Here is a 72089-nt window from a genome sequence, read left to right on the forward strand (position 1 = left end):
AATATTCTCAATGCCACAGTGAGGTACATTGAATAATTTTGTTCTACATATTAGAAAATGAATTGAGGCTCTTTTTTACTGATCCTTCTCTCAATAGAGCCATGGCTTTTCTCTTTCCACAACTTTGTTTGTGGCCAGGTTGCTTTATAATTCTTCTAAATATTCAAATCCTGTCTCTACTTCGAAGTTCAGCTTATATCCCATTGACTCTATAAGAAGTTAATAATTCAAAAAAAGGAACAAATTTATTATCTGAAATATTTTGCCTTTAGAATCAAAACTGTATAAAATATAGGTAAGATTATGGCATGGAAATTGTCTACTTTTTCATTATTAAATTCTTAAACCCAGCACATGCCTAATATAAGAAGGATGGGTAATGTATGTGTATTGGTGAATGAATTATAGTTTTATATCATTCCAGAGTTTTTATGCATTAATAATCTTTTCAAAATATGTACCATATTTTTAGTACTATCTACATATCAAAGAAGTTGATCTCTGGCAAATCCTACTAAAGATATAGGTTTTTAAAAATTTTGTTTCTGTTTTTGTTTTGTTTTGGTTTTCCTGGAAATGAACAATGCTTACTGGTTCAGAACTTGGAGGATGCTTTAAAGCTGGACAGATACCATTCCTTTTACCTATTCCAGAATAAAGAGTACCACCAGTTTATTGATGAGAACTGTAATTTTATAGCAGAATCTCTTAATTATTGAGTATGTGTACAATAAAATTGTATCTCGGAGATAAATATGCTTAGGTCTATGCACAAATGCATATAAAGTTTAGCTATTCCCTACAAATTTTTAATGCAACTTCATAAGAACTCGGGCTAAAATAGCATTTTATGTTGAAATACCCATTTTAAATAGACATATAAACAGGCTGGACCTTAATAAACATACATATATATATACACACACACATATATATATATATATATATATACACACATATATGTATATACACATATATATACATATATATATATATTCCCCTACCAAATCCTGTACAAAATAGGTTTATTTTGGTTTAACTATACATTAAATTTATTCCTATTTTCCATCCTTTCAAGTGTTCTTACTAGTTTAATCTTTCTTATACAACTTAGAAATTTATGTTTATTTCCAAACACCAGGAGAGTCTACAATTTTCTAGGAATACGGATTTTACGAAACTCAGAGAATTGTGTTGAGTTAGTAGAGCAGAGTGGTGAAGACCATGAGTGTGTTAGTCTGTTCTTGCACTGCTATAAAGAAAACACCTGAAACTGAGTAATTTATAAAGAAAGGAAATGTAATTGGCTCACAGTTCCACAGGCTGTGCAAGAAGCATGGCTGGAGAGCCCTCAGGAAACTTTCAATCATGGCAGAAAGGGAAGCAGGCATATCTTACATGGCAAGAGCAGGAGGAAGAGAGGGAAGGGAGAGGTGTTACACAATTTTAAACAATCAGATCTCATGAGAACTCACTCACTATCATGAGAACAGCAAAGGGAAAATCTGCCCCCATGATCTAATCACCTCCCACCAGGTCCTTCCTCCAACACTGGGGATTATAGTTTGACATGAGATTTGGGTGAGGACACAAATCCAAACAATATCAATGAATGTTGAGTTCAAGTATTTGAATTCAGATTTGAGGTGTGACTTCACCATATAGCCATGAACAAATTAATCATTCTGAATATCAATCTCAGTACAACTATTTAAAAATGTATTTTGTTAAATAAAAAAGCTGAATAGAGAACCAAAAAGCCTCTTATAAAGACTAAAAGATACAATTAATTTAAACCAGTGGCTAAAAACAATTAATGTTCATTACTATTAGGTTCTATATATTATTTGCCATAATACCTTGTAGAAGAAAATATTTAATATGAAAAAATTTAAGGCTATTCAATTATTTTCAATTCTCCATAATTGTTGCTATTCCTTTAGAATATTGCATTACCACTGTTGTAATCAAAATACTTCTCCATCATTTAATTTCTAATTGCAAGTTCTTTTGAGCATTACTATTATATTGGCATCCAAAATATATTTGAAGTTTAGATTTCTTAAATGTGAGTTTAACATATATTTCTCTTTCTTTCTAGTTTTTCAGGAAAACATATTAGCTGATAGAAAAAAATAGTGTGGAAATAAGATCCTTTATCCTGAAATATAATTTACTGAAACACTTTAAATATAAAAGTTTCATAAAATCGTATTCAAAACTAAGAAAGGCATGTAAGCATGTAAAAATCTGTGCAAAATATTCAATTTTGTGAGATTTAATGTTCTCAAAAATTTAAAATGCACAGATGGTCAAAGTACACATGATCTTTCAGAAGTCTTGCACCCTAATGCCTCTGGGCGTGCTGTACTTTGTTTGTCAAAATGGTGTCAAGTCTGTTAGAACAGCTTGGCCAGTTTTGCCAGAATTCCTTCCTAGATTAAAGATAGAAAGAAGAAGCTTGTAATTTAATGGGGAAAATATGAGTTTTAGTATGAGCTCTCAATAAGCAAGTTATTTCTCACTGCATATTTTACACTTCTTTTTTAATTAAAAATATAAAATTATTTTCAGTGTTTTGTTGAACACCCCAACAAATAATTTTATTTAACTTTTCAAAAATCACATTATATTAACATAGTAAAAACAATGTGACTAAATTTAATATTTCAGTAGATATAAATTAGACATGAAGTAGATCTGAATTCTGCTTCTACCACTTACCTGCATGACTCTGTAATCTTTGCAAAATGTTTCCGCATAAACTCACAATAAGATTTTGGTCATTATTTCATTACACAACTGCAAAATGTTTATCAGGGTGAATAGCAAATGTTTAACAATTTGGGCTTAGGTATTTCAAGCTATTGTTTCTGTAGTTATGAACAGGCTGAAATCTTGAACAAGAATGCCATTTACCATATTTGGTTCATAGAGAATTGAGGATCACCAGTGAATTGCACTGAAAAAAATTACTATTAAATTAAACAGACACTTAATAAGTACCTACTGCAAACCAAAAAACAATGTTAGACATTATGTGCATCGATCATTTTATAGATGGGAAGCCATATGCTAAAAGAATAAATACCGTATCAAATTTTTTTACTTCTGAAAAATAACCCACCATTTAAACTTAGTCTTGTCTGCATCTGAAGCCCTTCCTCACGCCCTTGAGAATGGTGGCTTCTGATATTCCATCTTAGAGTTTATATTCTATGTGAGAAGAGATATATTACAAACAACAATAACAGATTGCAATACTATTTTTAGACTATTAGAACCTGATGAGAGAGGAAGAAAGAGAAGAGCGAGAAGCAGGGCACAGATAGTTGGGAATGGTGGGTTGGGATAGGGCCTTACTCATTAACACAGGCTCCTGAATGGTCTCTTATTATCATAGTAAAGAAAACTCAGGAGTGGGAATCAAGACACCTGCCAAGCAAAACCAGTGCCACACACAGAACTTCAGTCAACTCAAAATACATATTAACATGGAGAGGAGAGAAGAACAAAGAGAAACAAGAAAAATGGAGTGTCAACAGCAATTAGAAAGAAGATGGCATTGACATTTATGGAACTCCAGTTCTAACCTTCACCTTTTTCACATTTTTCCCCCTAAGGCTGGCCCTGCTTAAAATAGCACTTTTGACATTGCTTAATACAAGAAAAAGAATGAATGAATTTTTCAGACAGACATTTTTTGGTTAACCTAATCTGGAAGACTGACACATTATTTTGTATTTTCATATAAATGTTGTGTGGATTTGAAGATATTTGTTTTCTTTTCCCAGTGGTTTCACTATTTTATTCAAACATCTCATATTAGACTTGTACATAACATAAAGGAATACCAAAATTTGTCAGAAAAAGAAACTTTATATCATTTTTTCAATAAAAAGGAGATTGAAATGGGATTAAACTGAATTGAAAGATAATATACATGAGAAAGGAAATAAGTAAAAGCAAGACCAAGTACATATGAAAACTTTTAACCAGATAATCCTATCATTAAAGAATATGCTTGTCTGAATTATTGCATGTGTGTGTTCTCCAGCAAAGATCATGTGATTGAAGTTTTTTATAACTGTGGGGAACTTTCTAATGTAAAACCTACTATCTTTGTCAAGGGAATGAGACTCTTAGGGAACATGTGGATACTTTTTCAAATTGTTACATGTGAGGTGTGTCCTAAAGGATCCATTCTCCCTCATAGTGCCAAAAAGAACACAGAAGAACTAATGTAGTAATGAATGGAGCAAAAACAATGTTACTGTGCAATGAAGAGCAGTTATGAATTTGCTTCAGCTGGATGCGGTTGCCAGAAAGCCCTATTTATGCAGGCTATTTAAGGAGAGAGAGAAACAGATAACTCAGCCTGAGGGAGCATAGGAGACAAACAACATTTCTTAACCAAGATATGTTCTTGAGGACAATACAATGTCACTTTTACAAGATGATATTCTGAAAGAAAAAAAGGAAAATTATAACAAATTTCTTTGCGCTTTTCTCCAAATATTTTAAATGAAAGAAAAGCAATGAAACTTTGTACCTTTCCAACTTATTTCTCTTACTCCATGGGAGTAAAAACTTGGAAATACATATTGTTGCTACATAAGGTCTCATTCTTATACTTACATGCCAGAATTTATATATGCCTTTTGTCTGCTAAGGACTGAATAATTAAAATATGCATTGCCACCTGTTGACATTTGAATGTCTACTTAAAACTCACAGCAATACTGGTTCTGAATTGTCTGGACAGGTATCATTCCTAATCAAGGAATTATACTAATCATCATCTGTTTTATTTTTCTCTAATTTGAATCTAGGGAAACATTTTTAATGCCATGTACTGTTTCCCTGTACAGTTGTATGTTTTGTACAACATGTTGAAAAAGTACTGCACTTTTACAGTAATTGAATAATGAATCATACCTAAATCTGTATCTAAATCATGCCAATTTTACAGCCTTTCATTCTGTTTTTTTGTTTTGTTTTGTTTTATTTTGTTTTGAAGTATTCACAGAAATTTTAGGCAAAATTCTGAGAGATGTTACAATATTCTTCTGTATCAGTACTGTTTTTATTTTCATCCGTGTTGATTCACTCTAGATATTGTGCCACCAGAGATTCTCCCCTTCTTCTAAGTGAGATAATGGTGGTATTTCCAGAAAAAAAAATGGAAAAATGAATGAACTTTACAAAATATTCTCTAGAGAAATTTGTGTTTTGTTATGCATTACTAAACATGCTTAATTATTCTGTATTAGCTTTCATAAAACTAATAGGCATGAACATTCTGTTACAATATAATCTGTAAGACAAAACCTGCCAATATGCATTAAGGGAATTTGATTACAAAAATAGTCAGGACTAGGTCATTAACATTAGAAAAATGCCAAGGTCAATGAAAATCAACTGAATATCAATGTATTTTTTAAAGTCTTTAATAAAATATGGGGCTGTTCATCAGAAATAGTAATAAATTTCTAAAATTTTAAAATTACCTTTGGGTTATGTTTATTTATTTATTTATTATTTTTGAGACACCTTTTTCAACCAGGCTTGAAAGTGACAGTGTGATCATGGCTCAAGAGATCCTCCCACTTCAGCCTCCCAAGTAGCTGGGACTACAGGTATGTGCCACCACACCCAGATAATATTTTTACTTTGTATTTTTCTGTAGAGATGGAGGTCTTACTGCGTTGCCCAGGTTGATCTCAAACTTCTTGGCTCAGGCAGTCCTTCCACCTTGACCTCTCAATATGCTAGGATTACAGGCATAAGCCACCACACTCTGTTAGATCATTTTTAGAATTTGATTTAAAAAACCCAAATGCACTTCTACATTAACAGAAGTATGTGTATTTTAGCTGTAGAACCAGGGTCAATATGTTTTTAATAAGATGTAATTTCTAAATTTTTATGTATGGGTCAAAACATAAATGAAGTTGACTTTTCACATAAAGGGCTAGACACATACTATAACTAATTAAAATTCAATCAATTGTTTGTTTTAGGGCAGATAGTTTGCTATGTGATGAGCAGGAACACACTAAAAAATTAGTCTAGGTAAGAGAATTCATCTCCTAGTAGAGTGAGTTTTTTAAAGACGTGAGCCAAGTAAAATAATTCATTAATTGAAATTTAATTTAAATAGACAAACATTAAAAATCATTCTGATGACTAACAAAAAGTCAAGATACTTCTGGGTATATATCACAAAAAATAAAATCACTATGTTGAATACATATTAGCACTCCCATGTTCATTGCAGCATTATTCACAATAGCCAAGATATAAAAACAACGTGTCTTACAACAGATGAATGGATAAAGTAAATGTGATGTAGTTCTAGCTCAAGCTGTATCTCTATCTATCTATCTATCCATCTATCTATCTATCTATCTATTTATCATCTACCTATCTTTCTACTTACACAAAGGAATATTATTCAGCTCTTAAAAAGGAAGTCCTGCCATTCATAAAAACATGAACACATTTGGAATAGATTGTGCTAGGTAAAATAGGCCAAACATTAAAAAACAAGTAGTACGTGATCTTACTTACATGTAGAATCTAAAACAAAAGAAGTCAAACTTATTGTAACAAACAGTAAAATGGTGGTGACCAGGGGCTTGAGTGGTGGAAAAGATACTGGTCAAAGGGTACACACTTTTAATTGTAGAAAGAATAAATTTTGAAAACTTAATGTACAATATGGTGGCTATAGTTAATGATGTAATGTATAGTTGAACTTTGCTAAGAGAATAGGTGTCATGTTCTTACAACACACACACGGAAATGATAACTATGTGAGGTAATTAATATGCTAATTAGCTTGGTTGTGTCAATCATTTCACAATGCCTACATATATTAAAACATCACATTGTACATCTTAAATTTATACAATTTTAATTTGTTAATTATACCACAATAAAGCTGATAAAATAGTAATTTTAAGAACTTTTAAAATTCTACAAGGACAAAATAATCTGAGAAAATATAATTTCAAAAAAGGAGGAAATGGAGAAAATGATGTAAAGTATATGAACATAAGAAAGAATTAGAGTGAATCTTGGAGGATACATTAACGAAAAATGCAGTCTAAAGAAAGAGAGACCTATACTGATGTCCTGTAAGACCTGAATTTAATTTCTACAATATTCTCCCTGATAATCAATCCCTTCAGCTTAATGCTTCCATCTGGACCATTTTACCAATAATTTATCCGTGACTTTTTTTTTTTTTTTGAGGGGATTCTTGTCAAAAGGTAAGAAGCAGAAAAGTTATGTTGGTAAAATCATACCTAGGGCCAGAAAAGGAGAGGCTTGTGGAATTGAGAGGGTGAACACAGAACACAGCAAAGAAGAGGAGGACAAACAGTTGCGTGATCCTCCTAGTCAGCTTCCCATTTCAGAGTGAAAATATCACGAGGGAACAAGACATTCTATAATTGGATATAGTGAGGAAACTTTTCGAAGTACCTGTATTACCTGAAGCTACATTGCTATTATTTTATTCAAGATTGAGAGGTTCATTCAAGTCATGTAGGAAAAGTGTTGAATAGTTGGTCACAAGAGGAAAAGGGGGAAAATCAGCATGACTGAAACAGGCTGTGGCTGATCACACTACTGCTGCAGATGTTACGGGGATTATTTGTACTCCGTTACAGGTAATGGAATTTTGCTATATTTAAAAATCTAACATAAGGGAATGCTTTAAATTTGTCTTTGAGTAGGACTTTATTTCCAAGTTGCATGCTAAAAGAACTGTATTGCCAAGGCAGAACAGAATATAAGATTCTCAAGTCATAAGTCACATTTGTATTTGCCATTTTTTTCAACAAAGCTATGAAAAACACTCTTTGAAAACCTCCAGTGCATTAACTCAGCAAGGAAATAATAAATTTTTGAACATATAGAAAATTCCACGGATTGAAATGCTTTTGTGCAGCTGGTGTACAATCTGATAAATATAAATATTACCAAGCCAAAATAGTTATCGAGGTTTCTCTCAGGATGTGAGATGTCAAGTTTCTAAAGAGATACTTTTTATTTTTGTTCTAATTCCACTCAGTCAGGTCAAAGTGAGATAAAAAATGAATGCAATTTTTTTTACATTTAATTTTGATACACTCTTTCATCTCGTTTTTTTCCCCTTTGTCTGTTTCTTTGTCCTTACGGGAGGTCTTTCGTCAAGCAATACATTTTTAGTGTTAGTATTTTCACATAGGGGTTCTCTGGTTGCTCAGCCTGCATTAGGAACCTGCCCTATTGATTTGGAGTCAATAATGCAACTCCATGTGTTCTAAACACTAGAATATTACCTTTTTGCACTAATTAATTGAATATGCTAATGAGGGCATGACTACAAAGTCAAAGTAGGAGAAAATGAGAAATAAGGCAATGTATTTACCAGTGCAGAAAGAGTGAAAGCAGGCTTTACTATCCCTAAAACAATACCGTTTAACAGTTATATTTTAAACATAAGTTTTAAGTTCAAGTTTGAATAGATGTATCATGAGAAGAGTCCATTTTATTTTAGTTTTTATTAAATAATAAAATTAGTGGTATTTCTTTAAACAGGATATTAAGCTAAATTATGCCTATTTATTAATTTTTCTTCCAAATTACTGTTAAAAATGCTGTACTGTTTTCTGCCTTATAATTTATAAGGTTTGACTTTGTTTTATGAACCTATACTACTGCATATTTTACATCCAAATCTTTATAGTATGATCTACAGCAGAGAAAATTTCTTGGTTACCTCCACTAAGACTTAAGACCAAAAATAAAGTTCTAACTCATAGCACTAACAAAGTGTTATAATAACTGTACAATGCTTTTAGCAGATAGATGTAATTTATCAGAGAAAATTGCTAATATCCAATAGTCAATCACAAATGATGCATTTTCTTTTTATCTTTCACAAAACAGGTATTGTCTGCTTAATTAAAAAGGTCCTTGTTTATGCTATTCAATCTACTAAAATGAAATCATTGGCTTTTTAACCAAAAATAAATAAAATTTTAAAATTTAATTGTTTTTAATTTGATGCTTCATAATTTCCCTTACATTTTAGGGTGTTTTTCATGCAATTTCAAAGTAGGTCCCTTAAATAGATAAACTATATCAAGAAAATATACAGTATCTGTTCCTTTGCACAAAGTAGATCTGAAAAGAGAGGGAGAGTATAATTTAGTGGAGTTAGAGTTTACTATCAGTGCAGCTAAAAATCTGATACAGTTTTCAAAGATGTGGTCATGGAAGGTAGCTACCCTCTTCCACAAAATGTCACTTAGATTGTTATTGAAGAGAGAATGTTGCTTCAGTTAGGTAAATGCACTGATGAATTATGCCACAGTCACTAGTCATATCATATTTGATATGGTGTTAATGTAACTAGTTGACATTTGCTGTCAATTTGTACAGTTTTTGTGTTTTTAAAATCATATAAGTAAATATTCTTTCACCAGGAGTAGCAGGTCATAATATTAGAAGAAAAAAAAGTAAAGAAATTTAGATTTAATTTTAGACTTAATTTCCTGATAATGCTCAATTAGACAAAAAATGGGAGAAATCGTTAAATCTAGAAATATTCTTGCAAGTAAGATTATATTATTTGGTGTTTTCATCAGAAATGTCTATTACATAATGATGAGTCTATCTGTCTGTCATCTTTACAATATCACATAATTGATTTCATTGTCTACTTCCCTAATTACAGATATTCTTGAAGATAATTATTTGTGTAATTTAAGTATCTATAAGGACCTTGATTTATATGATTCATTTTCTCTATTTCCTTCTTTATTATTCCTTCAACCATTGGACACCTCAGGTTACTTTCCCTTTTCAGATCAATCTGTGAATGTTTTTAGTCTCTCTATTGAGATTTAAAATACACATGGCAATCACTGTGAAAAACCTTTCTGTTGTGATAACTGATACATAAAAAGATCAAAAGTAGCTGTTTCTTCTACCCTATACATAATCCTTGCTATTAAGAAGAAATAATCTAAGAAAGTTTTCTTTCTATATTTTTCCACTAAGTCAAATATATGTAAACTGACTTTCCAGAGGGGATTCATAAAACATTAATATTTTAAAGCAAGCTTAGCCCTAGTGCATTAACTTGAGGCCTCTCCATCTAAAGCAGTGATTCATAAAATGTAATTTACATCTGATCATCTGGGGGTGCTTGTTAAACATGCAGATTCTTGGATCCACCTCCACATCCATTGAAGCAGAATTTCTGGGGGGAAATTTTATACGGATAAATACGGATCATGTTCTGGCAAAGATTTAGGTAGCTGAATGAAACTAGCTAGCCTCTTAAAAGCTGCAGATTTAAATTCCTTCTGTGTTCTTGAAATTCATCTTAAAATTCACACAGTGCAACAAAATTAGCCAGTTTTCTTTCCTATAAAAAGGGAACTAACATTTGTCAAAAAGATTGAAATTGGAAGACCAAGATTCAAATGCAGATCTATCTGGCTCCCAAATCTGTGCACTTTCTGCAGCAATGTGGACATTGGTTCTAGTTTAAGAGTTTCCTGTATGAATATATGAATTACTTTAGTATCTTTGTTGCACAATCACATAGAGAAATAAGCAAAAAATCTGGAGTTACATTTTGCTTATATTTAGGTTGTAGTGTAACTCTCACACTAGCATTGGTTTACCATGTTAAAAATAATGCAAATAAAAATATTTTTCTATCTTCCAAAACTCCTATAACTGACTTTTATAATTCATTTGTTTGTGCATTTTCTTTTCCTTTAATTAATTTCTTTTCCTTTGTTAATTCATTTCCATTTCTGAATGTTTTACTTTTTAAAACCTTTTTTGTGCTTTATGTCCTGTATTAATTTCACAAGCTTTTGTCCTCAATCTTTAATCTCTTATCCCTATGATATTATGCTTTAAAAAATAAATATAAACAAATAAGTGTAAGTTAAAATATTGCAAAGCACCTTTAATAATCATATGTTGAAATGCTTTCATATTTCAGAAGAGTTGCAAAAAGAATGTGAAAATATCCCATATGCCCTTTATCTGCATTTTACAAATGTTAGCATTTTATTACTTCATTTGCTTTAATATCCTCCCTCTTTCTCTTCATATATGCTCTAGAATGAGAAAGTTACGCATTGCCTTACACAGTCACAGTGCAGTTATCAAAATCAGAAATTTAATATTAATAGAATATAATTATTTAATCTATAGACATTCCAGTTTCATCAATTGTCCCCCTGATGTCCCACTACAAGCAAACTTATTTACTAGGACTCAATCATGGGTCACATAGGAATTAGTTACTATGCCTTTTTAGTTTCTCTAATTTGGAAAAATGTCTTGCTTTCTCTTTTAGAAATAGGATAGCCTTCCTTCAGTGCTTTAGCCCAGTGTGTCATGTACCCTGGGGTTTAAAACCTATGGCAGGTTGCTTTCCTAGGTTCCTTAGCTGCAGTGCAAATGGGTTGCATACAGTCACACCAGCAAACCTTTGGGAAAATGCTTTCAATGAATCCTGGTCTTTTGTTCTCCTTTGCTGCTTATTTGTTAAATAATAAGTCCACCTTATGTAACTTATGTGTGTAAGTGTTCCGTCTTGCCTGACTAAAATGAGTTGGTAACCAGTGTGAAATAAACCTGCAACACAGTATCTGCTGGATTTCTCAATGGACAGTTTTCTATTTTTTTCCCTTTAAGTATACTGTGGGGAGATATTTTTTGGTAATTTATTCTCATTTTATCGTTCTTTTGAACATGATGCAGAGATGATTAAAACCTTAAACAACATTAAACCATTCACTAGTGATAGTGCCTGTAAGAAATACTATGTTGTCAAATGATGATTTAGTGACTCCATCATTTATTTTATATTTATTACTTGGAAATTACCTATAAACTAAAGACTTCCATTTTCTCCTATGTATCTGTTTATCTTCTATCTGTAGCTATCACATATCTTTTATCTATTTACTATTTATTTATTTATATCAGTATTATTGCATAAATTATTATTTTTAGTGGTTTACAAAATATTTTAAATCATATATTGATGCTGTAGGAAAATCTATTGAATTTTTTCTCCATTACATTTAGGATTTACATTTATCTGTTACATTTAGGGATTTAAAAAAAATATTTAGGCACCTGATGCCATTTGGAAAGTATTCTTCTGTATGGTGTGATACATGGTTTTAATAATTCTTTTGGTTTAGTCCAAAAATTTGTCCTGTTGTCCTAGCACCATTTAAAAAAAATATATTTCCTCCAGTGAATACAGATTCCACATTTAAGATGTATTATGTGTCTTACTGAGAGTGCTTGAATTTCCTTTTGCTTCTTAGAGGTGAGTACTCTGCTATTTGGTGCAAGGATGTTTATCTAAATTGTGAATTGTCACTTTTAGCCTTAAAAATTTAGTTAAAGAGAAGGAATAAGTTTAAGATATCCATTGTACAACATTGTAACTATAGTTAATAAATATGTATACTTGAATATCACTAAGAGAACAGATTTTAAGCATTCATACCACACATAGATAAAAACGACAAGTATGTGAGGTAATGCATATTTTAATTAGTTTAATGTTGCCAATGTACAATAGATACATATTTCAAAACATGATGTCACATACCATAAATATCTACATTTTATTTGCAAATTAAATAAAACAAATACTTAGAAAAAAACTGTTCTTTGTCATAAGTTACAGTTTCATTTGAACTCCATTTTATCTAGTAGAAGATAACTAACCCTGCATCATGATGGCTTCAATTCCCCTGGTACATCCTTGGTGATCCCTTTACTTTCAGCCTCCTTTTTTTTTTTTTTTTTTTTTTGAGACGGAGTCTCTGTTGCCCTGGCTGGAGTACAGTGCCACAATCTCAGCTCACTACAACCTCCTCCTCCCAGGTTCAAGCTATTCTCCTGCCTCAGCCTCTCAAGTAGCTGGGATTACAGGCTCCCACCACTAAGTCCAGCTATTTTTTTGTTTGTTTTGTTTGTATTTTTAGTAGAGGCAGAGATTCACCATGTTGGCCAGCCTGGTCTTGAACTCCTGACTTCATGATTTGCCCGCCTCAGCCTCCCAAAGTGCTGGGATTGCAGGTGCGAGTCTGCGCCTGACCTCAGCTTCCTTTTAATTGCTTTGATCTACAATTATGTCTCCTACAAAGCAGATAGTTGAATCTTGTTCTGTGAACAAAATTGCAAATACTTTTCTTGTTAAGCGGCTTGCATGTTAATCGATGCCTCTGATATAATTGGTCTCAGTTTTGTCTTATTCTTTATCATCATAGATGGTATACTATATTTTCCATGTTTCCTTGTCCCCGTGATGTATTTTCATTGTTCTTCACTTTACCTTTTAAGAAATACTTGTATTTTGTTCTACTATTTACCGTCGTACTCATACATGGTTTTACCATGCTTTTCTTATTATGCCACTTACTATCTGGTTTGCTAATTTTCTGTGGTATTGTTGGAATTATTTGACTACTATATTTTATCTATTCAACAGTCAATAAACTAATTCTACTTTTATATTTCCTTATCATCTTTCCTGTCTATGTCCATTATTTATAGTTGGTCAAAATATGCACAGTTGCACACAATTCTTACTCTTTTGTCCCAAATTTGTTTCAGTTTTAGGTCAAATATTAAAAAGAATAAATACTCCCCATCAGTCCTTTGCTTGTATTTTCTGTCTTTTTGTAATTGGATGATTTTCCTCTAGCCCTCAAGAAGAGTTTAATTGTGGTAAATTCTCTGAGATATTTGATTATTTATCTACAGCTTTGATACTTAATGGAGAGCTTGGATGGATATAAAATGCTTTGTCTATACCTACTTTTCTTGAATTTTTTGAAAATATTATCCTATGTTTTCTCTGCTCTTCATGTTGTTTTTTCAGAGCTCTGATGCTGGTCTAATTGTTTAGGACTTAAAAAAAAATGCTGCTTCTTTTTGCCTGGAAGCACCACACTATTTGTCTTTATCTTCGAAGGAAAATAATTTTACCAAAATTTATATAAGTTTGGATCACACCACTGTACTTCAGATGGAGTGACAGAGGGAGACCCTGTCTCATCAACAACAGAAAATTGATCATTCTGTGTCAATGTCAAGCATCTTGTGGGTACTCTCAATATGAAGATTTTCCCTTTTTATTTGAAGAAACCTTTTTAAAATTATATTTTTTAAAAACAACTTCTATTTCACACTTTAAAAATAGTTTTCAGAAACAAATTTTCTTTTTATTTTCATTTTGCCTTTTTTTCTCTTTTAACAATTTTCTTTCTGAAACATTTGTAATGCTCTTTATCTCATGTTGATGTCTTTATTGCTTTTCTACCCCTTTAGAAATATTCCTTACTAAGGTGCATTGTGGTTTATAGTTCCCTAATTTTTGTTTCTCAGGAATATTCTGATTTCCTTTCATATCTTTTCTGATTTTAATCAAGTCTCTTTTCATGTCATATTTTTGTCTGTTTATATTTTTAATTTTAGAACTCCTAAAACATGGTTTTCAAATATCCTCAAATACGCGATATGTATTTTATTTTGTAATATTTAAATGCAGTTTAATTTTGCTTTATAATATTTTAGGGAAATAATTATCAACAAGTAATGTATTTTACTCTAATTTCCTGTTGTAGCAGTATTATATATACTTAGTCACCTATGTGTGTGTGCATGTGTGTGTGTGCGTACATGTGTGTGTGTGCGTGCATGTGAGAATTTAGAGCAACCTACCACATTCTTAGCTGAAGGGCACTCCGTTCTTCAAGTAGCAAAATACAGTCTTTTCAATGTGTGACTGTGTATGTGTGTGTTTTTCTCTCTTTCTGGGAGGAGGAGATTTGTTTCCTCTGACTTTTTGATCTTTCTGTTTCTTACAAGGAGAATATCTCATTTTTTTCGGCCATTAATTTCCAAATGAAAAATCACCTTTAATTTTTGAATTCTACTTTTGAATAAGTGATGGCTTATAAAAATACAACACTGAACTGTGCCCAGATGACTTTACTGATAATTGTACAATGAAGTAAGAATTAATTATTGTTAATGTTATGCAAATATATCCAAAGAAGTGGAAAATATGAAACTCTCCTCCATTTGTTTTATGATTCCAGAGCTAACTTGATATAAAAACTTAGCAAGTATATTTTGAGAAAAGAGAATAATATGCCAGTTTCATTGATGAAAATATATTAGATAAAATGTGATCTATAAAAAAGCCTCATGACAAGATTAAATTTCGATATGGTTTGAGTGTATCTCCACTCAAATCTCACCTTGAATTGTAGTTCCCACAATCCCGAAGTGTCATGGGAGGGACCAGATGGGAGGTAACTGAATCATGTGGTGACTTCCCTCATGCTATTCTTGTGATAATGAGTAAGTTCTCAGAAGAGCTGATGGCTTTATAAGGGGCTTTCCCCATGTCTCTTATGCTTCTCCTTCCTGACACCATGTTAGGAAGGACATGTGTTTGCTTCCCCTTCCACCAGGATTGTACGTTTCCTGAGGCCTCCCTAGCCATGCTAAAGTGTGAGTCAGTTAAATCTCTTTCCTTTATAAATTATCCAGTCTCAGGTATGTCTTTATTAGCAGCTTGAGAATGAACTAACACAGATTTATGCCATAATCAAAAATATTTTAGAGGTGGGGCCAAGATGGCAGACTAGAAGCTGCCGTTGTTGGAGGCTTGCACTGAAAAGAACCAAAACAGAATGCAAATCCTGCACCAGAAACTGAGGTATCCAGGTTCTATCATAAGGACTGATTAGGCAGTTGGTGTGACCCACAAAAAACAAGAAAATCAGGGTGGTATGTCGGTGCACCTGAGAGCCACATGGGGCAAGGGGAGCTCCCATCCCCAGCCAAGGGAGGTGGTGAGTGAGTGTACTACCAAGACTGGGAAAAAGTGCGTTTTCCATGGATCTATGCAGCCCACATATCAGGCGATCCAACTCATGAGCCCATACAACCAGGGCCTTGAATACCCACCCCAGAGCCACACAGATTCTCAACAGACACTTGGCTGGATTCTGTCTAAGGTTACCAATTGTCCAGCAGGGGCAGCCACCATTACTGCTACTGCCAGCTGCATAAGAAAACTGAGCCCTTTGTCAGATGAGTAGGTTGCAAAAATTTTCTCCCATTGTGTAGGTTGCCTGTTCACTCTGATGATAGTTTCTTTTGCTGTGCAGAAGCTCTTTAGTTTAATGAGATCCCATTTGTCGATTTTGGCTTTTGTTGCCATTGCTTTTGGTGTTTTAGACATGAAGTCCTTGCCCACGCCTATGTCCTGAATGGTATTGCCTAGGTTTTCTTGTAGGATTTTAATGGTTTTAGGTCTAACATATAAGTCTTTAATCCATCTTGAATTAATTTTTGTATAAGGTGTAAGGAAGGGATCCAGTTGCAGCTTTCTACATATGGCTAGCCAGTTTTCCCAGCACCATTTATTAAATAGGGAATCCTTTCCCCATTTCTTGTTTTTGTCAGGTTTGTCAAAGATCAGATAGTTGTAGCTATGCGGCATCATTTCTGAGGGCTCTGTTCTGTTCCATTGATCTATGTCTCTGTTGTGGTACCAGTACCATGCTGTTTTGGTTACTGTAGCCTTGTAGTATAGTTTAAAGTCAGGTAGCGTGATGCCTCCAGCTTTGTTCTTTTGGCTTAGGATTGACTTGGCGATGCGGGCTCTTTTTTGGTTCCATATGAACTTTAAAGTAGTTTTTTCCAATTCTGTGAAGAAAGTCATTGGTAGCTTGATGGGGATGGCATTGAATCTATAAATTACCTTGGGCAGTATTGCCATTTTCACGATATTGATTCTTCCAACCCATGAGCATGGAATGTTCTTCCATTTGTTTGTATCCTCTTTTATTTCATTGAGCAGTGGTTTGTAGTTCTCCTTGAAGAGGTCCTTCACATCCCTTGTAAGTTGGATTCCTAGGTATTTTATTCTCTTTGAAGCAATTGTGAATGGGAGTTCACTCATGATTTGGCTCTCTGTTTGTCTGTTATTGGTGTACAAGAATGCTTGTGATTTTTGTACATTAATATCCAGAATCTACAATGAACTCAAACAAATTTACAAGAAAAAAACAAACAACCCCATCAAAAAGTGGGCAGAGGACATGAACAGACACTTCTCAAAAGAAGACATTTATGCAGCCAAAAAACACATGAAGAAATGCTCCTCATCACTGGCCATCAGAGAAATGCAAATCAAAACCACAGTGAGATACCATCTCACACCAGTTAGAATGGCCATCATTAAAAAATCAGGAAACAACAGGTGCTGGAGAGGATGTGGAGAAATAGGAACACTTTTACACTGTTGGTGGGACTGTAAACTAGTTCAACCATTGTGGAAGTCAGTGTGGCGATTCCTCAGGGATCTCGAACTAGAAATACCATTTGACCCAGCCATCCCATTACTGGGTATATACCCAAAGGACTATAAATCATGCTGCTATAAAGACACATGCACACGTATGTTTATTGCGGCACTATTCACAATAGCAAAGAGTTGGAACCAACCCAAATGTCCAACAACGATAGACTGGATTAAGAAAATGTGGCACATATACACCATGGAATACTATGCAGCCATAAAAAATGATGAGTTCGTGTCCTTTGTAGGGACATGGATGAAACTGGAAAACATCATTCTCAGTAAACTATCGCAAGGACAAAAAACCAAACACCGCATGTTCTCACTCATAGGTGGGAATTGAACAATGAGAACTCATGGACACAGGAAGGGGAACATCACGCTCCGGGGACTGTTGTGGGGTGGGGGGAGGGGGGAGGGACAGCATTAGGAGATACACCTAATGCTAAATGACGAATTAATGGGTGCGGGAAATCAACATGGCACATGGATACATATGTAACAAACCTGCACATTGTGCACATGTACCCTAAAACCCTAAAGTATAATAAAAAAAAAAAAAAAAAAAAAAAAAAAAAAAAGAAAACTGAGCATCTTGGGGGAGGGATGACAGCCATCACAGTGGCCGCTAGCTGCCTAAGATACTGAACTCTTGGGAGAGGAGGACAGCACCCCTCACTACAGCTCCAGGTGGCTGTTTTATTCCCTGCTGGCACTGAGGAGATTGGACAGCTTAATCCCAAGAGGTATTCCACACAGCATAGCACACCAGCTGTGGCGGACTGTGGTCAGACTTCCTCCCCAGGCTGGACCCTAACCCAACATTCCTCACTGGATGAAGCCTCCCTGCAGGAACTCCAGCAAGTCCAGCCAGGGGATTAGGGACAGAATTCTTATCTCCCTATGGAGAGGGCTGGCCATGATCATGGACCAGCAGACTTAGTCTTTCCGCCTGCTAGCACTGAGGAATCCAGGCAGCCCAGATGAGCAGGTTTCCCCCCAGTGCAGTACACCCCCTTTACCCAGGGACAGCCAGAGTGCTTTCTAAAGCAGGTCCTGGATCCCGTGCCCCTCGAATGGGTGAGATGCCCTATCAGGGGTCACCAGACACCTTATACAGGAGAGTTCCTACTGGCATCAGGTCAGTGCCCCTGGAGGACAGAGATCCCAGAGGATGAAGCAGGCACCCATCTTTGCTGTTCTTAGCCTCCTCGGGGAAGTCCCCAGGTGCAGGAGGGACACAGATGAATAGGGCCTGAAGGGAACCCCCAGCAAACTGCAGCAGCCTTACAGAAGATGGACCTGACTGTTGAAAAACAAACAAATAAACAAACAAACAGAAAACAACAACAACAGCATCAACAAAGTCCCTACAAAAACCCTATCCAAAGGTCAGCAGCTTCAAAGATTGAAACTAGACAAACTCAGGAACATGAGAAAGAATCAATGAAAAAAATGCTCAAACCACAAAAGGTCAGAGTGCCTCTTCTCTTTCAAATGATCACACCACCTCTCCAGCAAGAGTACAGAACTGTAACGGAGGATGAGATGGACAAATTGACAGAAGTAGACTTCAGAAGACAGGTAATAAACTTTTCTAAGATAAAGGAGCATGTTCTAAACCAGTGCAAACAAGCTAAGAACCATGATAAAAGGTTACAGGAGCTGCTAACTAGAAATAACCGGCTTAGAGAGGAAAACAAATGACATGATGGAGATGAAAAAAGCAGAACAACAACTTGGTGATGCAAACACTAGTATCGATAGGTGAATCAATAAAGCAGAAGAATGAATATTAGAACTTGAAGACTGTCTTGCTCAAATAAGATAGGCAGACAAGATTAGAGAAAAAAGAATTAAAAGGATCAAACAAAATCTCTGAGAACTATGGGATTATGTGAAAAGACTGAATTTACAACTGATTGGAGTACCTGAAAAAGATAGGAAGAGTGAAACCAAGTTGTAAAACACACTTCAGTATATCATCCAGGAGAAGTTCCTCAAGCTAGAAAGACAGAACAACATTCAAATTCAGGAAATCCAGATATCCCTAGTAAGATGCTCCACAAGAAGATCAGCCCAAAGACATGTAATCGTCAACTTCTCTAAGGTCAACATGAGGAAAAAAAATGTTAAGGTCATCCAGAGAGAAAGGCCAGGTCACCTACAAAGGGAAGCTATTCAGACTAACAGTGGACCTCTCAGCAGAAACCTTACAAGCCAGAAGAGAGTGGGGGCCAGTATTCAGCATTCTTAAAGAAAAAAATGTCCAAGGCAGCACTGCATATCCAGACAAACTAAGCTTCATAGGGAAAGGAGATATAAAATCCTGTTCAGACAAGCAAATGCTGAGGGAATCTGTCACCACCAGTGCTGCCTTGCAACAGATCAGAAGGAAACACTAAATATGGAAAGAAAAAACTGGTACCAACTGTGGCAAAAACACACTGAAGTACAAAGATCAATGACTCTATGAAGAAACTGCATCAACTAGTGTGCAAAATAACCAGTTAGCATCATGATTTCAGGATAAAATACACACATAACCTTAAATGTAAATGGGCTGAATGCCCCAACTAAAAGACACAGACTGGCAAGTTGGATAAAGAGTCAAGGCCCATTGGTGTGCTATATTTAAGAAACCCATCTCACGTGCAAAGACACACATAAGCTCAAAATAAAGGGATGGAGGAAAATCTACCAAGCAAATGGAAAGCAGAAAAAAGCAGAGTTTGCAATCCTACTTTGTGACAAAACAGACTTTAAACCAACAAAGATCAAGAAAGACAAAGAAAGGCATTACATAATGGTAAAGGGATGAATTCAGCAAGAAGAGCTAACATTCCTCAATATATATGCACCCAATACAGGAGCACCAGATTCATATAACAAGTTCTTAGAGACCTACAAAAGAGTTAGACTCCCACACAAAAATAGAGGGAGATTTTAACATCCCACTGTCAATATTAGACAAATTGTCAAGATAGAAAATTAACAAGGATATTCAGGACTTGAACTCAGCTCTGGATTTAGTGGAACTGAGACATATTCAGAACTCTCCACTCCAAAACAACAAAATACACTGCCTTCTCAGTCACATATGGCAGTTACTCTAAAATTAATCTCATAATTGGAAGTGATACAATCCTCAACAAGTATAAAAGAACCAAAATCATAACAGTCTCTCAAACCACACTGCAATCAAATTAGAACTCAAGATTAAGAAACTCACTCAAAACCACACAGTTACAAGGAAATTGAATAACTTGCTTGTAAATGACTCCTGGGTAAATAATGAAATTAAGGCAGAAGTCAAGAAGTTCTTTGAAACCAATGAGAACAAAGAGACAAGGTACCAGAATCTCTGGAAGACAGCTAAAGCAGGAAAGTTTATAGCACTAAATACCCACATAAGAAAGCTAGAAAAATCTCAATTTGACACGCTAACATCACAACAAAAAGAACTGGAGAAGCAAGAGCAAACAAATCCAAAAGCTAGCAGAAGACAAGAAATAACACAGATGAGGGCAGAACTGAAGGAGATGGAGACATGAAAAAGCCTTCAAAAAAAAATCAATGAATCCATGATCTGGTTTTTTGAAAAATAAATAAATAAATAAATAAACACAATAAATAGACCACTACCTAGACAAATAAAGAAGAAAAGAGAAGATCAAATAGACACAATAAAAAATGATAAAGGGAATATCACTACTGACCCCACAGAAATATAAATAACAATAAGAGAGTACTATAAACACCTCTACACAAATAAACTGGAAAATCTAGAAGAAATGGATCAATTCCTGGATGCATACACCCTCCCAAGACTAAACCAGGAAGAAGTCGAATCCCTGAACAGACCAACAACAAGTCCTGAAATTGTGGCAGTAATAAATGACCTACCAACCAAAGAAAAGCCCAGGACCAGACAGATTTACAACATTTTTACCAGAGGTACAAAGAGGAATTAGTAGCATTTTTCTGAAACTATTCCAAAGAATTGAAGAGACTTATCCTTATCACATTTTGTGAGGCCAGTATCATCTTGAATACCAAAACCTGGCCGTGACATAACTAGAAAACAAAACTTCAGGCCAATGTCCCTGACGAACGTTGATGCGAAAATTCAAGTCTTTAAATTTGAGTTTACCTATATGGGGAAAGCCTTGGGATCCTATTACTAGTTAATATAAATCATTGGACAAATTAGATTTCTCCAATAATTGTGCGATTAGCAAAGCTAAGAAATATTTGTTCTTATATTTTCACGCTTTTATGTATATGAGAATACATTTGGTTTTAAGTAAGGGGAGGATATATCACCATCTAAACAATACTGTTTTCAACTTCATTAAGTCAATATGACTTTCCATTTACCTAAATTTTCTTTAATTTTGTTCAACAATGTTTCATAGTTCTTGGTATACATATTTTGTACTTCTTTGTTAAATTTATCTATAAGTGCATCATTGTTTTTGATGCTCTCAGAAATTAAAAGAAGTATTTGCTAGTATTAATTTTCATAGTTCTGAAAAATAGTTCAAAAAACAAAAACATTATTTGCCTGTATGAATATGTTCAATTCTTGTGTCAATTACTGCTGTTTTATGTTTTGTCTTCTAAACAATTTGAAGTAAAACAACCAGGATCCTTCACTACATAAAGAGAAAAATTGTTAGTGGTTCAGTGCTAACTTCTGATATGTTTATGTTAAATGTCATATTAGTATATTGATTTATGAAGTAACTAGGTTAGCTAATTTTATTTTTTTCTGTAAAAAGTCAGTTTTGATGACATTTATTTTGTGTTGTTTATATTAAAGTCTCAAATTTTGATAAATAAAAGTGTTAAAATATCATTTGCATTCAAAATATATTGGGATTTTCTGGAAAGTCACTGAGTAACCCAAAATATTTTTTACTTTGCCATATACAAAGTAAAGGAGACAATTAGTTTTTTTGTTTGTTTGTTTGTTTAATTATCCAGGTTACAATTATCTCTAAATTTTTGTGAAGATTTTTAAATAAAAAAAATGCCCTGACATATTCAAGTAGATATGCTTAGTTATTTAAAGTAATTTTGTTAATAAAATTGCTTCATACAGGCATGGTGGTATATGCCTGTTGTCCCAGCTACCTGAGAAACTAACATGAGAGGATCACTTGAGCCCAGGGGTTCAAGGCTACAGCAAACAATGATTGTGCTCTGGCCTGGACAACAGAGAAACCCATCTCTGTTTATTTTTTTAAAAATTGTTTAAATGGTTATGCACTATTCACTTTCAAAGGTAGCATGTGCTGGTTTGTGGTAAATGCTAGTATAAATAATGGTTAACAAATTGATTTCATTTCTAGCTTTCAAAGATCTTTTCAATTAAAAATGATTTTACTTCATTTATCAGTACAATTCAAACAACTCTGAAAGATAATAATTTTCCAGATTCTTATAGATTAAATTTCCATTGTAACTGAATAAAAGATTACCTTCTATTTATTCATCATAATTCTCTTTAAGAGCAATATTTTAATCACAGCCGTTCACTATGAACAGGAATGTCTGGCCTTCCTTTGCCAGGTATGCCATCTTCTGTGTGATCTTAAGAACTGGTTACTAGGGAAAGCCCATTCTTGAAACTCATTGAAAAACACCTTATTAGATACAGTTGGTATTTAACCCTAAAGTAGATTTTTTTTATCTAAAGTAACGTCACATACTTTTTAACGCTAATCATAACAATAAAGCAAAATATATCATCATATTTGGAGAGTAACGTGACAGATATTCTGAATGGAATTTATGGTGTTTATGCTTACATAGGCTACTAAGCCCAGATAATAGAAAAATGCTTTACAGCAGCTGCTTATAATGTATATTTCCAGGCATTCTCTAGAAAATAATATTTTCCACAACAAATGCATTATCTATTTAAAATATAAGTGCATATTAACTATTAAATGCTATTTAAAATTCTGCAGACTATAAAGAAATGTACTTTAACATAGAATGTTCCCAAATATCATGCTATGAAACACTTTTCTGGAATGAATTTATTAAGTTTTCTTCAAATACTTCTGGAAATACAGACTTCAAGACAGTTCACTTAGTAAGACAGATTAGTTTCTCAAAAAACAGTGATATACATTAGACTCACCTCCCTTTGAATGTGTGAAGCACTGCTAGTTTGTTTTAGCAGACTTTTTATTGAACTGCGAATTATAATATACATATAGAAAGTGCACAATTAGTAATTGTATATTTCTGTGAATTATCCCAAAACAAATACACTCCATTTAGTGTATTCACCTCAGAAGCAACTTATTTATACACTCCATTCAGTGTATAAATTCAGCTCAGAAGCAACATACAAAAATTCCCTGTGTGCCCACCTGCAGTTATTATTATCCGGCTGTGTGTAACAGTTATTCAGCCTGTTATAAAATAGTTTTTGAGCTTTATATGAAGTAGAATATATATTGTTATTTTATTTCTATCTTTTTAAAAATATGCACCATTAAGTTTATAATATACATATATGCTGTGGAGTAGAGTTGTAGGTTGTTTATTCTAATTGTTATACAGTACTAAATTTCATTGAATATATCATGATGCATTTATTCTTTCCACAGTTGACATACAATTGGCTTGTTTCTAGATTTTGGTGAATATTGTTAGTGGTACAATAAACATTTTTTCCATGTATTTTGGTGAATGTATGATCAACTTCTGTTGATTATATATTTGGGAGTGTAAATAATGTAATTTAATTACTGCCCAAATACCAAAATTTGGTCTACATTTGCAATAGCCATTGCAAATTTGGGCCAGAGAGTACACATATGTTTACCTTCATTAGATATATCCAAACAGTGTAAAGTTGATGTACTAATTTATACCTTTATCATCAATCTGTGAGAATCTCATTTTTTGTATTTTAATTTCCTTTTAGTTTAGCTATTTTGATGCATGTTTGTATGTGTGTGTGGCATGTTATGCTTTTTTAATCATTTTTTTAAGATACATGAAATAAAATACACACTTTAAATGCCGTAGATTTTTTGAAAAATGCATATCTTTATGTAATTGTGTAAAGAATTGTAATATTTTCAGTATAATAATTTTGAATATTTCAGCCATCTGTAAAAGTTTTTCATGCCTTGTCCCAATCAATGCCTATACCCAAATTTCAGTGCCAGTCAATGTGTGATTTGTATTTTATCACCACAGATTTAATTTTGTTTTTCTAGAGATTGACTTAATTGCAATCATCCGTATGTACCCTAGTGTGCTGGCTTCTTTCAGAGGTACAAATTTTTTATACTGATTTGTATTTTTACTTACACAAGTAGTCTGTTTCTTTCATTGCTGAGTATTCTTTCATTGTATTGACATCTAAAATACTTCAATTATTTACCATATGCTGGTATTTTGGTTATTTATAGTTTTTGGCTATTGCAAACGTAGGCCAAATTTTGGTATTTGGGCAGTAAGTTTGAACTTTGATGTTTGAATAGGATTTATATCTTAAATATATATTTTAAAGGTGTCCTCAGATTTTTAAAATGAAACATAGAGGTATTTTTTTTTACTTCTCATCTCTTTTTAAAAATAATTTCTGGAATTTATAGAAGATTTTACTATGCAGGTAGGTATACGTTGAATTCAATGTTTACAATGATTCATGATTATTAGTGAGAATATTATAATTTTTAAGTTTATATTCTCTCAAGAAATATTGTGTCTCCAAATTTAAGCTAGGCGAATTAATTCAAATTAATGAACCACAATAGACATCTCTAGCACATTGCAATGAAAATTTTTGGTACTTAGAGGTAATCTTGTGATTAAAGTTGTGAGAAATAGAAAACACCTACCTGGTGGGAAAGACATTTTAAAAGGTAGTGCACAAGCCTACAAAACTTAATAAACTTTTTCTCAGTTTTTCCTTGCTTTTCTAAAAATATGTTTTAAAACATTCTATCAAGGATAAATACACATTGGCTTACTGTGATTTAACGTATATAACATATTTCTATTGATGAGGAGAGTAGATCCCTCCAACATGTTCCTTGGGGGTGAATTTGTGCTTCCTTTTAATCTCTATGAAGTTAAGATTTGTGTAAACATACTATAAAGCAGGAATCATGATTTGTGCTGAACCCTAAACTTGTAGGTTGTACTATCTAGGCAGTAGTTTTGAACTTTGATGGTTGAATATGATTTATATATTAAAATCATATTTTTATATGTTTATGTATTATATATAACTATATATTTATATATGTATATATGTTTATATATTTAATTATATATTTAATATATAACTATATATAATATTTATATATAAAATATATATTATATATAAAGTATATATTTATATATTTAATTATATATTTAATATATAATTATACATATAATATTTATATGTATAATACCTATATTATATTTAAACTATATATTATAATATATAAACATAAATAAATATGAATTTAATATATAAATCATATTCAACCATCAAAGTTCAAAAGTACAGCCTAGATAGTACAACCTAGAGTTTAGGGTTCAGCACAAATCATGATTCCTGCTTTATAGTATGTTTACACAAATCTTAACTTCATAGAGATTAAAAGGAAGCACAAATTCATCCCCAAGGAACATGTTGGAGGGATCTACTCTCCTCATCAATAGAAATATGTTATATACGTTAAATCACAGTAAGCCAATGTGTATTTATCCTTGATAGAATGTTTTAAAACATATTTTTAGAAAAGCAAGGAAAAACTGAGAAAAAGTTTATTAAGTTTTGTAGGCTTGTGAACTACCTTTTAAAATGTCTTTCTCACCAGGTAGGTGTTTTCTATTTCTCACAACTTTAATCACAAGATTACTTCTAAGTACCAAAAATTTTCATTGCAATGTACTAGAGATGTCTATTGTGGTTCATTAATTTGAATTAATTCACCTAGCTTAAATTTAGAGACACAATTTATTATATATAAACTATATATTATAATATATAAACACATAAATATATATATATATAAATTATATATTATGTAAATCCAAAGCTCAGATGGTTGTAGATTTGTGTTGTTATTTCTGAGGCCTCTGTTCTGTTATATTGGTCTATACATCTGTTTTGGCACCAGTACCATGCTGTTTTGGTTACTGTAGCCTTATAGTGTAGTTTGAAGTCAGGTAGCATGATGCCTCCAGCTTTGTTCTTGTTGATTAGGATTGTCTTGGCTATGCAGGCTCTTTTTCAGTTCCATACAAAATTTAAATGTTTTTTTCCAATTCTGTGAAGAAAGTTAATGGTAGCTTTATGGGGATAGCATTGAATCTCTACATTACATTGGACAGTATGGCCATTTTCACAATACTGATTCTTCTTATCCATGAGCATGAAATGCTTCCATTTGTTTGTGTCCTCTCTTATTTTGTAGAGCAGTGGTTTGTAGTACTCCTCGAAGAGGTCCTTCACATCCCTCGTAAGTTGTATTCCTAGTATTTTTTTCTCTTTGTAGCAATTGTGAATGGGAGTTTGGTCATAATTTAGCTCTGTTTGTCTATTATTGGTGTATAGGAATGCTTGTAATTTTTGCACATTGATTTGGTATCCTGAGACTTTGCTGAAGTTTCTTATCAGCTTAAAGAGATTTTGGGCTGAGACAATGAGGTTTTCTAAATATATAACATGTCATCTGGAAACACAGCAATTTGACTTCCCCTTTTCCTAACTGAATACTGTTTATTTCTTTCTCTTGCTTGATTGCCCTGGCCAGAATTTCCAATACTATGTTGAATAGGAGTGGTGACAGAGGGCATCCTTGTCTTGTGCTGGTTTGCAAAGGGAATATTTCCAGCTTTTGTCCATTCAGTATGATATTGGCTCTGGTTTTATCGTAAATAGTTCTTATTATTTGAGATATGTTCCATCAGTAACTAGTTTACTGAGAATTTTTAACATGAAGTGGTGTTGAATTTTATGGAAGTCTTTTTCTGCATCTATTGAGATTATCATGTGTTTTTTCATCATTGGTTCTGTTTATGTGATTGATTACATTTATTAATTTTCATATGGTGAACCATACTTGCATCCCAGGGATAAAGCCAACTTGATCATGGTGGAGGGGCTTTTTAATCTGCTGCTGGATTTGGTTTGTCAGTATTTTATTGAGGATTTTAGCATCAATGTACATCAAGGATATTGGTCTGAAATTTTCTTTTTTTTGTTGTGTCTCTGCCAGGTATTGGAATCAGGATGATGCTGGCCTCATAAAATAAGTTATGGAAGATTCCCTCTTTTTCTATTGTTTGGAATAGTTTCAGAAGGAATGGTACCAGCTCCTCTTTGTCCCTCTGATAGAATTCTGCTGTGAATCCATCTGGTCCTGGGCTTTTTTTGGTTGGTAGGCTATTAATTATTGCCTCAATTTCAGAACTTGTTATTGTTCTCTTCAGGGATTTGACTTCTTCCTGGTTTAGTCTTGGGAGTGGTATGTGTCCAGGAATTTATCCATTTCTTCTAGATTTTCTAGTGTATTTTCATAGAGGTGTTTATAGTATCCTCTGATGGTAGTTTGTATTTTTGTGGGATCAGTGGTGATCTCCCCTTTGACGTTTTTTATTGTGCCTATTTGATTCTTCTCTATTTTCTTCTTTATTAGTCTGGCTGGCAGTCTATCTATTTTCCTAATCCTTTCAAAAAACCAGCTCCTGGATTCACTGATTTTTTGAAGGGTTCTTCGTGTCTCTATTTACTTCACTTCTTCTCTGATCTTAGTTACATCTTGTCTTCTGCTACCTTTGGAATTCGTTTGCTCTTGCTTCTCGACTTCTTTTAATTGTGATGTAAGGGGTGTAGATTTTAAATCTTTCCCACTTTCTCCTGTGGTCATGCAGTGCTATAAATTTCCCTCTAAACACTGCTTTAGCTGTGTCCCAGAGATTCTGGTGTGTTGTGTCTTTATTCTCATCGGTTTCAAATAACTTATTTATTTCTACCTTAATTTTATTATTTACCCAATGGTCATTCAGAAACAAGTTGTTCAGTTTCCATGTAGTTGTGCATTTTTTTGTTATTATTATACTTTAAGTTCTAGGGTACATGTGCACAAAATGCAGGTTTGTTACATAGGTATACATGTACCATGTTGGTTTGCTGTACCCATAAACTCATCATCTACATTAGGTATTTCCCCTAATTCTATCCCTCCCACCTCCCCCTACCCCATGACAGGCCCCAGGGTGTGATGATCCCTGCCCTGTGTCTGAGTGTCGTTGCTCTTGTAAGGCAGGTCTGGTGGTGACAAAATCTCTCAGCATTTGCTTGTCTGTAAAGCATTTTATTTCTCCTGCAGTTATGAAGCTTAGATTGGCTGTATATGAAATTCTGGGTTGAAAAATCTTTTCTTCAAGAATTTTCAATATTGGCCCCCACTCTCTTCTGGTTTGCAGGGTTTCTGTGGAAAGATCTGCTGTTAGTCTGATGAGCTTCCCTTTGTGAGTAACCTGACCTTTCTCTCTGGCTGCCCTTAACATTTTTTTTCTTTATTTCAACCTTGGCGAATCTGACAATTATGGGTCTTGGGGTTGCTCTTCTTAAGGAGTACGTTTGTGGTGTTCTCTGTATTTCCTGAATTTGAATGTTGGCCTGTCTTGCTAGGTTGAAGAAGTTCTCCTGGATAACATCATGAAGTGTGTTTTCCAAATTGGTTCCATTCTCCCCATCACTTACAGGTAAACCAATCAAAATAGGCTTGGTCTTTTCACATATTCCCATATTTCTTGGAGGATTTGTTCAATTATTTTTATTATTTTTTCTCTAATCTTGTATTCATGCTTTATTTCATTAAGTTGATCTTGAATCTCTGATAATCTTTCCCCCACTTGATCAATTTGGCTATTGATACTTGTGTGTGCTTCACAAAGTTCTTATGCTGTGTTTTTCAGCTCCATCAAGTCATTTATGTTCTTCTCTAAACTGGTTATTCTAGTTAGCAATTCCTCTAACCTTTCAGCAAGGTTCTTAGCTTCCTTGCATTAGGTTAAAACATGCTCCTTTAGCTCGGAGCAGTTTGTTATTACTCACTTTCTGATGCCTACTTCCGTCAATTTGTCAAACTCTTTCTCCATCCCGTTTTGTTCCCTCGCTGGGGAGGAGTAGTGATCCTTTAGAGGAGGGGAGGCATTCTGGTTTTTGGAAGATTCAGCCTTTTTGTGCTGCTTTTACCTCATCTTCATGGATTTATTTACTTTTGGTCTTTGCTGTTGGTGACCTTTGGATGGAGTTTTTGCACGGTTATCCTTTTGTTGATGTTGATGCTATTGCTTTCTCTTTGTTAGTTTGCCTTGCAACAGTCAGGCCCCTCTTCTGCATTTCTGGTGGGGTTTGCTGGGGAGCCACTCCAGATCCTGTTTGCCTGGGTAACACCAGCAGAGTCTGCAGAATAGCAAAAATTGCTGCCTTCTCCTTCCTGTGGAAGTTTTGTCCCAGAGGGGTACCCGCCAGATGGCATCCAGAGCTCTCCTGTATGAGGTGTGTGTTGACCCCTGATGGGAGTTGTTTCCCCATCAGGAGGCACTGGGGTCAGGGATCCACTTGAGGAGGCAGTCTGTCCCTTAGCAGAGCTTTAGCACTGTGCTGAAAAGTCTGCTGCTCTCTTCAGAGTCTGCAGGCAAGAACGTTAAGTCTGCTGAAGGTGTCCCCATAGCCACCCCTTCCCTCAGGTGATCTGTCCCAGGAAGATAGGAGTTTTATGTATAAGCCCCTGACTAGGGCTGCTGCCTTTCTTTCAAAGATACCTTGCCCAGAGAGGAAGAATCTAGAAAGGCAGTCTGCCTAAAGTGGCTTTGCGGCACTGGGGTGTACTCCACCCAGTCTGAACTTCCTGGTGGCTTTGTTAAAACTGTGAGGGAAAAACCACCTACTCAAGCCTCAGTAATGGTGGACACCCCTCCTCCCACCAAACTTGAGTGTCCCAGGTTGAATTCAGACTGCTGTGCTGGCAGTGAGAATTTCAAGCCAGTGGGTCTTAGCTTGCTGGGCTCCATGGGGGTGGGATCCACTGAGCAAGACCATTTGGCTCCCTGGTTTCAGCCCCCTTTCCAGGGGAGTGAATGGTTCTGTCTCACTGGCGCTCCAGGTGATACTGGAGTATGAAAAAAAAAAACTCCTGCAGCTAGCTTGGTGTCTGCCTAAATGGCCTCTCAGTTTTGTGCTTGAAACCCAGGCCCCTGGAAGTGCAGGCACCTGAGGGAATCTCCTGGTCTATGGGTTGTGAAGACTGTGGGAAAAGCATAGTATCTGGGCCAGATATCACTGTCCCTCATGGCACACTCCCTCATGGTTTCCCTTGGCTAGGGGAGGGAGTTCCCTGACCCTTTACTCTTCCCAGGTGAGGTGATGCCCACCCTGCTTCTGTTCACCCTCTGTGGGCTGCACCCACCGTCTAACCAGTACCAATGAAGTGAGCAGGGTACCTCAGTTGGAAATGTAGAAATCACTCACCTTCTGCATTGGTCTCGCTGGGAAGTGCAGACCAGAGGTATTCCTATTCAGCCATTTTGCCCGGGAATCACAAAACTTGAGTTTTTTAAAATAAGTGCTGGAATTTCAGTTTTCCTCCTTGTCTTGTAACTTAGCAGCCAACACAACTAACTTAACTCAGAGCTTCAGCTACAACAGAAACATATTTTAGTAAAATTAGATCATTTAATGTATTGGTTATTTCTCCACCCTGGTCCTATGTTTTTATTTTTTAATTTAAAATGTATGGGAATGCTTATTAGTATTATCTATATACCAATTAGCATGTAATTTCCAAAAAATTTAAGAGGCCTTATTATGCAAATAATAATTATTTTATATTGTATATATTTATCTAGACTAGATCTTGCAATATAGTGCACATGATGATGTAATTTTTATAAGAAATTAAGCTCCAAGTTTCCAAAGAGAAAGAGTATGAAAGAAAGTTGGTTACGAACAGATTTACAGTTAGTCACAGTCCACTGTAAAAGGCTAATTATATTCTCTTTGCAAGAAGGAAGGGAAACTTAGATGAATACAATTTTGTCACAAGAAAAGGGAAAGTCAGTTTAGGCACTTTCTAGTGGAAACTGTTAAAAATTTCCTAAACTTTGGACATTTCCATCAGCACCATGCAAATAATTGTAACTATTATCTATAATATATTTTTAGAGTATATTATATTATTAACTGCAAGATGTTTGCCACTGAAATATGGAAACAAAGTTTTACTATGTTAATCAAAATAATGAGTCAAATCTAGATCGCCAGGATAGAGAAACTCTACATGGATACAGTGCTCAGAGAGGGGCACCTGCCAGTCTAGAAAGACCCATTTACTTGTATCACAGAGGAAAGTAGAAAAATATTTTAAAAATTAGTGCTATTTTCTAAACCCCATGAAAATTAGGACAATCAGGAAAAAGAAACCACAGAACAACAAAAAGATACATTTATCTTCATTTTATATTAAATGAACATAATAAAAGATAAAAAGTATTAATAAAGCAGAGGCTTACCTCTTGAGCTCCCTAAAGAGATAAATCAGAGGAATAATCTCAGAGGTGTCCTTTAAATTCTCAGTTAATAAAATTGGTTTTACTAAATTTAGTATCAAGAGATGTAAATATTGATTAGAATTCAAATTACCTTTAAATAACTCATTTGACATGAAATGACCAAAGACACCTGGACCAGGAATACAAAAGGCTCTGAGAACAAGTACTGTTAATATCAGAAAGCCCAATGTTCCACCGGGCAAAGATTTCCAAGTTAATATCTCTGTAGAAATTCCCAATTGTCACATCATAAATCAACACATTTTTTAAAAAGAATGGTTGAATTTAATTCTTGCATGGGCAAGCAAAAACATAAATAAAAGTGCAGCCTCTCACCAAGCAAAGAAAGAGACAGGGTTATTTTTTGAATTTTTGAGAGAGGCGAAGTTCAGGTAAAGTATAAAGGAAGCAGTGATTTCTGTTATTCATGAGACAGGGTCTTGCTGCATCACCCAGGATGTAGTGCAGTGGTGCAGTCTTGGCTCACTGCAGCCTTGACCGCCCATGCTTAGGTGATCCTCCTGCCTCAGCCTTCTGAGTAGCTAAGACCACAGGTATGCACCAACATTCCAGGCTAATTTTTGTATTTTTTGTAGAGACAGGGTTTCGCCATGTTGACCAGGCTGATCTTTAACTCCTGAGCTCAAGCGATCTTCCCATCTTGGCCCCCCAAAGCGTTGGGATTACAGGTGTGAGCCACAACACGCGGCAGAAGCTGTGTTTTGGATTCACTCAAAGCACAGTGGAGATGTGTGTAAAGGGGTTAATCTTAGGTCTGGGCTGTGAAGTGGATTTAGGATCCCAATTCTTAGAAACAATGGAATTCAGATAAATATGGAATGATGAGTTAAAAAAATTTAGATAAGGATATGTGAATTCTTTCACCTTGTTAATGTTTCTTGCCTGTTGTCAAATAGATAAGGTTTAAATTAAATTAAGCCTAAATGATTAAATAGATAAGGTCTTAAAAACTGTGTCACTGATATTAATTAGTCAAAACAATTTTTGCTGTTCCAAATCTGCTTTGAAACCTTGTACAGCAACATAGAGTTGCAGAGTCTAGGACCATTTGAGACACATGGTAGGTGTTTTATATTCAATAGACATTCATTTTCATAAAAATGATATGGAATAGCCAGAAAATAAAGGAAAGCAGAAAATGCCAGAGACAGTATAAAGAACACAGGTTTCAAAGTAAGGTAATACTAGATTAAAATATTTTCCGCTACTTTTATTTTACTCATTTGCAAAAGAAGGAATGATATATTGTGCATGGATGTTTTTGAATATCAAATGAAATTACACGTGCAAAATAGCTGACAAACTGGTATATACTGTGCGTAGTAAATAAATCTAGCAGTGAACAATAACAACAATTGCAAAAACAGCAAGATACAAAATAATTTACTCATAATTCCAATAATTATATATGACATTATAATGTTTCTATATTTTACTTTTTTGTATCAATTTTTTTACATTGCAGAGAAAATATTGTTCATATAAATTAAGTGAGCTGTTATTTTATCTGCAGAATTAAAATATTCTGCCAATATTCTTATGTTAAAATTGTAAGTACAGCCTCAAGATATTTTCTAATGTTCAAGATATGTTTCTTAAAATCTTGTTGGAAATATAGGGGATTTACAATTTTCATTCAAAAAGACTTCAAATTTTATCAAACATTTTCTTCTGACAGCAGACCTTAAGAATGTCTGTTTGTGTGCAATGTGTATAGTTTTAAGTGTTATCAGCTGGAAATGTTTTCCTAATAAGCAAACAGATTACTCATTATTTCACTTATTTTGAAAACATTTCAAATGTTATTACTCGTATGTATTTTCTTTTATGTGAATAGTCTGTTGAGGTCTTTTGCCACAATTTTTTTTCCTAATTTATTTGTTTGTGCCTATTATATTAAAACTACAAAGTTTTCATTATAATTTTTATAAAATAATTCATTTCAGTTTACCAAATGTATTTTAATTTCATTTTAATATTTACAAATTTAATTATATGCAGTTACATCTACTCATAATTATTATTATATTTTGTTCTTTGTCACGGTTTTTAAATTTTCAACATGGTTTTTAAATTTTCAAAGCTTATACCCTTCAAATAAATTTATTATTTTTGAAATTTAACTTTCTAATGCACCTTGCATGTATTCTAATATGTAGCATGAAGAGACCTCATTTGTTTCCCTTTAAATTAAAAAAATTATGTCAATGTTTTTATATCTTATATCAAATACCATCTCTTTTACTACAGTTTTCTCTAATAGTTTTAATTATTTACAGTTAAATGTTTAATCATACAGAGCTGGGTTTATGTTGGTTAGTAGCATGAGGGTGGGAATCTATTTTTGTTATCTTATTATTTTTACATGCCAAATTAGCCATCTATTCTTTATTTTTTCAGTAAAATATTCAAGACAATATAGATTGTAATGCATTTTCTATACACTTTGTAGTGCAGTGTTCATAAATTGTAACAGTAATAATTAAAATAGCTAAGCAGTGTATGATAATAATAGTTTCACCAACTTCAACTGTGAAGCCATCTAATTAGACTCCCTATAAAATGCACTACCATTATCAATAAGGATCAAAATGTAGGAGATATTTTTGACCTGCTTTTAACAAAAGCAAATAAACATTCACACAGTTTTCAAACTGTGAAGTTTTTCATAGGCAATATTTTTCAAACTGATCAATAAATTCTATTCATTGTCTTTGTCACCTCTGATTTAGATTTCCATATATCTCACCAGAATAGGGATAATATAGCTTGATACTTTTTTTTCAATACCCTTTCTCTCATTACTCCAATTCTTCTTTCTCAATGCTGTTATTTTTTGCTTTTCTTATAGATTTATGTCATATTTTTCTTTATTGAAATATATCTACTGTTACTGTGTTTCTCACTGAATTCATTTCCGGTTACAAAATGGACAGTGCCCACCTCAATCCCCATTCCTATATGGACACACACTATCAAGCCATTTTAACTTCCGCTGTGCTCTCATTAAAACTGTTTTTTTCTCTGTTTGTTCTTCATTGCTTTCAAACTTTTATGCCTTCCCATTTTTCTCTTCTACGAAAATGCCTTCAAAATACTTATCTCGCTTAAACCAACAAATCACCTCCTTAAAATATATCCCAGCCCAGTCATATTAATCTCTTCTAGGACCATTCAGAGCATATTGTTTTTATTTCATTATAACACTATTACTTCAACTTTTTAAAATGGGTATCTGGTGTTTGTTTGATTGATTTTTCTTCTTTTTCAATTATAGGTGATTTGAGTATACCACCAAACATTGGTCCTTTCATGTAGTAATGCTGTTTCATATGGCCAGTCAAAAAAATAAATATCTAAAATATGCATTCTAAAATTATTATTCATGTTTCAATCTATTAAACGTATGTATTTTTAAAAATATAATTTTGAAAGTTCCACCATAATCTTTTGCGTTGTAATTTTAACAAAAAGCATCAAACAAATAAAAATAGTATTTGCAATGAGCTTACAATTTTAGGCTATCTACCAATAATGCAGCAAAAATGGTTACATAAGGAAAAGTATACAGTAGGTGGAAATATTCTAATATATATCTAATGAAGTGTGTGGCCTATCTGAGGATTTTGAGTCAGAGTATAACACTTTTTGTGTGCATTTCCAGGATAAATAGCTAGATATTTAATTATTTTAGTTCTGATTAGTAGTAGTGAAGCTACTTCAATGATTTAAACCAGTGTTTCTACACAAAAAATAAAGGAAATAATAAAACAGATAAGAAAGATGACTTTTTTAAAGATGTCAAAGTAAAGCAACTCAAAAACCAAATAGCTCTCATAGTAAAATACTTTTTAAATGGCAATCAATTAGAAAGGAAGCATTCACTTTGAAGTATGTAAACATTTACAAATTGCAATTGACCTTTAAGCAACAAAACTCATTTTTAATAATCTAGAGATTTTGTCAAAATATGTTTTTGAAATTGTCTACTATGAGTATGCTTATTCTAATATTAAAAAGAAGTTTAGATAAATAAGCAAATAACATTTGATATTATTTCAATTAACTACAAGTTTATGTTCAAATATGTATAAGGTTATTCTTCAAGGACTATTTTTTTTATGGTTGTTTGTACTTGTTGTTTTATCAGGAATGTTATATGCATCCTGTTATATCTCATCAACTCCTAGATTCTCAACTTTCAAAAAATCAACTAGTGTGTTTTAGCATACAATATATCAGGAAGAATTGATTCAACAAATAATTATTAATCACAAAATTTCATTTAAAATGTGGTAATGTCCAATATATTATTCAAATTAAATCTCATATTTTTCAATTTCCAACCTCTCTGTGGAAATAGTAGGAAAAAGTTCTGAACCCACAACACTTGACACAAAGGAGGTTTTGTATCGATACAATCATTTCACAATACAACACACACACACAAAAGACAGTCTTGGGTACGAAACCTAGAGAGGAAGGTATTGAAACCCAGATATGTCCCTCAAGTGTTTACATTCAAATTGAGAGCACGCCCATGGGGAGACTCGTTAGTACAGCGTTATGAGGGAGAAGTTTTCAGAACAAGGAAAGAAATCAGAGTGAATAATTGAAGGTGAACTGAATAAGTTAATCTCTTTAATCTTCCCTTATTCTTTTAATCTCAAGCTCACACCATATTACTAATGAAAATTTCTAAAAATAATTCATCAAGCTACCTCAGAAGGGGCACCACTCACATTGGTTGTGGGTATCCTATGGTTCAAGGCTCCTTGTGTAGGCTTTTATTTGTCCAGATTAAAGTGAAGTCTGCTCGTTAGTATTGCCTACTTTGTGGCACAGACACCTCTGCAATTCAACAGAGAAGCATTGCCTTTTGAAATAAATAGTGCTGTGTCAATTAGACATCTATAAGCAGAACAAAAACAAAAACAAACCTAGAAACCATTATGGCCATATTAAACCACACATGTAAATAAATACTTTGAGATTAATGACAGACCAATGTGAATGTTAAAATAATAATGCTAATAGAAAGAAAATAAAGGGGATTATCTTCAAAAATTTGTGTCTTCAACAGAACACAAAAATCACTAATCATAGAGTAAGAGATCAACATATTGGGCTGTTTTATAATTATAGAGTTTTGTTAATTAAAATAAACCATTAAGAGTATGAAACTATAAGAAATGCAGTGGGAAAAGATAAGTGTAATATGAATATCCAACCTTACTCACACTAAGAATACATATTATGTATATTTTTCTGGTATCTACTCATATGCAAAAATCATATTGCCTGAATTGTTGTATCCTTATATTAAGTTTTGTATCTTATATCATGATTTCTCAAATTTGTTATTCTTTAAGACTATTAAACTATTATAGTAACTTTGCATTTTCCACATGAATTTCAGAATTAATGTTTTTATCTCCAAAACAATGGAAAACATTTGGAGCTTCTTCTTAAACTTATATTGACTCCAAATAACAGTCTGAGATGAGTAGGCATCTTGGTACTGAGATTGGTTTCAGAATAGAAAAACCTTAGGATGAGTGTTTTGAAATGATTTTGGAGCTTCTATAATTCGTTATCTAATCTCAATAGATTTAAAGACACTAGTAACTATTCCCAGTAGTAAAGAGAGCACTTATAGTACACGGTAAGATTTGGTAATAGAGATATGCAATTTATCACAAATGGATACTGTAATCAAATTTTATAAGGAAATTCAACCTTTACACTACCTTTGGACTTGAGCTGCAACATCAACTCTTCCTGGGTCTTCCTGGAATGAATGCAGAGCCAGTCTGCTCTGCAGATTTTCAGATTGTCAGACTTCACATTCATATGAGCCAATTCCTTAAAATAAATGTCTCTCTCTGTGTGCGTGTGTGTTTACATATGCACAGCTATACATAAAACATATATAATCATGTATATGCATATATATATATGAGTACGTGTGTGTGTGTGTGTGTGTGTATTCTGTATCAATGTAGAAATCTGAATAATAACAGATTTGGATCATCCAATCTATAAATATATAAATATAATATCCTTCCATTCTATAGGGTTTCCTTAGTTTTTGTCCAATATTTTTAAATTTCAACGTAAAGATTTAACACATCTTTGTAGATTTTTATAAAGTTGCACTTTCTAATTATTAGCTGTTAATAGAAAGAAAGTTAAATGTTTTGAATATTGCTCGCGGACTTTGCTAAATTCCTTATTCACTTATTACCTTTTATTTTTTATTTTTAAAAGTTTGTAGATTCTTTTGAATTATTCTATTACAAAATCATGTCATTTGTAATTACTGTAAATATCTATCCTTCTAAAATCAGCTTTTATACATTTTTTTCTTCTTGCCTTAATGGACATTAAGGATAATTTGAACAGAAGTAATTATAATTAACATTTTGAATTGTTCATGAACTCAGAGGGACAGTGTTCAATATTTCATAATTAAGTATGATGCTAGGTAGGAGTTACTATTATATGTATACTCTTTATTAAATTAATGTTTCATTTAATCTGTAATTTTTTATAATACATTTTATAAATATTTCATGGATATGTACTTCAGTCAACTGTTTTTCTGCCTCTATTGAAATGAGTACTTTTTTATTCACTTATTCTATTAAAGAGGTAAAATGTATCGATTAATTTTTATCATTTTTCTATATTCTTGCACAGAATTTTGCACAGAACTTTTAGGGCTAGCTCATGAGAGATAGTGCCCTATAATTTTGCTTTTATTATAATATTCTTTCTAAAGTTTGATTTATAAGGCCTAAATTCTGCATGAGCTTATAAAATGATATCAATTTATATTTCCCTTTTGTTTTCCAGCAAAGGTTGTATAAGATTGTTATTATTTCAAATAAATATTAGGAAGAATTGACCAGTAAATACATCTGGGCCTGGAAATTCTTTGCAGAAGGTTTTTGGCTATAGCTCCAACTTATATAAGAGATGTGTAACAATATAGCTTTTCTATCTCTTTATGTATTGTTTTGTCAAGTTGGATTTGTTAAGGACTTGGTTGTCTTCAGCTAAATTGTGAAATGTATGAGTTGTAATGAAGTTGCACATCATATCCTCTCACCAGCTTTTTAACACGTAAGATCCATGTTGGTGGTTTTGTCTCATTCCTGATATTGATAGTTTGTGGGGTTTTTTTATCTTGAGCAATTTTCTAGGGTTTTATTATTTTATTATTTTTTAATAAACTAACTTTTGTTTTTTAAGTTTCTCATGTTTTACTTTTATTTATCTTACAAACTTGAATTTAAATATGCTGTTTTATTTTAGCTTCTTTTTATTTATATCTATTCTCATTTTTAATGCAGGTATCAATGCTCTAAATTTGCCTATGAATACTCTTTAGCTAGATGTACATTTTTATTATTATCGAATTCTAATTATTTTGTAATTTTCATTGCAAATCCTTTTTTACCCTTTCGTTGTGTAGGTTTCTAGGAACAAAAAATAGTAAATGATTACTGGACAATGTTTGTAGTTTGTATATATGCAAACACTCACATACACATAAACACACATACACACATACATACTCACAAATTTAAATACAGTGCTTGATGCCTATGACTTTCCAATTTTAGGACAGTCAGGGTTATATCCTGGTTTAGTTTTATAGAATAAACAAGTACACATATGTTTACATATATCCTTGTATTATAGAAAAAATAGAATATATATATATATAGAGTAGATAGTACAATAGATATCAAAAACATTCTCATTAACAATCCTTAATAACTCAGTACATATTTTGCATGGAAAGAAGTATTTTCCCCCATTTAAAAAATATATTTATTTACTTTTTTATTATTTTTACTTTTAGAGACACGGTCTTGCTCTGTCACCCAGGCTAAAGTGCAGTGGTGTAATTACAGCTCACTGTAACCTTGAACTCCTAGGCTCAAGCAATCTTCCAGCCTCAGCCTCTCTAGCAGCTAAGACTACTAGCCAGAGACACCTTACTTGACTAGTTCATTTTTATTCTTTGTAGAGACAGGGTGTCTCTATGTGGCCTAGGGTCGTTTCAAACTCCTGGCCTCAAGCAATCTTGCTGCCCCAGGCTCCCAAAGTGCTGGGATTACAGGCGTGAGCTGCTACACCCAGCTTTTCTCACCTTTTTTTTTTTTTTTTTTTTTTGAGACAGAGCCCGCCCTGTCACTCAGGCTGGAATGCAATGGTAATCTTGGCTCCCTGAAACCTCTGCCTCCCAGGTTCAAGCAATTCTCCTGCCTCAGTCTCCAGAGTAGCTGGGATTACAGGCACGCACCACCACGACCGGCTAATTTTTTGTATCTTTAGTAGAGACAGGGTTTCACCGTGTTGACCAGGCTTGTCTCAAACTCCTTACCTCGTGATCAGCCTGCCTCGGCGTCCCAAAGTGCTGGGATTACAGGAGTGAGCCAACTCGCCTGGCTTCACCTGTTTTAAAATAATATAGAAACAAACATTAGAAATGGTTTTAGTGTCTTAAATTAATAAAAACCAGTATAATAAAGAAATCCAAAATGCTCTGTTTCATCATTGATTGGAATTATGAATCACTTTTGATACATTAAGAAACCTAGGTTGATTTCTCCTCTCCCCTACGTTTATTTTCTGCATATTTAGAGAGCAGAACTGATTGACAGGTGTGCAAGTACACTGACAAACACTGTGATCTTTGTGGAATAAGTTTTTGAAACCCAGGAGGTATGACTATGCAAATACTAGCAGATGGCTATGTGACTGTAAATGTGATTGTGCTACTAAAGCTTGACATAATAATAGATTTAATTAATTTTAAACATATTAATTTTTTCTAGAAAATTTATATTAAGAAATGTTTTATCCATTGCAGATTTCTTCTTACCTGTTAGTCAAGCTGATGGGCATTCTGAAATCTTGGCAGAACATTTTATAGTTGAAAGATTTCAATCTCTGAAAGGATTACAAGGCAGATGGCAATGTAAAGGAACTACTCAACTATCTGAGTGCTATGTTTATGTAGCCATCTGCTGGGTATTCATTCCCCTGGGTTTCAAAATTTACTTGGAGGCTAGAAAGTGTGTCTACAGATTCAAATTGTTCAAGGGTCTAAGCACTATATGTGTATACATATGTAAAAAATGTATATATGAAAATTTTTTCTGCCCTGTAGCTGGTTCCCAATTTCAATGGTTTCATAAGACATCTTACTAAATATTTTAAATAGATCTATCTCCAATGTCTCATTTTTCAAATGAAAACTGTAAACTAGAAGGCACTGATATCAAACCTTAGTCCAGTAAACTTTTCTGTGATATATTTATGACTATATTGGAATAGTGATGCTTTATAGATGAATAAATTATTAAATGCATATTTTATAGATGAATAAATTTCAATAGGAAAATAAAATAATTTACACTGAAAAATTAAGCCAAGAGGTATTAGAAACATAATTCAAAAATTATGTTTTTTTATTTGCTATATTTTTGTTTGTTTTTTGTTTCCTTTTCTTACTGAGTGATATCCAAATTATCAACTATGCTTTTGACTGTGACATTATTTATATTGAAAACTATTTATTCAAATGCACATATTCTGGGAAATAAAAAAATCCTTAATTGTTCATTTTCCTTTGTACTAAAGTCATACTCAAAACTGTCTGTGACTTGTTAAAATTATACAAATTTTACTTAGAATAATTAAGTAACAGTTATCTGTTATCACTATATTGAGGTTTTTTTAATTATACTTTAATTTCTAGGGTACATGTGCACAATATGCAGGTTTGTTACACAGGTATACATGTGCCATGTTGGCTTGACGCAGCCATAGACTTGTCATCTGCATTAGGTAGTTCTCCTACTGCTATCCTTCCCCCAGCCCCTCACCCCCTGACAGGCCCTGGTGTGTGATGTTCCCCACTCTGTGTCCTTGTGTTCTCATTGTTCAGTTCCAACCTATGAGTGAGAACATGTGGTGTTTGGTTTTCTGTTCCTGTGTTAGTTTGCTGAGAATGATGGTTTCCAGCTTCATCCATGTCTCTGTGAAGGACATGAACTCATCCTTTTTCATGGCTGCATAGTACTCCATGGTGTATGTATGCCACATTTTCTTTATCCAGTCTATCATTGATGGACATTTGGGTTGTTTCCATGTCTTTGCTATTGTGAATAGTGCTGCAATAAACATATGTGTGCATGTGTCTTTATAGTAGAATGATTTATAATTTTTTGAGTATACACCCAGTAATGGAATCACTGGGTCAAATGGTATTTCTAGTTCTAGATCCTTGAGGAATTGCCACACTGTCTTCCACAATGGTTGAAGTAATTTACACTCCCACCTACAGTGCAAAAGCGTTCCTATTTCTGCATATCCTCCCCCGCATCTGTTGTTTCCTGACTTTTTAATGATCACCATTCTAACTGGTGTGAGATGGTATCTCATTGTGGTTTTGACAAGGATACAAAATCAGTGTGCAAAAATCACAAGTATTTCTATACACTAATAACAGACAAACAGAGAGCCAAATCTTGAGTGAACTCCCATTCATGATTGCTTCAGAGAATAAAATACCTAGGAATCCAACTTACAAGGGATATGAAGGATCTCTTCAAGGAGAACTACAAACCACTGCTCAATGAAATAGAAGAGGACACAAACAAATGGAAGAACATTCCATGCTCATAGATAGGAGGAATCAGTATCATGAAAATGGCCATACTGCCCAAGGTAATTTACAGATTCAATGCCATCCCCATCAAGCTACCAATGACTTTCTTCACAGAATTGGAAGAAACTACTTTAAAGTTCGTACGGAACCAAAAAAGAGCCCGCATAGCCAAGACAATCCTATATTGAGATTTATAATATATAATTTTTCTTCCTTTACCATTGAGAATCTGTTGCTATTAACATAAGATTGGTAAGTTATCTTAAATCCTACAAATTATTTTAAAAGTTTTATAACTCAAATTGTCATCTAACTAAATCAAAACAGGGTTTTGTAGGATATGCTGTATTTTAAGACAACAATAAATATCTAGAACCACAAACTCTCACTGAAGAAAATGCAACATGTGCTCTATGCTATTCATGATGGTAACTCCTCCAACTCTCCAATATCGTGGTCAATTGAGATGCCCAGAGAATCACCCAGGCCTTACTTATTTCCGTGGTACCTTTGAGATGAGTTGTATGTAGCATTTTCCTGAATAAAATGAACATCTAAAATTAATAACTGATATAAAAGAACTAGTTTATGAATTGCAAACTTAGCCCGCTCCTCTGTAGGCTAAATTGAGTAATACCATAGTAGAAAAATTTTACTTAGATACTTTGTATTAACAATTCTTGATGTATGCAATGTCTAAGCCTGTCTTTATGATAGAAAATAATCTCACTGAAGCTCCTGGAATGCTTTCACAGATTTTTTTTTTCCAGGGTAAGGATATCTCTGAGGATCCAAATCCCCTAGCTTAGCCATTTGTGCCAAATAATTAATCTCTTCTGATCTTTGATAAAGAATTAGTTCCATTTAGTAGCTCAGGGAATCCAAAAATAATTAATTCAAATAATATTATTTGTCTTAATATTAAGCTGTCTGATCTCATAACATAATACTGCTGGGGGAAATAGAATTGTTTATTTGCCATGGTGATCGGGTGTGGAGGACAGTAAATATATTAACATGCAACAAACATAAATGGTTTTCTTTATTCCTGCTGTACTTGAAATGCAGGATATGAATGTGCTTTAAAATAAATCGTCTTATTGTTCATTAAGCTGTGAAGTAAGAAAGACATGTAGTTATTATTCTAAATTAGATACCTGATGTGACAATGGAGAAGACTGCACTGGTTTTTAGCATTCTTTGATTAACACATTTAATCAGGGTTTCAGAAATGTTGAGAAATATTTTCTATGAAATTTGTTTTTCTCATTATATAGAAGCTTCAGTGTGTTTCACATGTCTTCGTAAGACATTTTATATAATTTATCCTAAGTCAACTCAAGCGACTTACTTGTTCAATTATTATGCTGGAACTGTGGAACTAGAAGTTAGCAATATTTAACCTAAGCTAAATTTCATGCAATTGCATTTAAATGTTTAAGAGTGTGTTTTGAAAATGACTATTTTAGAGATTGATATTTCTATTCATTTATAATAAGTAATAAAATAATTTATATGGGCGCACTAAGCTGGAAGAGATAAGGTCCATATGTTGCCCTAATTCCTTTGTTTACTTTTTAATTTATTTGACACCTAGGGTTGATTTTTTTTTAGCAACTCCAAATTTGTTGTAATTTACTCAGGTACTAGCTATATTATTAATATTTTATATGATAATATTGTCAATAGTGTGTTGATATTTTAATGTTGAGTATAATATCATTAATATTAACATGCCTTCTTTCTTGACTCAGATGAGACTTCTACAGATGCACAGCCAACTAGTTTCCCAACCTTCAGTGAAAGTCTAGAAATATAGTATGTCTTTAATAAAGTACTTATGGGCCGGGCGCGGTGGCTCACGCTTGTAATCCCAGCACTTTGGGAGGCCGAGGCGGGCGGATCACGAGGTCAGGAGATCGAGACCACGGTGAAACCCCGTCTCTACTAAAAATACAAAAAATTAGCCAGGCGTGGTGGCGGGCGCCTGTTGTCCCAGCTACTCGGAGAGGCTGAGGCAGGAGAATGGCGTGAACCCGGGAGGCGGAGTGGCCGAGATTGCGCCACTGCACTCCAGCCTGGGCGACAGAGCGAGACTCCGTCTCAAAAAAAAAAAAAAAAAAAAAAAGTACTTATGGAATTGAATTGTTTGAGATAGGTAACAAAGGAGACCTTTCTCTCAAGAATTTCAAAATTCCACAAATGCGTAAATAATTAAATCAAAGAGAATAAACAAACACAACAAAACAGGTTTGGTTTCACAGCACGGCCATTATTGTGTCTAATCTTTGGCAAGGGGACATTCAAGACTCCAGGTACTCTAAGCAACACACATTGTGCCAGCAGTACCCATGGGCTGGAAAGTCCCTCTGTCCTAATTCCTTCTACTTATGCCCCTCAACTGTTGAAATGCTCAGGGACCCTATAGAGATCTCTTCAAGGTTTTTTTTTTAAATTATTATTTTGCAATTTTTAAGCTTACCTGAATATATAGTGATTCCTGAGTATCAAAGTAACTGCTATAATTGAAAGATGACGCTCTGGATATGTAACTTACTTGTGGAGACAAATAAGGCACAGGGAGTAAGTTATTTAGTGCCATAAGCACCAGATACTACCTCATTAATTTCCAATACCCTATTTGAGGAAGCAAACAGGACTCGGCATAGAAGTAAATTACCAATCCATTAAAATGTTTAACTCAATATTAAAATGGAAAGAAATTACTGTATATTGTGTACACATTCCTAGCACTTAGCGCCTGATGGTTTGCTATTAATTTGGAATTCTAATTCTTGTATAAGCATTTTTATACTTATTCTTTTAACCAAAAATATACATTGAGGAAGAAAAGACATGTCTATGACTTTTGAAAGATCTGATTAAATTTGTTCTGTATTAACGAATTTCATGCGTTTGCTTTTTATGTTATTCATCTGAAATGTATACAGTAGTATATGCCTTTTCAAAGATGATTTAAAAACCAGAACTGTTTATAATTCTATCATGTGATTTTCACTATTATCAAATGCCCATTTATAGAAATTTCTTTTCAGAGATAATTGAACCTAACTCTGCTATTTGACATTTTCATTTCTGAGATGATATAACCTTTATCCTTTACACTAAGGTAGGCTGAACGTGATATATGTGACAGCCTTATTTCTTATCTTAGATAAAATAGAAAAGTACAAGTTCAATTTCAAGGTGACTGTGTATTAAAGAATATTGCACTCTGATGGTGAGCAGAGAAATCAGTTATTGAATACAATATAAAAAGGCCCATCTGGTCTTGTTTTCTGAATTTTGGTGTACATGTTAACAAGTGAAAGTTTTACTAAAAGCAGATTGTATAAAATAAATTTTAGCTACAAATAAACTGAAATTATTATTTTTAAAAGGACTTACTAACAGAGGTAATTCCAGGTTTGGGGATATTCCCTTTAAAAATTAATAAAGAATTTAAGTTACCTAATTAAATATGAGTGTGACTATTTGAAATGAAATGATGTATCATGATAAATTATAAATTTTTAAAAGTTTTATAAATACTACAAACCATGAAATCCATGAAAATAATATATTTGCTTTACTTAATAACTTTACATATTTTTGACGCTTTTTTGCACTTTTAATTAAATGTTATTATATGTATTATTTTCCGAGTAGAGGAAAAAAGATCATAGTTTATATTAGCATCCAGAATAATTGATCAAAATGTATTTTTTATAAGTAAATCAAAAAATTGTTTTTAAATACCACTTTATTAGTAATTGAATACAAATTGCTAAGATTTATGCAAATTTAAAAAATATTCTCTAAGTTTTCATATGTGTAATATTTGCAAAATTTTCCATAGCCTGCTATTTGACTTCCTCTATTTCAAGCCTCATTGCTTTTTGAAAACCTTCCGTCTTTATTCCTGTGTAGTAACATCACCAATTTTATATTTTGCTAAGTAGTGAAGACTAACTTGTCCCAAATTCATCCTCTATGGGTTCCACTTCAAGGAAAGGAAATGGTTTCTTATAGTGCTCCAAGAAAACCGTCTAGTCCTTGTCAAACATTACACATCGATGCTGGTACTTTCATCCCACACTTTATATCCAATTACACCAGAAGATGGAGAAATATAGTACATTTTACCACTACTGTGTCAAGTTGTCCACAAGGCTCTAACACCTGAGCACAACTTGAGAAAGGTGGTGCTACCGCCAACCACAACAGTGAGCTGCCAGGACATAGGTCAGACCATATTGTTCGTATATCCTTAGCCTGCTCTCAACAGGGAGAATGGCCATGATTTCTGGGTCTAATGTCCGATTTGCTGCATTGTTATGGTAAAGCCAAGAGTAGGTCACCTGCTACTGATTCTATGTCCGTAGTTTTCTCTAGTGAACACCACTCCAGGTGGCCAGATGTTTTTGTGTGTTGCTTGGCCATCCGTCCTTGTTGGCACAATATTCACTGAGAAACTAATAATAAAGGACATCCTTTGCTATAATACAGTTGATTATTCAACAAATAATGAAAGATACGTTGCTCATTTTTCATGTCTTCTTTTTGGATCCTGCTTATTGTTTCAACATTGTCTTGGATGGCTTGAAAATAGAGCAAGTCCTTCAAAGTTAGTAGTAAATCGCAGTTTTACATACAAAATAAACTGTGTTTTATGAGGAATACATTATTTTTGTAAAAAGTATTATAATCTGAAGTAATTGTTAGGTAATATTTTTAAAGTAAATATTGACTCCTGAAGGAACTGTTTCAACCAGGGAAGTGATTCAAATATTATTATTTCTTGGGCACCCATGATAGATACAGTACTTATAAACAAATTTCCTGCTTTCTTGAACTTAAATTTCCTGAAGGGATACAGAAATTAAATAAACATACAATATATTTTGATGTAAAGGTAAATGAAGCAAGAAATGGAAGAATAGGTTAGACCAGTTAGTGAAGATTTTATGAACTGATGATAGTACTGAAAGTAACTTTCATGTTTTAGGGTGAATTATCAAACAGTAAATATAAAATTAACAGTTCCAGTTGAAATTGCTAGTTTTTCCACTGGCAAAGATAGTGTGGGAAAGAGAGTTTCTGGGGTGCCGGTTGAGTTGGTCTCCTCTGTGTGAGACACCCATGGGAAGCCATGGCGGCCTCTGAGGTGAAAAGTCTCCTTGTTGCCTTCACGTCTTTATGCCCCGAGAGCGTAACTGCTCAGCGGCATTCCACAGGTTGCTGGGAGATGTAACACTCCCTTGAAGCAGAAGAGTATAATCAAACATCTTGGCTCCTCCTGAAACCCGCTCCCACCCATTTCAGTCCTGAGAAGTTGAAGATCTTAGGTAGTTTAGACACACACCTTTGCTCAAGGAGATTCACAGAAACCGCCACTGCTATACATCTTATCGAATGACTCACGAGTTCTCCTTCACTGATTAATCTTTTTCCTCATCCCTTCCTCCCCTTCCCAACTGCCCTAAGAGCAAAGAGCTTGTAAACCAATAAATTGGGCGGAGCCCGAGAGCTGTGGGCCATGAGCAAGGCTCCCATGCTCCGGTCCCCTGGACCCGCCTTTTAAACGCTTCTTCTGTCTCTTTCTAACTCCTTTGTCTCCGCTGGACTCGGAGTACCCGCTGGGTGGTGTGGGGCTGGTTTCTCCAACAGATAGTGTTTCATAAAGTAACCCTGTTTCCCTAAATTGATTTTAATTGTATGTTCAAATCAGCAGCTTTCAAATATAGAAATGTATTTTGGAAAGGCACCTTTAACATGAAGAATAAAAAGTATGATTGAATATATGATTTCTTACTATACACAGAGCATTTCTATAAAAATTCCAATGTAATTTTAAAATATTTGTAACAGAAAAAGTGAAAATATCAAAATCATCTTAGAAGGAATTTTCAAGTCTGTAATAGGAGAGTTCTATTATTTGGTCTTTTTCTGTTTTATTTCAAAGTGGCTTAATGCATTCAAATAGTTTCTGCATACTCTGTCTTTCTCATATCATTAGTCTACAGCTACCGCTGAGAAGTAGCATTACAATATCAGCTTGCACTGAGAGGCTATTCACACCACTGGAAACTATGAAAATTTGGAAGTAGTGAGAGGTGTTTCTAAAAACTCTTTTGAATTGCTGTGTTTACCTATTTGGTAATGTTTTCCAAAGACAGTGCCCTTAGTTTTAATAATATGTTAAACTTAGTATTCAACGATTTGTTAGACTCATGGTATCAACTGAAATACAGTCTACCAAATGCCAATGTCAGTTAATGTTGGGGAATGAGTATGGGAAAATAAGTTTCTAATGTTCAAGAAAAATACAATCTTGGGGCCCCACAGTCGCTATGCCAAAGGGAAAGTTAAGTCTGAGAACTGAGTCACCAATACTTCTTCCTTTTGTTCCCAGATAGATGTAATTTCACCTGCTTACTTCATCTTATGTAAAATGTAGTTTTGCTGGGCGCAAGACAATGCATAATTGACTTTTTCTTCTGCTCCCTCTTTTAACATGTTTACTTTATCTTATGTAATATGTAACTTTACTCAGCAGGAGCCAATGCATAATTGACCTTTTCTTCTACTCCGCTTTCTCGCGTGTAAAAAAAATGTAGATTTAATGAGGCTAATCAGGGTCTCATAAGAATGTAGCCATTTGTTTCACTGACTGCCCTCCCTCTCTATTTCTTCCATCCTGCTTGCTCTTTCTCCTTTAAATACTGAAGTTCCCGCAACCTGCTTTGGAAAAAGCACAGGTCACAGACACCCCTGTTATATGGTTTCGCTGTGTCCCCACCCAAATCTCATCTTGAATTCCCACACGTTATGGGAAGGAGTAGGTGGAGGTAATTGAATGATAGGGGCAGGTCTTTCTCATGCTGTTCTCATGATAGTGAATAGTTCTCATGATAGTGAATAATTCTCATGGGATCTGATGGCTTTATAAGGCAGAGTATTCCTGCACAAATTCTCTTTTTGCCTGCTGCCATCCACTTAAGATGTGACTTGCTCCTCCTTGCCTTCCACCATGATTGTGAGGCTTCCCCAGACACGAGGAATGTAAGTCCATTAAACCTATTTCCTTCTTAAATTGCCCAGTCTTGGGTATGTCTTTATTAGCAGCGTGAAAATGGACTCATACACCTTGTGATTTGTGTGTTTATCCCCAGGGGTGTTCTCAACATTGGCTAAATAAACCTGTAATTGCTTGAGAACTGCTGCAGACACTTTCTGTTTTACACGAACAAGTTAAAATTGCAATTTCAGAAATGAGATCGTCTGAGAAAATAGTGATGCTCTTAACTTAGTAATTTCCATAAAAATATTTTTTGTAATAGATGCATAGTAAAACTCAGCTTTTAATATTATGATTTGCTTGCCTCAAAAAACAGGTAGTACCTGATGGTTCACAAATATTGCGCTTTTATGTACTTGCTTTGGTTTATATTATTAATTTCATGTCTTTATATATCTATTATAGAAGAAAAGAAATAGCAATAATTATAACTGAAGAAGAGTAATTCTTAGAAGAAACTGTCCACTTACCAAAAAGTTGTTTTCTCTAAAAAAAATGAATTTGGGCAATGTAAGGAATATCAATCTATTTAAATGCCCCTAGTAAGTAATAAAAGAAGACAACAACACAGTGAAGTCTATGGTCTTAAATAAACAGAATTTAAAAACATGGCCGCGATATACAGCCAAAGCCACTGATATGATTATTACAACCTCAGATCACAAACATATCTAAAGTCACTTCACCTAGAATTATAGTACTTTATTAGGCTGGTGCAAAAGTAGTTGTGATTTTTGCCATTCAAAATAATGACAAAAACTTACATAATGTCCAATATCAATGAAAAATTTCTGAGAGAAAAGTGTGTAAGCCACTCAAATTTCATAAATACACTATTATTCAAGTAAGGGGTGTTGCTACATATATAATAATTATCCGAAATTTGTGAATTTTGTAGATAACATTGTAGAATGATTAGTATGTAAAAAGCTTAGCAGAATCTCACAACAAGCAATGCCTACTTGTTTAAATGTGGCATTTCAGTGTCTCATAAATCAAAATATTTCCTGAGATCATGAAGTTTGTCAAGTGAGGAAATTGAATTAGCATTATCAACATGCATGGGTCAGAAATTACACATTTCAGCTTAGATATTAAACTCCAAAGGGTCAGATCAGCATCAATTTATAGTTTTACAGATTCATAGATTCTCAGATTCAACTACAGAAAGGCTGTGCAGTTCAAAACTGATTAGGATAATATTTAGAAATTCTCACAGAAGTTCTTAGGATCTAACATCAAGTGTGCATGAGTACTTACCTCCAGGACAAAGAGATTTTTTAATTGATTTTGAGAATTAGAAAATTGGTCATATATATCTGACCGTGTGGTCTATCCATTCTTCTGTGATGTTTGGTTTTGTTGAAGGAAGTATTAGCTTTTTGACCTAGACAAACTTTCTTATATTTCATCGTATGCTTGTCAGAAAAAATTTGTCAGGCTCTGCAACTGTTTATCTTTCTCTCAGGCTGTATTGCAGATGCTCTAATTCCCTGGGAGAATACGTATTCATTTCTTTTTTTGCTATCAATCTATGTCTAACAAATGCTATATTTCTAGAAGATGCTACGCTGGGCATTTTGTGACTTTCACTTAGCATGAAACATTGTAATGCACTGTTCAGGACAGTATTCCTTTGCACACCCTGGCAGAAATATTATTTTCAGCTCTAAGTGTGCCAGATTCCTTAATAAAAAACCCTTTAAAGCAGCATATTTAAATTAGAGTAAGATAAGCTGTTTAAATGCCTAATATGGAAGAAAAAAATTTTGGACTTAGAAGAAAATCTTGAATTAAATTGAAATTTTATTTTAAGTATTTATATTTTTAGCAAGCCAAAACTGATTTGATTGACTAGTCCTACATGTCACAATGAATACCTTAGGGACATGCATTCTTTCATTACTTGTGAGATTTTAGTTTTACTTTCTGATGGCCCTCACTCCCTTGTTTTTCACAGCTGCAATTAACTCTCATTTTTATTAACACACTTGCCCTCTTGTCAGCCTTCTATTTTATTTTTCCCATATATATGATTTATCTAACAATAAACTGCTACAAAGACTGGCATGAACATCTGTATAATTTGTGCCTGAATATATTGGTCAGTTGATTTATTATTATCCTATTGTACTAATGATCAAATAGATTATGTGAGGACCGGAGTTAAAACAGTTTAGGGCCAGCCATGCTTTCACATGATATTTTTATGAAGAGCTTCCCTCTTTATGGTGGCAGTCAATGTATATGAAGTGGTCTGTGACCTGGCCCTTGACTGATTATACTAGCATTCTTTCTCTTTAAAAATATTCAAAGACATATAATTAATATCTCCTGCATTTAAACCCCATCCTTGGAAAGGTCTCTGGTCTGGTACAAAACAGAAATGACTTTAAAAAAAATGGTTCCAGTGCTTGGACGGAAGTTAAAGAATAATTCAAGGACTACAAAATACAGTTACAAACTCCTCAAACTCAGAAGTTCATATTAGCATCAAAATTTAAATACACTTTTCCCCCCAAAAGAACTCAAGCAGTTTTTACAAAGATTATGGAGATGATTCTTATTCAAACTCTCAGCATCTCTGTAGATACGGCTTTTCTTATTATTCCTATTTTGCAGGTAGTTGAGTTTATTGTAGCTTGGATGGTTAAATAAAGTCTTTCTCAGAGGTTCTTAAGAATGTTTAATAAATAATTATATAATGGACAACTCAGAGTTTAGTTTTTCAAGCCTCGGAGTTTTGCCTTTCCTCTACATTCCTTATTTGTTTTTGAGGAACTGAATAGGTCTAGTTACAAAGACATTAAAAAATAGGATGTTTCTGTTACAATAAAAGTTTCCTGAGTGTGATGTATTGTTTAACCTTACTCAGTAAAATGCAGCATCTTATGGGACTTCTGTGAAACTAGTATCTGTGCCAAGAATAGTTTTTAGGAAAAAAAATAAAAAAGTAAGAACAGAACAAAACGAAAACAGATTTGAAAGCTACTGTCACAGCCTGGATGTAGAAAATGAAAAGGCAGCTCTTTCATTGGTAAAGGAAAATAGCAATTTGTCTTACTATGCATTGAATAGTCAAGAAGGTTGGCTTCCAAATAGTGGGGTTATAAATCTTAGCAAAATCATCACAGAAAGTGAAAGGGACCACAAATGACTTTAATGTCATTTATGTAGAGGTTGTGACTCCTGTGAACTCTACTTAAAGATGCACAGAGCCTCTCAGACACAAGTGGCTTTTTAGTAACATTACATATTTGTGTTCACCTCTTTGACAAAGATGGGCAATCAGTTAGTATGGTGAAGAGGAATGTTTATCCAGTTCTACATCTGTGTTATTCTATACAAATAATTCCATGAAGAAATAGAGTAGTTAGAGGTGGAGTGAAGCAATCCTGGGCTGCAATGACACTGTAAGATGAGTCTATTCCAGCTTCTAATTTCAAAGAGGTAAAAAAAAAAAAAGTATTACCTGAGGAAGACATGTAGCAATTTGAATTCATTAATTTTAAACTGAGGCTTTAGTAAAAATAGTTTTACTTTTTCCTACCTAACTGATATGGTTTGGATCTGTGTCCCCACCCAAATCTCATGTTCAATTGTAATTACTTATGTTGGAGGTGAGGCCTGATGGGATGTGTCTGGTACTTGAGGGTGGATCCTTCTTGAATGGTTTAGCACCATCCCCTTGGTGCTGTTCTCATAATAGAGTTCTCATGAGATCTGGTTGTTTAAAAGTGTGGGGCACCTCTCTGTCTCGCTCTTAGTCCTGACCCTGTCATGTAGACGCCTATTCCTGCTTTACCTTCTGCCATGAGTAAAATATCCCTGAAGCCTCCCCAGAAACAGATGCTGCCACACTTCCTGTACAGCTTGTGGAGCCATGAACCAATTAAACCTCTTTGTTGATAAATTATCCAGTCTTAGGTATTTATAGCAGTGCAAGAATGGATTAATACACTAAAGGAGGGATTCCCACTTGTATAACTTTTGAGTGAGAGCTAAAACACACTTGTATACTTATAAAGTTAAAATATTTATTTTTCACAGTTTTTAAAATAGTGTGTAAAGGTATATAAAAATGATTAAAATTTAAGACAAAAATACAATAATTTTAGTTAACCAAACCAAATTCAAAAGCATATTTTTGGAAATAATACCAGTTTTTACTTTGTTTTGTTCTTCGCTATATTCCCAGAATGTAGAAGAGGCACAAACTCAATACATTTTTGTGAATGAAAGAACAAGGATGGAATGCTGAAATCATCACATATTTCTATACAATGAAATACTGCCTGTAATGAGCTAAGTGTTGTGCATGATCCACATTATGCTTGTTTTGAGAAATACTAAAAATTACTGTATTTTTTCAGAAAGAAATAACAGATGTGCAGGAAATGCAGTACCTGAGAAAGCTAAACTGAAATTTCCATTACATGAATTCTTTTTTTTTTTTTTTTTTTTTTTTGAGACGGAGTCTCGCTCTGTCGCCCAGGCTGGAGTGCAGTGGCGCAATCTCGGCTCACTGCAAGCTCCCCCTCCCGGGTTCACGCCATTCTCCTGCCTCAGCCTCTCCGAGTAGCTGGGACTACAGGCGCCCGCCACCACGCCCGGCTAATTTTTTCTATTTTTTAGTAGAGACGGGGTTTCACCATGGTCTCGATCTCCTGACCTCATGATCCGCCCGCCTCGGCCTCCCAAAGTGCTGGGATTACAAGCGTGAGCCACCGCGCCCGGCCCATTACATGAATTCTAAAAGCCTTGAAAATTAGTTTATTTAAATAAACCAACTACGACAAACTTAAGCACTTGCAAAATAGGTATAATCAACAATATTCATTCAATTTTTATTAAGTAAGTAATATTACGTTAAATTTACTTTGTTTTGAAACAGACGGGCCAAGTCTTATTTCATTTTCAGGTTTGTTAATATCCTCAATATCCACATGATATATTATGATATTAATGAACATTTTCAGGCATTTTTAAATGTAAAAATTTGTCATTAGATTCAATATGGGGGTCATATTTTGTTAAATTGAAATGGAAACAAAATTATTTTACCACATGTGTGTAAAAGCAATCCGCATAGAATTCTATATTTTATCATCATTTCATAAAAAGATGCTTTTTGCTTGTGACCTTAAAACATTTTCTTGAGTATTTTTTAATTATATTTTTATGAATTCATTAAAGCAAATGTTGAAATTTATACAAGCACATTTTTTGGCTTTCGGATGTCCTATACTGAGTGAATTAATGGCTCATCGTTTTGTCATTCATTCTCACTGTGCTTCCAGACTTAGACTTGAGACTTGCATTAGATATTGACCGTTGTTCATCTCAACACCCGAAAAAGTTCAGGATAGCGCTTGTATGTTCCTGCTTGCTTTCTTGTCCCTCTGCCACCCTGAAGTCATGCTCAGGCTAACCTGCTGAAGGGTAAGAAATGCATGGATCAAATTGTCCCAGTTGTCCCAGCTAATGTCAACTGACAGATCCACTGACAGCCAGATGTGTGAGCAATCTCGGGCAAGATTAGTCCCTAGCTAACCACCCTAGATAAGTAAATGATTTATGATTATATGTCACTTTGGTCTTCCAAGAATTCCTTTTGTTGTTGTTGTTCTTATTATTTGGTTTTATAGTGTCAATAGATAATGAATATCAAAATATTCACACACAGAAAATGATGGTGTTAATTTTATTTGCAAGCATCTTCCTTCTTTCAGGGACCCTCTAACCTTACACCATTAAATCATGAGAACAGCATTTTTTTCTAAAGAACTTGGCAATAATTAATTCAAGCATGATTCAACTACATTAAATTACCTTGAAAAGATCACAATAGCAGTTACAGAATTGGTAGCGTCCTTTCTGTGTCCTGATAGTGAACCAAAATTTGACCTCATCAACTATTCTATTGATATCTCAGATGAATTATCTGAAGTATTTTCCCTATGGATTTCTCTTCAGTTTGTTTTCTAAGAGGTTTTAGGAATTCATTAGCAATGATTAGAGAAAAATCTGCCTATTTTCACTTACAATGTCTGACTTTATCCTAGCGATTTATGACCCCATAAACTTGGAATTCACTGAAAAAGGCCTAAGTAAAGCTTGATTTCTCCTTTTTTCCAAGGTCATACCATATAAAAACATATTTTGTAACAGTATACTAGAGCACTGCAATGCCCTCCTAAAATGCACACATATCTATCTGAGTTTCATGGTTAATATCATATTCTAATCTTTAAATTTAAAAATATACGTCAATTATCCTCAAAGGATTAGGTTCAATGCGGTGGTCCAGAAATGGGATATAAATTTTGAATAATATTAATTGTTATTGAAATATGCACTTATGAATTTGCATACACACCCACACACACACCCCTGTTCTACAGATTGTGGTATATAGGTTGTATAGGTCTATAAGTAACGTTGGCTAAATAATGGCTCCCAAATATTTCTACATCACAACCCCTTGAACCAGAGAATGTTATCTTTATAGTATGAAAGGGACTTGGCAAATGTGATTATGTTAAGGATCTTGAAAGGCAAATATTATGCATTATTCAGGTGGACCTGCTATAATCACAAGGCTTCTTATAAGAGGGGTGCTGGAGGAATCAGAGGCAAAGGGCAAAGTGATATGATGACTGAAGTAGGGGCTGGAGTTGCAACCACTTTGAAGGTGGAAGAAGAAGCCACAGAAAAATACATATGGCCACCAGAAGCAGAAAAGTGGCAAGAAAATAGGTTCTCTCATCAGAACCTCTAGAAGAAACCAGACTTTTTAACACCTGAACTTTAGTTGAATAATAACAGTTTTGTACTCCTGATCTTCAGAATGGTAAGATAATGCATTTATGTTGGTTTAGACCCTTAAGTTTGTAGTAATTTAATTTGTTGCAGCAGCAATAGGAACAAACACATGGTGCTGAGAGTTTATAAATGTATCTCCTGCTGTTCTAAGGTAGTGTTTAGTCTTTTTTTAATTTTTTTCAGGACTTAGTTGTTTCTGAGTCTAACATTCTAGTACTGAGCTTTCAAATGTTTAGGCATGAAACTCATTTCCTTACAGTCTTTATATTGTAAACTGATAACTATAACTCAGCATATTCTGACCTGACCTGATCATAGAGTCATAAATTTGAGTCAAATGCCAACATAGATTTTGAAGCTGAAAATATTGTTGTTTAGAATTTTCTATGAAGTAGGGTCAGAGAGAGAAGTTAGCCTCCCTAGTTCTCTGGTAGTAACCTTAGAATGTAAGTTGTCACAGGTTATCTTAGTTGAGAGATCACTGACCTATTTATCCATGATTTTCATCAAATTGTTTTTTCTATATGCAAATGTTCGATCTATTCCTTGTTTGTCATGAATTTATCATTAATTCTTCTAGCTTTCCTACACACTGTATGCAGCATCATTTTTTAATGACTTTAAACTTTCTCCAAATTGCTCCCTTTGATTTTACTATGCTGTTATCTAGCAAAGAAGCTTGTGTTCTTCAACATAAAATCTTTTATGCAACTTGGCCATTTTTCTACTTAGTCTTTTCTTTACTAAATCATAGCTAAAAGTTTTTTAAACTGAATTCATAAGCTTGCAGAGTCCTTTGTACTTCACACACACACACACACACACACACACACACACACACACAAAAGTTCCAACTTTATGTTTTCATTGTTGAGTAAAGTGATGTTTGGACAAAACTCTGTATTTGGCAAAATGTGCCTGCATTGATTTTACATTTTTTATTAAGACATTATGTTTTTCTCTTCTAAATCTTAGGTCTCCTTTAACACTTATCATTGGCTTCATTTCAGAATGATCCTATTGTTTGAATCAACCTTGTGTGAAGATGTGAGTTTATCTCTAATAAACTATTCTGTTGGCCAAAAACCATAAGGGATCTCCAAGGAAGTCATTAGATTTTAAAGAAAAGCATTGTCATAAACTGCTTTCAAATTGAAATAAAAATAACTTCACAGCTAATCACGTGTTAAGCAGAGTGTTTTGGATAAATTTCCTCTGTCTCAAAGCCTGAAACTTCTTCAAAAGTTCATATAACTGAACCTATTCTCTTTGTGGTAGCTTAAAATACTTTGTATGTCCATGGGAATTCTCCAAAAATTAGCTGTATGTATATAGTGAAAAGGATTTTCAGTGTACATAATGATTAACTCAAAGTCACTGCATGAAAATGCCTTTAGGTGAAAACAAAACATTGTCCTTTATCTTGTGTGTATGTACTCAATACTGAGTACTCAATACTGAGCATGTACTCAGAGTTGGCCTACTTATGAACTTACTTTACATATTGCTGCTTGAATTATCTTTTAGTGCTTTGTTAATTTTCTCATTCAATGAATGCAGAGAAATGTGTCGGGGTTTTTCAAAAAATGTCACTAGGAATTTTTTTCAATAATTTTTTCAATAATTCAAAAATTTTTCAATAAATATTTCAAATACAGGTCAAAATTGAAAACTAGTATTTTACACTTTACAACTTTCAAGTTCTTTATAACTTCTAACAAGATACTACAGAACTTTTTGTTAACAAGAGTGCCAATATCAACACATAGTAAGTTTGATGATACAGCAGGAAAATTCTTCTTCACAAATTCCAGTTCTTAAAACAAAGACACTGTAACTAATTATTTATCTTTCTGGGGCTTCCCGGCTCATGATATGACATGTCTGTCTCACCAAAATTATTAGCCTTAAAATCCAAGTATTTATGTTTAACATAAATTATATGTGGGGTTGGCATTTTATGAAGCTCAGTATCTTCTCTTTCATGAATTAACACCCAGTAGCTTTTGGTTTTCAATTCCTCTTGGCCATTATTTTACGGAAATAGGTGCAGTCTGTTAAGAGCTTTGTTTACAGTCTCATGGTTTGGTAAGCAAAGGTCCTTACAACAGAGAACAGCTTTTTATAAAGACAAAGAAGAAAGAGAAAATTGTAATTGAAGCAGTATCAAGCTGATTCAGAAAAGGGGAGAAGAAGATTTACGGCTAGAAATAAATTCTAGAGATTACTCTTCCTATCCCTCTTCTGTTCTCTTTTGACCAAAATTCCTAGAGGATATGATCTTGCTGTTTACCAAGCTGTTCTAGCTAAATGTGTGGTTAGGTGAAATTAGAGAGGAATAAATGTAAGACCAATGATAAGAGTGAGTGAAAGAAGTGTACTATTATGGATAGAGATCGCTGAGAAGGACGCTATATTTTTCTTGTTATAGGATAACATTTTTGGATTTAGCAATATGCTAGTCTTCTGCCATATTAAGTGATTCTAAAACAGATACACATTCAAAGACACATCAAAATGTATACTTAAACTTTTGACACAATCATGATTTAATAGTATAAATAAGTATTGTAAACTTTAGGGCCCCATGGCCTAAAATCTTTAGAAGTAAGCAACTATCTCCCTTTTCAGAAACTCATGTAATCAAGCAACTTTACAAAATAAATTACATTTTTGCCTATGAAACATTCATGCTGACAATTATCCTTCACTACTCGCGCCAATTTGAACATCTAGTGCACTCAGAATTTGAGTTGTACATATAGAATACACTAGGAAATCAACATGGCACATGGATACATATGTAACAAACCTGCACATTCTGCACATGTACCCTAAAACCCTAAAGTATAATAAAAAAAAAAAAAGAATACACTAAATAGATTACTGCTTCAAAGAATACACTAAAATTATAGATCACACACAATATACACATTAGTGATAAAGGCACTTATGGGGTGAATTATGTTTACTTGTATTGGAATAAATCATAATTTTTGGCAAATATTATCTAAAGGAATATCCCTAAGGATATCCTTTAAGAACATACTGTTAAAAACAAGTTAACATGAAAAATGTATGGCTAGAAAAGCTATTGTTTTAAATTACTTTGGTTTTCAAATGCTACATAAGAAATGCTGGCCTGATAATTAATATGCATATGTTTCTTTTTTCACATGGTTTTAAAAGAACAGAAATTTGCATTTACTGTACATAACTAAAGTTGGGCATTTTAACTATTTTGATATTCAGAATAGAATCCTAGAAACATGACAGAAAAGAAGCAATTTAATGTTTTAATTCAGAGCACAATCTTTGGCTTCAACCTATTTAAGTTCAAGTCCTGACACTGCCACTTTCTACCAGGGTGCCTTTGTAAAATTGGGTAATAACATAACTTCAGCCAAAATATATTACGAGAAAGAAATTTGATGTACAGTACCTAGAACAGTGATGTACACTAAACGCTCTGAAAGTGTTTGTTATTACTTTTGTTGGTACTTTTTTTGTAGCATTTCTGTGATTGGTTTTCAGTTTTATATTTGATTTTAAAAAATTTGCAACTTAAACCACCCCAAAATATTACCTGTGTTGCTGAGATGTGCTGTTAACATTAGCTTGGTAACTATTCTCCAAACTCAAAGAGTATCCATTCAGATTGTAATGTGTCACCATCGTGTCACTAGGGAGCTGTTTGAAAAGAACAAGAGAAATACCATGGTTCATGAACCTTTGTTCATAAATGTAAATAGCAGCACCCTGGTACAGCTCCATCTGTTAAGGAACCAGGGCTGAATTATCTCTTACATAAACATCGTGAATGCAAGCTTACTAATCCATTCTAATGAGGGATCTATCTTCATTAGTTAAAACAAACAGGAATAAGACATAACAGCATCCACAGATCTAAATGGCATTTTTAATTCTTTATAAATCTAATTTTTATCAATGTGTATGTTAGATCCGGATTGACTTGTTGAACATAACAAAAAGATAAATGAGTATGACGTGGATTATAAATCTCGAAAGCCCATTCGTTTTGCTTCTTCTCCCTTTTTAATAGCCTTTATAGGATTTCTACTGTCGCGTCTTTCTTTCTTACTGCTACCGTACATATATTAAACTTTCATGGATCACTTACATGCGGAGGAGGCACTGCTTTCTAATTTAAGTAAGGCTTTAGAATGAAGAGTGGCATATTAGTATAATTGTTCTATGTAATGCAGTGCAGGGTAATTGGTAAAACTCATTCGTAGATTTTCATATAATCCAATCAAGAATTATTAGGTTGGTGCAAAAGTCATTGCAGCTTTTGCCGTTACTTTCAAGGGCAAAAAAATGCAACCACGGTTGCACCAACCTAATACTAAAATACTATTGGTCCATTTACACTGGCCTTTATATTATTACTCATGCCTACAGAGTTTTAAGCTTATACTTCTTCCTCTCTTTCTACTAAAACATTCTAAAATCAGGTGGCCTATTTGTGTGGTCAAAGATTTAACAACCAACTAATGTTTTACAGAGAATCTTCTACTAGTCCTCTCTGCAAATGAGGGAAAATACATAAAAGTAATAAGTAATACATTTTATAGCACTATTTTTAAAGCTATATATTTAGTTTACAGAACTGTCTTATTATCAGATTATACCTATACTTTTATTGGTATAGTAAATGTGACAAGTGATAGTAGAGAATTTTTTCGATAATGTTCTTTACAGACAAGAAAGAAAAATAAAAACCAGAAAGCTCTGACAATTATCTGGGTCCGTTTACTCATTTTTTTACTTGTAAGACTGTGATATCTTACTGCTGTCGGTGAAGTAGAAAATTAATAAGTTTTTGCATATTGTAAATGTTCTCAATTGGTATGCTCAAGTTCACCGCTGTTTCAAAACCTTTTCCAGCTGACCTACAGATTTTGACAAACTAGAGATTAAACTGTGGAAGACAAAAAACGCATTTGTAGAGAAACTTTAATATTATTTCAGGTATGAATCTAGTCATGCACAATGACCTCAATTTGGGTCCAAACAAATAGTGCATTTTTAGCAACAGAAACAAGAACATTGCCTCATGTGCACATATTGAGTGTGTAATCAGGTGAGTAAAAATTCAAGCAGTAAGTCAATGCTGAAGTGATTGAGTAAAGAGTGTAATACTTCTGTACAGCAAAGGAAACAGTCAACAGAGTGAAGAGGCAGCCTATAGGATGGGAGAAAATTTTTTTACTTATAAGGAGTTAATATCCAATATAAGGAACCCAAACAATCTAATAGCAAGAAAACAACCTGATTTTTTTAAAAAAATGGGTAAAGAACTCAAATAGACGTTTTTCAAAATAAAACATACCAATTGTCAACAAGTATATTTTAAAATGCTCAATATCACTAATTATTAAGGAAATACAAATTAAAACCACAATAAGGTATCACCTCACACTTGTTAGAATGGCTACTATCAAAAAGACAAAAGATAATATGTGTTTACAAGCACGTGGAGAAGAGAAAACCTATGCACATTGTTTGTGAGAATGCAAATTATTTCAGCTCTGATGAAAAGCAGTATGCTATTGTGAATAGTGCCACAGTAAACATACGTGCGCATGTGTCTTTATAGCAGCATGATTTATAGTCCTTTGGGTATATACCCAGTAATGGGATGGCTGGGTCAAATGGTATTTCTAGTTCTAGATCCCTGAGGAATCGCCACACTGACTTCCACAATGGTTGAACTAGTTTACAGTCCCACCAACAGTGTAAAAGTGTGCTTGTTTCTCCACATCCTCTCCAGCACCTGTTGTTTCCTGACTTTTGAATGATGGCCATTCTAACTGGTGTGAGATGGTATCTCATTGTGGTTTTGATTTGCATTTCTCTGATGTCCAGTGATGATGAGCATTTTTTCATGTGCTTTTTGGCTGCATAAATGTCTTCTTTTGAGAAGTGTCTGTTCATGTCCTTTGCCCACTTTTTGAAGGGGTTGTATGTTTTTTTCTTGTAAATTTGTTTGAATTCATTGTAGATTCTGGATATTAGCCCTTTGTCAGATGAGTGGGTTGCGAAAATTTTCTCCCATTTTGTAGGTTGCCTGTTCACTCTGATGGTAGTTTCTTTTGCTGTGCAGAAGCTCTTTAGTTTAATTAGATCCCATTTGTCAATTTTGGCTTTTGTTGCCATTGCTTTTGGTGTTTTAGACATGAAGTCCTTGCCCATGCCTATGTCCTGAATGGTATTGCCTAGGTTTTCTTGTAGGGTTTTTATGGTTTTAGGTCTAACATGTAAGTCTTTAATCGATGTAGAATTAATTTTTGTATAAGGTATAAGGAAGGGATCCAGGTTCAGCTTTCTACATATGGCTAGCCAGTTTTCCCAGCACCATTTATTAAATAGGGAATCCTTTTCCCATTGCTTGTTTTTGTCAGGTTTGTCAAAGATCAGATAGTTGTAGATACATGGCGTTATTTCTGAGGGCTCTGTTGTGTTCGATTGATCTATGTCTCTGTTGTGGTACCCGTACCATGCTGTTTTGGTTACCGTAGCCTTGTAGTATAGTTTGAAGTCAGGTAGCATGATGCCTCCAGCTTTGTTCTTTTGGCTTAGGATTGACTTGGTGATGCGGGCTGTTTTTTGGTTCCATATGAACTTTAAAGTAGTTTTTTCCAATTCTGTGAAGAAAGTCATTGGTAGCTTGATGGGGATGGCATTGAATCTATAAATTACCTTGGGCAGTATGGCCATTTTCATGATATTGATTCTTCCAACCCATGAGCATGGAATATTCTTCCATTTGTTTGTATCCTCTTTTATTTCATTGAGCAGTGGTTTGTAGTTCTCCTTGAAGAGGTCCTTCACATCCCTTGTAAGTTGGATTCTTAGGTATTTTATTCTCTTTGAAGCAATTGTGAATGGGAGTTCACTCATGATTTGGCTGTTTGTCTGGATTGGTGTACAAGAATGCTTGTGATTTTTGTACATTGATTTTGTATCCTGAGACTTTGCTGAAGTTGCTTATCAGCTTAAGGAGATTTTGGGCTGAGACAATGGGGTTTTCTAGATATACGATCATATCATCTGCAAAGAGGGACAATTTGCCTTCCTCTTTTCCTAATTGAATATCCTTTATTTCCTTCTCCTGCCTAATTGCCCTGGCCAGAACTTCCAGCACTGAACCAACCCAAATGTCCAACAACGATAGACTGGATTAAGAAAATGTGGCATATATACACCATGGAATACTATGCAGCCATAAAAACTGATGAATTCATGTCCTTTGTAGGGACATGGATGAAATTGGAAACCATCATTCTCAGTAAAGTATCACAAGGACAAAAACCAAACACCACATGTTCTCACTCATAGGTGGGAATTGAACAATGAGAACACATGGACACAGAAAGGGGAACATCACACTCCGGGGACTGTTGTGGGGTGGGGGGAGTGACAGCATTAGGAGATATACCTAATTCTAAATGATGAGTTAATGGGTGCAGCACACCAACATGGCACATGGATACATATGTAACAAACCTGCACATTGTGCACATGTACCCTAAAACCTAAAGTATAATAATAATAAAAAAGAATAATTTAATAATGGTTAAAAAAAAAGAAAAGCAGTATGGAAGTTCCTCACAAAATTAAAATTAGAACTACCATAATAAACCAGCAATCACACTTCTGTTTATATATCCAAAGGAAATAAAACCAATATGTTAGCTGAGTATGGTGTCTGACACCCATAAGTCCAGAACTTTGGGTGGCTGAAGTGGAAGAATTGCTTGACACCAGGAGTTTGAGACCAGGGTGGTAAGCATAGCAAGATTTGGTCTCTAGAAAAATAGTAATTCAATAATAGCCAGGTAGGGTGGCATGAGACCGTAGTGCTAGCTACTGGGAAGGCTGAGGCTCAAGCATCCCCTAAGCCCAGGAATTTGAGGCTGCAGGGAGCTATGTTCGTACTACTGCACCCCAACCTGGGCAACAGAGTGAGACCCTGTCTCTAAAAAAAAATCATTAGGTCAAAAAGAGATCTACATTCTTATGTTCAAATATTCATTGCAGCATTATTCACAATAACCAGGATATGGAATCAATCTAAATGTTCATCAACTGATGAATGGATTTTTGAAATGTGTCATTTATATGCAACAGAATTCTATTTGGCTTTTAAAAGGAAGGAAATTTTGTCATTTGTGGTAACATAGATGAACCTGAAGGACATTGTGTTAAATGAAATAACCCTGGCACAAAAAGACAAGTATTCCTTGATTTCACTCCTATGTGGAATCTAAAACAGTTTAATTCACAGAAACAGAAACTAGAATGGTGGTTACCAGGAGCTGGAGAAGAGAGGGGTGTAGAGATGACAGTCAAAAGATGAAGTTTCAGGAGGAATAAGCTCGGAGATTTATTTTACTGAGTGGTGACTATAGTTAATGTACACTTGAAAATTTTGAATGTCCTCACCACGAAAAATAACTACATGAGGTGATCAATGTGTTAGTTTGATTTAAACCATTTCTCAATGTAGATGTATATCAAAACATTATATTATACACGTAAACATATACAACTTCTATTTGCCCATTAAAAAATAAAATAGTGAAAAATCTGTAGATATATTTATAGAAGCTGACAGATATTGCTGAGTTATTTAATTATAATAATTTTTGTCTTTTTGTAAATAAATTTGTTCAATAATACTACATTCATACAATGATGTTAATATTTCATAGGATGTCATTTATATAAATGATTTGAGTATCATTGCTCTAATCCATGCAAGTGCATATGTATGAGCATGTCTTAAGGCAACCACAAAATAGTTCCACACACAATACTCAAATACATACATATAGACTAATTGCTATACATATATTAGGGTGCCAAAACACACAGATACAAAGGAGGATAGGTAAAAAGTTACGCACAGGTCGTGCTTTGCATCTCAGAAAGCACAGCACGATTAAGGCATTCACACTGCTCTGTAGATATAGACGTAGACAATAACAATATTAATTCTAGGTGTATATTAAGGAGATTATAGCTCCTTTGGAACATTGGCTAAGTTTATTCTCTAGACTGGGTGAAGAGATATATGGATATGTGTCATTTATTGAAATATGTCAGGGTCTAACTGACAGATGAAAACAAAAAACAAATATTAATTCTTGATTTTCTTTTAAAGTGAATAAATTAACAAACCTGGCTGTCATCCAGGAATAATATAAGCTATAAATATAAATGGAAGCAGAATCTGGAAAAACCAGTTTAACTTCCCATTCTCTATTACCACCCCCACTATACACACACATAAGCACATGCACACAGAAGGATGAACAAACAAAACCCACAAACATATACACACAGCTGTATAAAGAGCCTCCAAGCTTTGCAACCTGAAAAAGTTGGAAGAAAAATGGGAAGAGATGCTGTTATGAATCACTGTCGACAGGCATGCAATTTCTGCCCCAACCCCGAGATTAAATCCACTTCCCAGATAACCAGCTCTCCAGGAAATTTGGGGAATTAAGGAAAGAAAAGACCTATATCCTGTTTCCTTTCTGGAATTCTGGGCAGTGGTAGCCTCTCAGGCTTTCCACATATTACAATGGGATGAAATCAACAAAGTAGACATGGCTGTGTGGCAGACCAGTGTGTCAGAGTGGCAGTGTATGACTTTAAATAAGCACTATCGAGTTGCTGGTATTCCTCTGAGAAGAAGAGTGAGTGATTATATTTTCAAATGTTACCGGGGTAACATACAGAAATAAATGGGCAAAGTAACTGGCATATTTGAGATGCACTATGATTGTGCAAGAGTAAGCTCCAAGAGATGCAGAATGAAAGTGAAAATGGTTGATAAGATGAGGATGAAGACATTTCAGTATTAATTGTATAGTAAGGTAAGGAGAGATGAGAATTACATATAATTTCATTCTTTTTTTTATTTCAGGTGATGTAAATTTGGAAAGATGTTGCCCAAAGACCAGACACATGTATCTGAATGTCTAATGCCAACCCAGGGAAAAGGACAGAGGGGAAAAGAAATTTGGAATTTCTTACTTTAGATTAAATGTTTCAAATTGAGAGGAAGTACTGTTTTTCTTTTTAAGGGGTACTACCTAGATTAAGTACATTTAATTTTACAACACAGATGAGAAAGCAAAACAAGGTAATTTTTTATATTTTAAGTTTATTTATGGAAAACTGGAATTGGGAGGAAAAGTCAGAAAACCAGTATTATTCATATTAAAAGAGGCTACTCAGCAATAAAGCTTTAAAAGTATAATCAAAAAATTTAAACACAGATGGATCATTAATTATGTTATACATTCCTCTGTTTAGCTTATAAATTATAAGCAAAACAATATTAATGGGACATTAAAAATTACAAATAAATAACATGAAAATATATTTAAAAATAAAATTATCTGATTAGAATTAATTTGTAGGGACTGCATAACATGAAAAAACGTTTTAAATGTCTGGAAGCTATTTTGCTGAGTTCAGTTCTAAATTTTCAGATTCCCCTTTGGGTTATCTTTTATTAGAGGGGGGCAAATAATCAACCATTATTTTATTTGATTAATTGTTTTACTTGTCATTGATCACATTGATAATTATTTGCATTTCAACAAGTTTAGGGCATTTAGTCAAAGACCAGTGGCACAGCAAGATTTAAAACTCTAGAGAGCATGCATACCCTAGAGCACACTAAAGAGAGGATTGCCTCCAGAGTTTTATCATTCACTGCTAAACAAGGAGCCAAGCATTCCTGGATTATGTCAAGAGAAAAGAACCCAAACCCAATAGGACACATTAAGAACCACATATAAGGAGATCACTGAAATATCTATGTTTCCTATGATAATTTTCATTGTGTTAATAATTCCGAGATATATTTAGGTATATAAGTATTATATTCTTCTTTGAGGAGCTAATATGTAAATTCAATGGTATGCCACATAGTTTGAACATAGACAATAGGCACAACAGGGCTTTTCCATCATGATTCGACAACCCGTTTCCTTTGTTCTTCCAGAAAGCCAGAAGACCAGTTGTCCAGAATTTAGTTCATTAAGTAGTGACTTGGGAAGATGTTATCGAAAACCCAGATGTACACATTAATAATGAGACTAAGTATATGCTTCAGTCTCTTGCAGTAATAAGCCATGTTTGCTTATAACAGATTGTAAGATTGGTTTATTATTTCCAGATGAATGGAACAGCCACCATCACTTCAAAGAAAGGAAAGTCTGCGAATTCCACATGTGGAAGAATGAAAAGTCATGAGAGCTAAGGGAAAATATTCGATGAAGGTAGTACAAGGTATTCTAAAATTTAGCCTATTATAATAGAACCTTAATTTTTGTCCACTTCCCCAGAAGACTTAGAATAGCATTAGCAGCATTTTTTATCCAAACTCATTGTATGAGGCCAGCATTATCCTGATATCAATACCAAACAAAAACACAAAAAGAGAAAGCTGCAGGTCAATATTTCTGATGAATACAGATGAAAAAAGTCCTCAACAAAATACTAGCAAATCAAATTCAACAACACATTAAAATATTTTTATTCTGATCAAATTAGATTCATTCCAGGGATTAAATGATGGCTCAACATATGCAAATCAATAAACAGGATATATTACATTAACAGAATTGATAACCAAAACTGTATGAGTTTTAATAGATAAAGCAACAGCATTTGATAAAATCTGACATTTCTTCATGATAATAGCCCTCAACAAACCAGGTATAGAAGTAACTTACCTCAAGACAATGAAAGTATATATAAGAAATCCACAGCTTCCATCATACAGGACAGGGAAAAATTAAAGCCTTTCCTTTAGGATCTGGAAAAAATTATCTTGGTTCACAAACACAATGATCCTATAGTTAGAAAATCTAAAGACTCCACCAAAGGACTGTTAGAACTGATAAACAAATCCATTAATTTTTCAGGATATAAAATTAAAGTGCAAAAATCAATAGCATTTCTAAATACTAACAGTGAACAATCAGAAAAAGAAATAAAAAATGCAACCTCATTTATAATCGCTGTGAAAAATACATAGGAGTAAATTTAATCAAAGAAAGAAATGCTTCTACAATAAAAGCGATAAAGCATTGATCAAAGAATTGAAGAGTGCACAAAAAATGAAAATATATCCATGTTCACAGATTTGAAGAATTAATATTGTTAAAATGTCCATATTAAAGCGATCTAAAGATTCTATGATTTTCCTATCAAAATACCGATGACATTCTTTACAGAAATAAAAAAAATCCTAAATTTGGTATGGTACCACAAAAGACCCCAAATAGCCAAAGAAATCCTAGCCAAAAAAAAAAAAGAAGAAGAAGAATTATAGTAAAAGGCGTCACATTTTCTGACTTCCAAATTTACAATAAGGCTATGGTAAGAAAAATAGTATTGGTGCTGGCAAAAAGCAAAGACAAATAAACCAGTGGAACAGAATAGAGAACGCAGAAATACATTCACACATTTATAGCCAACTGTTTTTTAACAGAGCCTCCAAGAACGTACCATGGGGAAAGGATACTTTCTTCATTAAATGGTGCTGGGAAAATTGAATATCCATATACAGAAGGGGTCTACAAAAATTAGACCTTTACCTGTCACCTTATATGAAAAACAACTGAGAATGGAATGAAGCCTTAAATCAAACACCTGAAAATCTAAAAGTACTAGGAGGAAACATAGAGGAAATTCTACTGGACATTGGTCTGGGCAATTATTTTGAGGATAAGATCTCAAAGCATAGGCAACAAAAGCAAAAGTAGGCAAATGGAATTACATCAGCTAAAATGCACTGAACAGCAAAGAAAACAACAGATTGAAGAGACAACCTATGGGATTAAAGAAAATATTTGCCAACTCTACATCTGACAAGGAGTTAATATCCAGAACATACAAACTCAAACTACTCAATAGCTCTCTCTCTCTCTCTCTCTCTCTCTATATATATATATATATATATATACATATATATATATACACACACATATATAATTTTAAAATAAAAAATTGACCTGAGTAGAGATTTTATAAAAGAAGTTATACAAATGACCAAAAAGTATAAGAAAAATTGCTCAACATCATAATCATCAAGGAAATACAAATCAAAATGAGATACCATCTCACTCCAGTTCAAATGCCTATTATTATTATGAAAAGGACAAAAAATAACACATGCTGGCAAGGACATGGAGAAAGGGAAACGCTGGTACAGGGTTGGTAGTAATGTAAATTAGTACAGCCATTGCAACACAGTGTGTTGAAATTGCTCCAAAAACTAAACATATATATACCCTATGATCCAGCAGTCCTACTACTGGGTATATATTCTAAAAAAAAAAAGATATCTGTATATCGAAGAGATATTTTCACTCTCATATTTATTGCGGCACTATTTTCAATAGCCAAAGTAGTGAATCAACCGAATTGTTCATTAACGATGCACAGACAAAGAAAATGTGGTATATATACACAATGAAATCTTATACAGCCGTAAAAGAGAATGAAATTTTGTCATTTGCAGAAACATCGGTAAAATTGGTGGACATTATGCTTACAACCTTACAAAAAAAAAAAAAAAATACTTCTGGGAGGCCTTTTGCCCAGCAACTGAACGTCCAACTTCGAACTAACACACCCTTGTTATTGATTGTGGTAGCCAAAGATATTTGTGTTAATACAACTGATGTAACTGCTATGGTTTAAATATAAGTTCCCTCTAAAACTCATGGTGAAATTTAATTCCCAATGTAGCAGTATTGAATAGCTAGAGCCTTTAGGAGTTGATTAAGTCATGTGGAGGTTGCCTTCATGAATGGATTCATTCATGTATGAATTAAGAGATTAATGTATTAATGGATTATCATGAGAGCAAGACTGGGGGTTTATAAGCTCAGAAAGAGGGACCCAAGCAAACTGGCTCAGCCATCTCACCATCTAATACACTGCACCAACTCAGGGCACTCAGTCTCCAGTAGCAAGATAGCCGTCATCAGATGTGTCCCCTCCCTGACCTTGGACTGCTTAGCCTCCACAACGGAAAGAAATCAATTCATTTTCTTTATAAATTACCTGCTTTGTGGTATTACGTTACTAGAAAACAAAGATAGTCACCATCCTCATTTTTTCTTTAGGCCAGGCGCAGTGGCTCATGCCTGTAATCCCAACACTTTGGGAGGCCGAGGCGGGCGGATCACGAGGTCAGAAGATCGAGACCATCCCGGCTAACAAGGCGAAACCCCGAATCTACTAAAAATACAAAAAAAAAATTATCCGGGCGTGGTGGCGGGAGACTGTGGTCCCAGCTACTCGGGAGGCTGAGGCAGGAGAATGGCGTGAACTCAGGAGGTGGAGCTTGCAGTGAGCCAAGATCGCGCCACTGCACTCCAGCCTGGGCGACAGAGAGAGACTTGGTCTCAAAAAAAAAAAAAAGAAGCCCTTGTCTTCTTTACCTCTGTTTCATGTTTCCATTTCAATGTCCATTTTCACATATATATATGTGTGTGTGTGTATCTATATATATAATTTAGGTTTGATATGATACAGTCATTTCAATGTCTCTTGGTTACTTTGGGGTACTGTAGACAATGGGTTGCCGCACTTGCTTTACATACTCTCCATTTGCAGTACAACTGAATTTACTTACACTCTCTCAGTCCTTCTGCCTTTAGCCGGAAAAGTAATAAAGGTTTTGGCATCTACAATAAACTGTGCTTGTCTTTACAGAGAGTAGTAATATATTTGTTTTAAGGTAGTCTAACAGTGGCTGAGCCGTTTTATTTAATGTGAAATTTGAGGCTGCAAAACTTCAAGATATAAGTGCATAATCAGAAATATGCAATTATTATATTTGCCACAGTGAGACTACGTTGGTTTTTTAATGTGCGTGCTTCACATTCATTACTTTATGCAGATGCTCTGACAAGACTCATCGGTATGTTTATATGTAATATTAGATTTACATTTGTATATGCTAAGTTTGAAAGGGTTGAAACGCAGTTGATGGGTGTGTATGGGTTCAAAAAACAATATCCCAAAGTTTGGCACTTTGGCATACTGAGGGCTTTGAAGCAAAGTCTGCCCACCCTTCTCTTGACTTCCTCTCACCCATCTTCTTCCCTTGCAGAGCAGGGAGATCGTCTTCCAAAACTTCCCTCATCTGCCTAGAGATAGACTCTTCAAAAGGAGCACTTTTGTCCCCTCCGTGGAATCTCATCAACCAGGGAAGATTAACAAAATCATAGGAAAAGTAACTGAAGGTCAGTATGTTTCCCAGATAGACGTTTTCCAAAGCTAGTATCTATTCTTTTGACAGTTCTTCCTTGAAATAACATTTAATACCTGGGAGATTTTGTCTACATAACAAGGTAACATTTTTCAGCCATACATCTCCTCCTGTC

At 34.0% G+C, this 72089-nt stretch overlaps 1 long non-coding RNA gene across 1 annotated transcript; it reads right to left on the reverse strand.

Annotated features, from left to right (window-relative positions):
• Nucleotides 1–3126: 3126 nt before the first annotated feature.
• Nucleotides 3127–36890, reverse strand: LOC134735435 (uncharacterized). Its single transcript, XR_010118556.1, has 3 exons — nt 36787–36890; nt 30945–31112; nt 3127–3216 (listed from the first exon to the last, which is right to left on the reverse strand). It is a non-coding gene; the product is annotated as an uncharacterized lncRNA (long non-coding RNA).
• Between the last annotated feature and the right edge of the window lie 35199 nt (nt 36891–72089).

The sequence above is a fragment of the Symphalangus syndactylus genome, chromosome 21 (genome assembly GCF_028878055.3).
Source record: "Symphalangus syndactylus isolate Jambi chromosome 21, NHGRI_mSymSyn1-v2.1_pri, whole genome shotgun sequence".
Lineage (NCBI taxonomy): Eukaryota > Metazoa > Chordata > Mammalia > Primates > Hylobatidae > Symphalangus > Symphalangus syndactylus.